Raw genomic sequence first — 69013 nt, 5'->3', positions numbered from 1 at the left:
GTCCTTCCCTCATGTGTATGAATATCATTTTCAATGTGTCTTCATCTTTGTTGCCTCAATTTTCCTTCAACTTCTTCTTGGACTAAGTCATGGTCCCAATCAATTTTATCCCAGCGTTGCAATCTGTTCCGAATTTCAGAACGCGCAGCTTCCAAAGTTTTTGCCATATCTCCTTGTACGGGTCTTCAAATTCATTGATCTTGGATGCGTTGGAATGGAAATTTCATGGAGCTTCTGAATATCAACTTTTTCTTCCTTGTACATCTCTGTCCATGTGCAAAATTTGATGAAAACAGCGGGGCTTGCTCTCGAACTTTGGAGATGTTGACGAATTTGATTTCTTCTTTGATCACGAATTCATGGGAACGCTTTGTCATGCCTGCAAAACAATTCAAGTGCACAATCTACCCCCAAGGTGACAGTCGGGAGTAGAGACAATTGCCAACAAACCTACCATTCCTAAGATCTCAAATTGTGGTATAGCTAGCTTAGCGAAAAAAAATAAAAACCTAGTGAGTGTACGTGTGTGCTAGTGTAAATGCAAATGAGAGGAAGGTATATAAACAAAGACAATGTTTACACCTAGTTCTAAACACCATATTTACAACTAGGTTGCCGAACTTCTCCATAGCCAAAAAGACTTATTTAACCAAAGTCAAAACACCATGTCTATCCCAAGATCAATAGGCCTTCATAGCACAAGAAAAAAAATAAAGCGCATTGCAAAGCTTATAAACCAACCAAATGCAACATGAGAACAAAATGGATTGTTATCTTGGTCAAAAGAGCTTAAAGATGGAAGTCCGCAAACAAGTTTAAACGCCACGTTTACACAAGATTGCAAAAGGTAAATGCTGTCATGACAAGCATTACATGGATAGGAAAGCATACATCAATAAGATTGAGACCAAGCTAGCAAAATGAGGGCATGAACAATGGAATGGATGCAAAGTGCAAATGCAATGTTAGCAAAAACAAGTGTTAGCAAGGTTGAAAGGACCTTTCGATGTTGTTCCGCAACTAGTTTATTCAAAAACAATTGCTAAGAGTGACAAAAAGCCTTCGCGACACTTCATAAGAAGTGAGGCTTTTGTCAATGAAAAGGTTATTTATCGAAAAAGGATCAAGCAACCGAGCTAACAAGGTTTTAGAAGTAGGTTTATGGGTTTCCTATATTTTGGTCTTAAAACAAAAATTTTGAAGAGAGAGTGTTAGGTATAGAAATTCTATCTAAGGTGGTTTCAAAAAAACTAGAGAGAAACAAAAGTTAGATTTTTTTGAATAAAAAATATACCCTATGGTTTTGGGATTATTCTGAGTGGTTTTACTAAGGGTTTTAGGATCTCAAAAGCGAGGCTAGTCAAGGTTTTTAGAAAAGGTTTTTTTTAATGCAACATGCAATGCAATGCAAGGGTGAGACGAACAACATGGTATGCAATGCAACACGGGGTGCATGAATAAAATGATATGACATGATGAGGTGGTCTAAAACAAAACAAAAAGTTAGCCTAAGTTAACTAGCCACAAGTTTAGAATCAAAGGGTGGTGCAACACTTCATATTTCCCTCTAAAGGACACAAATAAAAAAACTCTAAACACTAATAGGCACACAAAAAGGTCTACAAGTTTCCCAAGACCAAATAACAAAGTGCTCCCTCAATAACATTTAGAATGAACAACATGAAGTTGTGGTTTTTGTTACCGCACTGGTACAATGTTACTTGATATTCCGATTAAAGAGTGCAATGTAGACGGTCATATTAATATATATATATATATAATAAAAGATCGGGTTGTCTCCCGCAAAGCGCTTCATTTAGAGTCATAGAGCTCGACTTTCTTACATACCTTCTCATTGATGCGAAGCCATGGTCCTTCATGCAAGAGGTGAAGGTGTTCCATGCAGCTCTTATTCCACTTCCCATGTTGGACATGATCAATCACGCTTAATGGAAAACTTGCCCAATCGTCTCTCACATCATGGTCACCTCCTTCTTTGTTGTCCTTTGTCGCTACCTTTCTTTTCACAGATTTTCCTCTCTGTCCAGATAGGGAATTGCTCCAAACAACTGATCCAATGCAAGGTGCACTAAATCTTCTTTCCAACAAGTCTTCATTTGCCCAAAACGCATTCCAATTGAGAGAGTTATGCCACTTTTTCCCGTCACTGCAATCTGCCCCGTGCTGATTTCAGCACGTGCATCTCCGATGTTTGAGACATAGCTCCTCCAGTGGGTCTTCAATTGTATCGATCATGGATGCGTTGAACCGAGGACTTGATGGAGATCCTGAATATTCAACTTTCTTGCATTGTAAATCTCTGGACTTGCGCACAAAATTGATGAGGCTTAGCGACGTCCGTTCTTGAAACTTGAAGATGTTGATGATGCTGTTCAAAATTTTGGTCACAGTTTCCCTCCTCATCATTTGAGTTTCATGTCCTGCATGGTTAGTGAAATTCGGGGCTTCTCCCGACATGTGCTCTTTTAGGGTCATGAGCTTGACCAAACGCAAAGCAAGATCGAGATTTGCAATTATTTGTAAACATATGCAACATAATCACATCCTCAATTAAATTTCATCAACAAGACATGGTGTAATTAAATGCAGTATGTGTTTCTTGCATAGCGCGAAACTCATTATTAGTCAGAGGTTCTTCAAGCATGAAATCAACCTTCTCAAGAAACTCTAGCCTATCGTCATGAAAAGAACAAAGCATAGAATTTAAACTTTCATTCCGACTATCGGTTCGAGCATGAGATTTTTAAAGATTATCAACAAAACTAATAGAAGCTTGAGAATTCACTGTATACCTTAGTCTCAGAGCTTTTTCATACTCAATGGAGTCATGGTGCTTTGTGCGAGATGTCATCTTGATGCATTTTTCATGGTCCGTCGTGGTTTGCTTCTCACGTCTCCATGTGTTGAATGTTGCACTCTTGTAATCCGTCGTGGTTTGTTTGCAACATCTTCGTTTGTCGAAGGTCGACCGCTTGTGCCTTCATTTGCCAATGTCATTGGGGTTCTTCCTCTACTCCAAGTCTCTGAATTTTATCATGTACGCTTGATGAAAACATCGCCCAATCTCGCCTTCATTGTTATCATCGTCATCTTCTCTATCTTGTTCTCATCACGTTGCTCCTGCCTTTTCTTCATGGAATCTCTCATGTATAATCAACTGAACATATACCAAAATATAGATCTATTGAAATGTTTATGAAATTACCTTTCCAACGAGTGGTCATTCGCTTCAAACGGAGTCCAAACGAGGGAGTTATGCCCGTTTCACTTTTGGCGCTGCGTGCTGTCCAGAAATTTCCAGAGTGCACAACCTTCAATATTTTGGCCATACCCGATTGTAGGAATCTCCGATTGACTTGGTTCTTGATTCATTGGGATGGGAACTTCGTGGAGCTTTTGAATATCTAAAAATATGCTGCTATTTGCTTCTGAGGTTGAGCAGAATATTGATGATAACAATGACTTCTTACGAATCGATCCGAAGATATCGATGATCTTGATCTTGTGGTCTTCGGAGCGTCTTGTTGTGCATCCTTGGCTTCAAGGTCATCATCATTGATTCACCAGTGAGTAGCATGGCTCTAATGGTCTGTCTCCATGGTTCTTGCTTTGCCTAAGGTGTCGGGATCGAAGGAGGCTCCCATGCTTTGTGTCGATGATCAGAGCGGTCTCTTTCTTTGATTGCACTCGACTAGAAACTTCTTGAGCATCCCATGGAGAAGATGGGTGGCATCATGGTTCCTCTAATCTTGTTGCCTCTAGCGTTGGTCAACTTCAAATCATCAACTTTTGTGCACAAGGTTCTCCAAACATCTTGCGACATCGTCATCACTTTCTCCATTGTTTGTTGCTGCATCTTCTTCGTTGAATTCCTTGATCATACTGCACAGAACATGTACCAAAATTCTACTCCATGGAAAGCCTTACGAAATTACCTTTTCAACGAGTGGTCATTGATTCCAAACGGACTCCGGATGAAGAAGTTATGGGAGTTTTACTCCGCCACTACGCTCTGTCCAGAGACATTTCAGAACGCGCAGCGTTGAAAGATTTTACTATATCTCTTCACAGCGATCTCCAAAATTCATGATTCTTGATGCGTTGGAAAGTAGACTCGATGGAGCTTCAAAATAATCTATTATTTTCTCATGGTACTTCTCTGATTTTGGACAAAAAACTCATTACAACAGTAACACTTTGGAGATGATGATGATCCGATCGCATGATTTTCTTCGCGAGCATGCTTCATACCTATTGCTTGAACAAACATTTTTTTTCCAAAAATATTAGTCTTTAAAATCAATTGACACGGCGGCGTACCTTATTTATCATTTTTTGCTTTGGGGAGTGGGGACTCGATAGCGGATGCTGGGCCACTAACAAAAGTTAGCACCTACCACTAAAGAGCGGGTCTTCACGTAGCCATCAACTTGCTTGAGTGAGATTGGACTTGTCAAAGTACGGACGTTGAGAAATTCTCAATCACTTTGTGTCTAGGGTTTTACCTGCATTCATGGACACAAACAAGAAACACAGGATATATGCAATAATAAAATTAGGGTTAGTCCAAAAACTAGATAGATCGCCCTAGGGTTCGTGTTGCCGATCCCCGGCAACGGCGCCAGAAAAGCTTGTTGACGCTCCTTAGCGCCCCGATTTGTATACCGCAAGCGCACGGTTCGTGTAGCTTTTCTCTTAGAGTATTCCCCCAAGGTTTATCAATCCGTGGATCGACAAAGAACTACTTAAGGTTTTCCATCTAATCTAATGGATCTATCCTAACATGAAGCCTTGATTGCATATAAAGGGTAAACCTTTAATAGATATGAGTGATATGTAGAGGTTAATCTCATCCATGAACATAGACTTAATCATAGCAAAACCAATGATATGACTAGGCCTATCGTCATCTAGTTGTAGTTCAAGCTAACGAGCGGATAAATCATGCATCTCAATCAAAAGCATCTTTAAACTCAAAATCTCCAATCCGATCCCTCGATACTCCACCTACTTAGTGGCAACAGCCTGTCACGACGCCACCCCTTTCGACAAAAGTACCCTGAAGCAAGTCGAACCCCCTTTGGTAGTTCCGCCATGAACCTCTAGCCACCATGACTACAAGATCATGCTAAGCGATCTAACTCGATAATAGATCTAAGATGAAGCAAACCCAAAGAGAAGAACGAAATCGAAAGAGAGAACATGATCGCTAATAGATTCGGAAGACATGATTATCATTACTCACATAATAGATTCGTTTGGATCATCACCGCCATGTGCACACCATCGATGAATCCAACTAGCTCTTGAACTCCGCCATGGCACAACCACGCAGGGAGGCCACGACGGCTAGGGTCGGCCTAAGCCATCTCCTAGACAACTTCAAAGACTTGCGGCGGCCGTCGTCTCCCTCCGGTCTTGACCCTAGGTTTTCGTCGAGTTCTGGGTGGATGGATCCTTCGAGTTGAATAAGGTGCGAGCTATTTATAAGCCGAGGAAGCCACCGGTCGAAGCGGAGGTCGAACCGACCTAAAAAAGGGCTGGGCTGGCCGACCCAATGGGCCTAGGCCGGCCGGCCTGGCTCATTCCTTCGCCGTCTCGTGTCCTCCTTTCGCGTGCAGACTCCTCGCATCTTCTAGAGTTTATGTCCTTCACGATTGCACCCCTTTTGACGTCGTTATCTTGGAGATATCTTCGAGGAAAGGATAGGATAGGGAATCCTTCCTTAAATCTTCATTTGCTTTGCTTAATCCCGAAGTATCTTGATCTCATCTTCGTAGGCTTGGTCCTTTGGGCTCTCTTGGAGGATGGATGTGCATGAATGGGCTTCGAATCAACATGGGCTTTGGTCCTTTCTTTGGGCTGTGGCCTTCGTCTTTCTCCGTGTTAGTGTTCGATCACGGGTCTCGTCATTTCATGCTCCAAAATAGGCCAAAAACCTGCAAAAACAAAGTTCCTCCAAAATATATGTGCAAGTGTGAAAATGACCAATAATTAGGCCGGGGTTAGGACGGTTAGTGATTTTGATATTAAATTCATGCCATTATCAAGGATAAACAAGGGATAAAAGGGGTACTTAAGGAGCGCCAACAGTGTGCAACCGTCGAGTTGCCTTGTTATGTGCATCCTTCGAGTTGCTGTGCTTTGTGCATCCTTTGAGATGACTCTTTGAATGCATCCTTCGAGGTGATGTGTTTTGTACACACTTCGAGGTGCCTTGTGATGTGCATCCTTCGAGGTGTTGTGTTTTGTGCACCCTTCGAGGTACATTGTGATGTGCATCCTTCGGGGTGCTGTTTTTGTGCATCCTTCGAGGTGCCCTGTGATGTGCATCCTTCGAGGTGCTGTGTTTTGTGCACCCTTCGAGGCAACGCTCGTTAGGGTTTTGTTTTGGGAAAAATGTCTCCCCCCTTCCTAATGAGTTGTTGCCCGGAGGCAGTTTGTGTAGTAAGGTGAGTTCTCTTTTGTTGAACTTTGATAGACTATTTGTTTACCACCGAGGCAACGCGAGTAAATTTCGAATATTTGAGAAAATGCCTCCCCCCTTTCTTGCGCGCTGTTGTCTTCGGGGGTTTTGTTCTTTTTGTGGTGTGGATCGAGTAATTGATGCCAAGGGGTTTGATGGAAAAACGTCTCCCCCTTTCTGGCATCCATGTTTCGATCTTTCCGAGGGTATTTTTCTTTTGGTTTTTTGCCGAAGGTCTTTTGGTTCGGTTCGTCTTAAGTGTCGAAACCCACCTTTTTTGCCAAAGGTTATTTGAAAGGTTGAAGTCCCTTGGCGTTATTTTTGCACATTTTGTGACTTTAGTGCCGAAGGTTTTTTGGTTTGGACCTTTAAAAGGCAGAAGCCCCTTGGCGTTCTTTTTGCACATTTTGTGACTTTAGTGCCGAAGGTCTTTTGGTTCGGGCCTTTTTGAAGGTCGAAGCCCCTTTGCGCTTGTTTTGCACTTATTGTGCCTTTTTTGCCGAAGGTTTTTTGGTTTGGACCTTTTTGAAGGTCGAAGCCCCTTGGTGTTATTTTTGCACATTTTGTGACTTTAGTGCCGAAGGTTTTTTTGGTTCGGACCTTTAAAAGGCCGAAGCCCCTTGGCGCTTGTTTTGCACTTATTGTGCCTTTTGTGCCGAAGGTTTTTTGGTTCAGACCTTTTTGAAGGTCGAAGCCCCTTGGCGTTATGTTTGCATATTTTGTGGCTTTAGTGCCGAAGGTTTTTTGGTTTGGACCTTTAAAAGGCCGAAGCCCCTTGGCGCTTGTTTTGCACTTATTGTGCCTTTTGTGCCGAAGGTTTTTTGGTTCGGACCTTTTTTGAAGGTCGAAGCCCCTTGGCGTTTGTTTTGCCCTTGTTGTGCCTTTTGTGCCGAAGGTTTTTTGGTTCGGACCTTTTTAAATATCGAAGCCCCTTGGCGTTTGTTTTGCACTTATTGTGCCTTTTATGCCGAAGGTTTTTTGGTTCGGACCTTTTTGAAGGTCGAAGCCCCTTGGCGTTTGTTTGGATAAGTATGCAAAGTTTACGGATTCTGTATACTTTGCTAACTTACTATTTTGTGTAGCATATAGATGCTTGCCGAAGCTTGCCATTTGGGCTGCTTAGGCGAAGGTGACACTTTGTTTGGGGGGAATTCATTTCATTGAAATGGTTTACAATGGGTCCGCCTCGTCAAAAACCTCACCTCCGGTGTGGAGTTTTCCCCTGTGAGGAAAAGAGTACGGTCCTTTTACAAAGTAATAAGAACTGAAAAAGTCCACGAATGTCCGCGATCGCTTATAGTTTCGTGATGCGGCCTTTTCACAATCTTAAATGTAGTACTTTTGAGGTTGTCCGCATTCCAAGGATGCTGCAGCTCATTGCCTTCGGCGTCAGCCAGGTGATATGACCCTGGCCTGTTGCTCTTGATTACTAGGAATGGCCCTTCCCACTTGGATTGAAGTTTGCCGGAGGTTTCGGCGTTTGGCTTTCTTTTTAAGACCCAGTCTCCGACTGTGATGCTCTTTTTTACGACCTTCTTGTCCCTTCACTTCGCGGTTTCTTGCTGATACTTTTCTAGGTTTTCCGAGGCTTGTAGGATGTCTAGCTCCATGAGGTCTTTGTCGTCCGAGGGGATGGCCTCAACTTGGTGGGTTACCCTTACGCTTTGGTCTTTTAGCAACTCTGGTGTCATTGCTTCGGCACCGTAGAGTAGCCTGAATGGGGGTGAATTTAGTTGTTCTTGATTCTGAGGTGTTGTGCGACTAGATGACCTTCGGGAGTTCATCAGCCCATTTGCCCTTTTTCTGATCAAACAGGCACTTTTTGATGCTGCCGAAGATTATGCCATTGGCTCTTTCAACGGCCCCGTTGGATTGCGGGTGCTACACCGAGGCAAAGATTACCTTCATGCCCACACTGTAGCAGAATTCTCTGAAGAGCTATGTGTCGAATTGTTTACCATTGTCGACAGTGATCTCCTTTGGGACCCCGAACCTGCAGATGATGTTCTGCCAGAAGAATTTTCTGATTATTTCTGATGTGATGTTGATGAGTGGCTTGGCCTCGATCCACTTTGTGAAGTACTCAATAGCAACTGATGCGTACTTGTAATTGCCCTGAGCTATGGGTAGAGGTCCAACTAGGTCAATTCCCTATCTTTGAAGAGGCCAGATCGAAGGTATCAGCTGAGTTGACTCCGAAGGTTTAGAGGACTTCGGGCCCATCATTTGGCATGCTTGGCATGTTTTCATAATGTGCTGAGCGTCCTTCAGCGCCGTTGGCCAGAAGAATCCTTGCCTAAAGGCTTTGGAGACAAGTTGTCTGAAGCCAATGTGTGATCCACAAATCCCGGAGTGAATTTCCTTGAGGAGTTCGATTCCTTCGGTTGTCGAGATGCACTTTAACCATGGGCTGGTGACACCTGACTTGAACAACTCTCCCTCGGAGTGATATAGCCCCTCGCCCTCTGGAACATTTTTTTCTCCTCTTTCTCATTTGGCAGCTCGATGTTTCCTCGAAGGTACTCCATTAAGGTGTTCTCCAATCTTCGGGTGAGATGACTGAAACTTGTTTTTCTTTTTTCGGCTTGACCGAAGGTTCTGTGATTTCTTCGAAGAATACATCCGAGGGTAATTGTTCCTTTCTAGATGCTGCTTTTGCCAGTTTGTCAGCTTCGTCGTTCATATGCCTCGGGATATGGAAGATGTCAAAGCCTTTGAAATGCTTCTCCATGGCTCTGACGGCATCGAGGTACTCGATTAGTTCTGGTATTCTTGCCTCTGCGTCTTTTTCGATGTGGTCTCTGACAACCTTCGAATCTGTTCTGACTATGAAATTTTGATGGCCAAGGGCTTTCATTTTGCGAAGGCCCAAGAGCAAGACTTCATACTCGGTGTTGTTGTTGGTTGATGATTCGAGGTTGACGAAGCTTAGCCGTGCTGCGTATCTTGTTTTTGTTCCCGAAGGAGATTCTATGATTGCAGCAATACCTGCTCCTTCGTTGCACCAGGCTCCATCGCAGTGCACGGTCCAGGTTTCATTTGAAGGTTCCTCCTTGAAGATTGGGGATGTCCAGTCGGCAATGAAGTCTGCTAATACTTGTGACTTGATGGCTGTTCTCCTCTCGAAGTCTATATAGAACTCAGATAGTTCTGAAGCCCATTTGGCAATCCTGACCAAGGCCACCCTGTTGTTGAACAGGTCATGCAGAGGTTGATCTGTAACTACGATTATCCTGTGGGCTTCGAAGTAGTGTCGAAGCTTTCGAGCAGACATGACTACTACATATGCAATTTTCTCTAGCTCTGAGTACAGGAGCTTCGAGCCAGCTAGAGCTTCAGATATGAAGTAAACTGGTAGCTGCTTCTTCTTCCCCTCGGTTTCTCTCTCGAGCACGAGCGCTGCACTGACAGTAGAGTAGGATGCCGCGATGTACAGGAGCAACACATCCTTCGGGTCAGGTGAGGTCATTTTGACCATGTTCTGGAGATGGTTTTTGAGTGCCCGGAGGGCTTCGCTTTGCTCGGGGCCCCACTCGAATTTGTTTGCATTGCGAAGGACCTTGAAGAATGGTAGGCTTCGGTTAGCAGAGCGAGGGATAAATCTGTTTAGGGCTGCTATCCGCCCTGTGAGCTTCTGTACATCCCTGATGGACTTGGGCTCCTCCATGTTCCAGAGAGCTTTTACTTTGTCAGGATTTGCTTCGATGCCTTTGGTGGACACGAGGCATCCTAACACCTTTCCTTTGTGAACTCCGAAGATGCACTTGCTAGGGTTCAAGGACAGGCCTGCTTTTCTTAGGCTTGCGAAGGTTTCAGCCAGGTCTGCCATATGATTGCCTCTTATTGAACTGGTTACTACAATATCGTCAACGTAAGCCAGAACATTTCTTCTGAGTTGGTGCTCCAGGACCACCAAAGACATTCTTGAAAAAGACTGTCCTGTATTTTTCAATCCTTCGGGCATCCTCACGAAGCAGTAGGTGCCGAAGGGGGTTATGAAGCTTGTTTTTTCTTCGTCTTCTTTCCTCATCCAAATCTGATGGTATCCGGAGAAGCAATCCAGCAGAGACATCAGTTGACTGTTTGCCGCATCATCAACAACTCTATCGATTCTTGGCAGCGGGAAGTCATTCTTCAGGCAGGCTTTATTGAGGTCAGTGAAATCGATGCACATGCGTCACTTGCCATTCTTCTTTTTGACCGGAACGGTGTTTGCCAGCCATGTTGGGTATTTGACTTCTCGGATAACTTTTGCATCTAGCAGTCTCTGGACTTCGGCCTTGACTGCTGCGACTTTTTCATCTGCCATTTTGCGAAGCTTCTGCTTCTTTGGCTTGATGTTTGGGTTGATGTCCAAACGATGCTCAATGATATCTCTGCTGACGCCCCGTAGGTCACTGGCGGACCATGCGAAAACATCTTGATTCTTGCAGAGAAATTCAAGAAGTTCTTTTTCTTCCTCGGGCTCGAGGGTTGCGTTGATGGTTACCATTTTGTCGGGTAGATGTACGTCAAGGGGGACCTTCTTGACTTCGCAGTCTTCCTCGAAGGTTACTTTCTCGTTGTCTCTTTGCTGCTCTTTGGTGGCAGGCTTGGATTCAGTCCGAAGGTTGTGGACATTTTTCTGGCTTGGGGTGTATCCCCGCTCTATGTCCCGCGCAAGTTGCTGGTCCCCACGGACGGTGATGACCCCGCGGGAGCTGGAATCTTCATGCATAAGTACAATTGATGTACGACAGCTTAGAACTTGTTGATTGTCCCCCTTCCTAGGATTGCGAGGTATGGGTAGAGCATCTCTACCACATCGAAGGTGATGTGCTCTGTTCTTGCATTGGCCGTGTCTCCGAAGGACACAGCAAGCGACAGTTTGCCGATTGCATTCACTCTCTTTCCTCCGAAACCCATTAAAGGGATATCCGAAGGTTGTAGCAGATTTCGGTCGATGCCCATCTTGTCGAAGGTGTCGGAAAAAATGATGACTACAGAGCTGCCAGTGTCAACCAGTATCTTGCCAATCCTCCAGCCTTGAATGTTTGCCTCGATGACAAGAGCATCTGTGTGAGGGTAGCTGATGAGGTTGACACCTTCTTCGGAGAAGGTGATCGGAGAGTGTGACCACTGGGTTCTCTTGGTTGGACCTTCGGAGATGATGCAATGGACTTGCCTGAAGTAGTCTCTGCGCTGTCTCTTGTTCTCGAAGTCCAGGGTGGATCCTCCGGAGATGGGCATGATCATTCCGAAGGTTGGCAGTGCCGCGGGTTGGCCATTTGTGGTTTGGTTTTCTTGTTTTGGTGGGTGGGCTGGGGGTGGTGGTAGCTGCTCTTGTGTTGGTTGAGCTTGGGTGGTGGGTTGACTAGGTTGTGTTTGAGGGTTTGGCTGCAGTTGCCAGTTGTGGTTGTAGTTGTAGTTGAACATGGGTGGGCGGTATGCTTGGGTAAATGTGGGGGGGTAAAACGAACGAAGGTTGTGTGTACTGTATTTGTAGAGGAGCTTGTGGAGTCTGAGGCCATGTAGTGTGCCCAACTAACTTGGCTTTTTTCTCGGACTCCATTCTGTCGAGGGTCTTTTTCTTCTCCGGGCATTGGTTTGTTCTGTGGTCGGAGTCAGACCCGTGGAAGTAACAGAAGAAATTTTTGGGGTCGCGCGAAGGTCCATGACCTCGGCCCCTTCCTCTGCCGCGACCTCTGCCTCGTACTCCGGACGAAGATTGCTTGTCATTTGAGTGCTTGGGTTCTGACTCTGGCGGTATCATGAAGGGATCGAAGTTTATCTAATACTCATCATCATGCGAAGGTTCCAGAGGTAGGATGAGCTGCTGAGCTGGCTGCTCTTGCTGCCGTGTTTGCTGATTGTATTTTTCTTCCTGACGCATGATTCTTCTTTGCTCGACCCTTCTGCGGTGGTCGGCGTCTGACTTCGCGTACTTCTCTGCTTCTGTATAGAGCTCCTCCAGGATCCTCGGGGGCTCTCTTGTGAGATGAGAAGTAAGCTGGCCAGGCAGGAGACCTTCAATGCATTTCTTGATTGCATCCTTCTCTGGGAAATTTGGGATTTGAGCCTTCTTCTGCACGAACCTCCGGAAATAGTCATAGAGAGGCTCACGATCATGATGTGGGCATTTGAAGTCTTTCACAGTGTTTGTATTTGGCCTTCTGAATCCCTGAAAGTCCTTGAGGAGCCTGCCTTTCAGCTGCTACTAGTTGTTGATTGATTGCGGGGGGAGGTATGAGTACCAGTTGGCCACGGAACCTTCGCAGGCCATGACGAAGGACTTGTCCATGGTTGAGTCGTCACCTTCGGCCGAAGCGATGGTTGCTTTGTAGGCCATGAGGAACTGGGTTGGATCAGTTGTTGCATTGTACTTGGGGAGCTGTGTAGGCTTGTAGCCGGGCGGCCATGAAGTTCGCTGCAGAGCGACTGAGAGTGGCGAGGTCGGGTCATATGGGAGGTTGACCGGTGGTGGCCTTTGGTCTTCATTGTGAGCGAAGGTTATCTGGTGGATAATGCGATTTTCTTGTTGTAGGGAACCTTCGGGCATTTCTTGGTATGCCCTCTGCAAATTCTCAACTTCAGCCTCCATTTCTGCTAATTTGCGCCTGGCCTCAGCTAGCTTGTTTGCCTGGTCCAGCGCCCTCTTTTTGGTGGCGAGCGGAGCTTCGATGTTCCTTTTTTTCATTTCCAGGGCTTTGAGCTTGAGTGCTGTCTCTGTGAGCTCCTTGGATTGGTTTTGGTGAGCTTCGGTGTTTTCGATGTCATCAACCAGATCTCCATGAAGAACAGCTTCGTTGCTGGTGTCTTGAATTCGTGTGTTGGCTACTTCGTGCTGCTTAGCGGTGTTGCTTGTGGTGCCGGCGGAGGTTTTCTTTTTCGCTGGGGCCATCGAAGGTTGTTTCACGAGCTGGAACGGTGGGCGCCGCTGTTGGGATCTTAGCTTCTTTGATGCCCAGATAGAGAGCATGGACAATATGAAAATGGCAATGAAAGTAGAAACTAAATTCTCCAGTAATAGCCAGGAAAATTCAACCCTCTACACTGTGGAGTGAGGGGGCTATTTATACCCCTAGCCTTCGGCCGGGTTTTCCTAAACTGCTCCCGTCCAACTCATTTACAGCTCACTTACAACCGGTTTCAGGGTAAAATTATAAGGTTAGAGGTGTACAACTCCGACCTTCTCACGTATTCAGGTGTACAAACCCGACCTTCTCACGTATTCACGTTTTACACGCACGCTCGAACCAGGCGAAGGTCTTCGTTTACTTCGGGGAGCTCCAGGGTCACAGCCCTGAAGGTTCCGTCAACGAGCGATCAGCCGTCACCTTCGTTCCCGAAGGCGATTCCTTTACCCGAAGGTCTTGGTCTTCGAACTTGTGCTTCTGAGCAACCGTTCGTCACCTTCGGTCGGACGAAGGCGATATCCTTCGTTACCGAAGGTCTTGGTCTTCGAGCTTGCGTTTCTGGGCAGCCATTCATCACCTTCGGCCAACCGAAGGCGATACCCTTCATCCCCGAAGGTCCTGGTCTTCGAACTTGCGCTTCTGAGCAACCGTTCGTCACCTTCGGTCGGACGAAGGCGATATCCTTCGTTACCGAAGGTTTTGGTCTTCGAGCTTGCGCTTCGGGCAGCCATTCGTCACCTTTGGCCAACCGAAGGTGATACCCTTCATCTCCGAAGGTCCTGTTCTTCGAACTTGCGCTTCTGAGTGACCATCCGACACCTTCGGGTACGCTTGCCTTCCTCTCATTGGGGCCCTGCAGATGAGTTAGGGAGCATTTCCGAGGATGAGGGCTTGACCCGAAGGTCCATTCCCCAACAGGGAGAGACGCACCGTAGCGCCTTTCTTGCCTGCTGATGGTTGCTTCAGGAGGTGGCCGGACGGTGGCTCGGCGCCGTAGGGCTGGAATCCGGCGAACATGAAGGCGGCGTGCATCACCATGCCCAGCCGGCCGACGATGGTGTCCTCCGCCGCCCACTGGCCGGCGTCCAGAAACTTCTGCAGGATGCTTGTTGCCATGGTGATTGTCCCTGTCACGGTTGTTCGCTCTATCTCATTCTCAGCTGTGATGCGATAGGGACTCAAATGCTAGATACTATATGATGTCCCTGTGCTAGTTGTGTGGCCTCTTGGAATCTTTGTGGTAATTAACCGGAATTTTTCCGGGAGACTTCGTCGCCAAGGGATTGACTCTGCGCTCAGTCAATGTATATGCTTATTGCTTCGTGTCCTAATCCTCTTTAGATCCCAAGATGAGATTGGTGACAAGGACACTAATCAAATTATATATATTATTTTCCCCTCTACTATGACCAAATGGAAAATGCTCGACTTAACAACATCCGACCAAAGGTTTACATGAGCTGGAGTTAAATGTTGTCAAATAAAGATTGTGATCCTACTCCTAGTATAGTGCTATATTACAATTACTAGCTTAATTAGAGGCACACTTGGTTGCTGATCATCACTGAACCATGCTATTAGCCATCACACTAGGCACACGGGTGAGGCATAATATAGCTCCGAAGCGTAGACATAACCGATTATTTGTTCTTCCCTACATATGTCACAACTTTTCATTGGCAAACAACTAACGTGCAGTTGTGAGACATTGCAGGTTATGATCCTGTTCATAGTATTGTTACAATTCGGCAAACGCAGTATGGCTACTTCCTATATCCTTGAGTGTATGGACTGACTCCTATGTAACGAAAATTATTCACAAACATAGATCTACTTGGTTTTTCCTCCTCATGATAATTATCTGGTGCGCATAATACACTTGCAGGTTCAAATTTCAGATTTAATTTTCTCATTGTCATGACAAAACAAAAGGAGCGAGGGCATACTCTTCGCTTCTCTTTTCTTATAATTGCCATTCATGAAAATAAGTTGTTGCCTGGTGCCTTGTTATGTCCGTTGTCACCTGTGGCAATTCATCAATTTATAACTCTAGTCCTATAGCACGAGGAAGGAAACTAATGAATCTCTCACATTTTTTTTACAATGAACGGGAGGAATAAGACCCTACTGATTATATATTAAAGAGTAAAATAGTTTTTTAAAGAAGAAACCTTGGATAACAAACTTAAAAAGGAAAAGGAGAGGAATGTTTTTTCAACTAGAAAGTTATAGATATGATCGAGATCAACAAATTTTGTGTCGAATATGTTCCTGGACTTGAGTTGTAATTGGTAGTTGAGGTCTTAGGGATAGAGGCCCCCCCCCCCCCCCCAAAAAAAAATCTGAAGGGTTGATGTGCTCGACAAGACTTGGGATACTGATGAGGTGCTCAGAACAGAGGAACATTTCCACAGATTCATTGCGTTCTTCGATATTCAAGCAGGCACAGTTCTGACCCTCTCGAATGGTTTAAGTTCGGCCACATCTGCAGCACAATCACCAATGGCTGGTATTTAAGTCATATTGCAAAAAATGCCATCTCTATTTGGTCAGCATGGAATCAGTTTATCAACCTTTTAACAGAGGTGGTACTGCAGCCCGAAATAATACTCACTGAATTTTGTTTTCCACGCCACAAATTAAAGAGTGCGTACGTGTGATATCACTTATCATTAATGATCTCATAGATGACAACATCTCTCCATGACTGAGATTCCTAATCCAACAACTGCATCTCGATCGCTCAATTAAATTGCATGTAGGCAGACCTCTGTCTGATCTGATCAGCAGCCCCCACCAGTTAATCATTTATCGATGCTTCCATCGGTTACGAGACGACGGAGAGTGGATCACGCCGGCGCCACGCCCCTTCCTCTTCTTGCAGTACTTCCCTTCCCTCTTGCTCCGGTGGCCGCCGGTGGTGTACATGTACTCCTCGCCCCTTGTGGCGACCGTCTCCGGCTCCGGCGGGTCAGCGATCCAAGAAAACAGCGGCGGCCAAGAGATTTTCCCAGAGAAAGCAGGAAAGTAATCGCAGAGGAAGAGGGGGCGGCAGATTCTGTCCCAGGGACGCGGCCTCGCCATCACATACTTCTGCTTCCAGCTCATACTACGCAGACGAAGTCGCAGAAGAAGCGCCGCCCGTGCCTCATCCTCAGGGAAGAACCAACACCGGCGTCGGCGCGCGTCCAGGGCCTCGTACAGTGGCTTCCAGAGCTGGGCGCCAGCGTCACGCCCCTCCACCAGCTCCTTCAGCTCCCGGCAGGTGCACGCCACCCTCGCCAGGTCCTCGCCGTCGGTGAGCTTCCCCAAGATCACCACCATGATGTCGTCGGGCATGGACAGGAGGCCCGTCACGCCGTCCGGCGAGAACATGGAGCTTCTCAACCGCACGCCGTTCCTGTGGCACAGATCCACGAGGAGCGGCCAGCACACGGCGTCGGAGAGCTCCCCGCAGATCCGCGAGCCCCGGGGCTCCGTGTCAGCCATGGCGCCGGCGGAGAGGAGCGGCGCCACGGTGGCCAGGTCCAGGTGCTCCCGGTACAGCTTCCGCACGTCGCCGTCCGCCGTGACGAGGAACGCGAGCAGCGCGATGTCGCTGCCCCGCGCGCTCAGCATCAGCACGGCGGCCTCCGCGCCGCCGTTGCCGTTGCAGCGCTGCGCCGGCAGCTCCCGCGCCGTGTACCAACGGCAGAGAGACACAGTTTTTTCGCGAACTTTCTTATTAACTGGCGGCGATTCTTGCTTGAGGAGGTAGCCGGACGGTGGCTGGGCGCCGTAGGGCTGGAATCCGGCGAACAGGAAGGCGGCGTGCATCACCATGCCCAGCCGGCCCACCATGGTGTCCTCCTCCGCCCACTGGTCAGCGTCCAGAAACCTCTGCAGGATGCTCGTCGCCATGCAGGTAGGGCATGCAACTTCCCTCATTCTGGTACCAGATGCACCACCACCAGATGCCGGACCTTTCCAAGCAGAGATTTCAGAATTTTGATGCACTGTAGTTTGTAATTTGAAATTGAAATTGTAAAAAGGATGGAAAGCAAGAAGTACCTGAAGACTTGCGGTTCCGCTCCATTTCCTCCTAATGGCAGCATGAATTTGTTTAAAATCATTGATATTATAATAAAAACTAAACACTATATTTCAACTCTGTGATTCATCTTTTTTCTCATTGACTTTTGTGGATAACCAAAATGGTGCGCAATTTCCTGAAGGAACTTAACAAGATAAAAAAAAACCTTTTTTCGAACTTCGTACAACTTCATCTAGTTAGTTCTTGAATGAAAATAACCGGAAGCTTGCAACATATAGCTTGCAGGTAGATTACAAATCCGGTAGACTTTCAATATAACGGGCCAAGTTGCGACAGCAGTATTACCATCACTGGGGAACATCGACACTGCTCATACTAGCCTGTCTCATACCTAGGTTAGTGCCTGCTGATGACTTATCAATGCATGACAAGATGTGCACTAAAAAAATTTGGTTGCAAAACCGTACACCCACAACTTGGCCATTTTTTGGCAGAGGATGATCTACGACATCACATCAATGTTGCCATGAAGGGAATGATTGCCACATTTCTGGCACTAATACTTGATAAACCCAATGAATGCAACCAAATTTTGACTTCAAATCAGAAATGCCCAATTAATTCAAGTGCACATGCCAGTTAAAATGGTTAAATGAATGTATGACAAAGGAAATACCTTAAGTTTTCTTGCAAGATCTTCATGACTTTGCACGGTTGCAGATCTGCTGGCAGCTTCCTTAGCCATGCTAAGCCTTTGCGTGACCTCAGCCTGTAAGATATAAGAACCGACCATTATGAACACATCGCATCGCAGCAACACCAACAACCAAGCATAGTTCCATATAAACCTATGTGAGATCCTAATAGTGTCTTTTGCAGTGAAGTACTACCTAGAATAGAACTTACTAAAACAAACGTATAAGTAGAAAAACACCAAGTAACCATACACAAGTAAGGGATTTATTTAAGTTGGTACCAACAATCTAGCAAATAATTTGGTGAGACTACAATAGCTACAAGGTGAGTAATAATTAAGCAAGCACCTACAGTAACCAAACAGCCTTAGCTACAGGGTGTTTACTGGTTATGCCACAATGAAGTAACATTACGAAGCAAATTAGCAAGAGGAGCTAGAGATCTAACAGTGCAATCCTTGTTCCAGACCGCTAGCTACAAAGAAGTGACAACTGACAATTGAACTGAAAATTACAAAGCTGGGTAGCCTTGTCTTAAAAATGCTGGCATTCATAAATGTGAGGTTGAAAGAAAGAGCCAACGAAAAACTAACATCAAAGCAAAGTAAATCCAGTCAATGTAAAAAAAAAGTAACAATTGAGTGGCAGAATGTACCATGCATCTATCACAAACTCGGACAAGTGGAGCATTATCCTCAGCTGTCAGAGCAATTCTTCCCTGACTGCATTTGTCACAGAAGATTTCACCACAGTTCCTACAATGATGCTGCGGAAAAAGAACCATCTCAACACATTGAAAGTTTACCATAAGAGATAACAAGTACATGAAGAAAGATGTGATATAGATTACCCTGCGATTAAAAGGACTAAAATCAACAGCACATGAGTGGCATTTCTTGGCAACCTCATCTGGAACCTACAAACGTCACGGAAGTAAATCAAATAATGCAGATACTTAACACAATGACAAGTGAAGAGACATAATAATCATAAAATTAAGAAAGCGCGATACAAGATGATGAATACCACCAAGAAGAATTTAGAATAAGATCCATAACACTAACATAAACCAATAGAAGTGAGGTGATGAATGTGATCGGAAGAAATGCTTAATGAGGGTTAGAAAATGCATGTAACCAATTTCATAAATGCAGCAGTGCACGGCAGATATTCTTATCAAACTACCATGTCAAACAATATCCGCAAGAAAATAGCTACACTAGAACGGTTCCTATCTTAATTGTGTGGTCAAGTAATCATTCGATATTACAGCTCAGCTTACCCAATGATCTTTCACTTCATCAACAGGTTTTGCAAACATCCAATCAAAACCTTTCTTCTTCTCATTTGATTGTACCACAGGTTTGCCAGCATCCACAGGTCCTTTGTTTCTAGCATCTTCACCAATCTCCTTAAACTAATTATACCAAAGCACAAAGTTAATAAGTGTTGCTCTATTTATCCACGCAAAATTGCTTTTGAATGCAATTGCATGCATAAATGACCCACTGAACAAAATACACCATCAAGGAGATAGTCAGCCTACATCTGTACTGGAATTTATAAGAAAACATAGGCAAGTTTCTACATAGTCAGGTTTCTACAGATATTAAAGATAAAAGATTAACAGCCCCATCCGATATCCAGCTTATCCAACTTGTATCCCTTTCCAAAACAAGAAAGTGCGCAGTTCAAACTCAGCAACCTTTGAGATAGAATAAATCAAAAGGGCAACATGGCAGTATAGAATAACGTGTCATTTTGCTAGTTCTATGTTATGTGAGTAGAACTTCTGAAAAATAAAATGCTCAAGACAGAAGCCATATATTTATTGTTACTACTTCCAGTATACAAGTCAATTCAGAAGCCATATATTTATTGTTCCTATATTTGATTATAATCAATAATCACAATGGACAACCCACGGAAAGAAACTAAGACATCAATCTCTTATTTAGTTATATGTGCATGGAGGATTTTTAAGAAATGACTGAACCATTTGAGATATCATCTTAAAAACTGTTGCATGTTAAATAGAAATATAACAAAACTTGGCATCACCTAAGAAGCATTTTTTTAGTAGCTACATGAGGCCAGATATTATCAGGGATAGGGAAAAATAGTGTTGCCGCAATACCTGCACTGTTGCTGCTGTCACAGTGTCAAGCATAGTATTGGAAGTATAACTGCTTGACTTCAGCCTAATTCGCTTTGCTTCAATATCCACTGATGTCTTTGCCCAGAATGCAAATATAGTTGAATCCAAAACCTAAATAAGCACCAACAGACATTAATCTCACTAACCGCTGCATATCTGTATTACGGAAAAACAAACATTATTTTCATAAGAACAAGTAGGCGAACTGACCTCCCATCTCGTCAGTGAATCAAGGGGATAAATTCTTAGGGTCCTGCTTGTATTTGGATCAAGCATGCGAATTCTATCTAGACCAATCTGCAACAGCACCATCAAGACATCTCATGTATCAAAATGACAGTTGAGTTTTCTTTGTCATCAATGGCAAGGAAGATTAGTGGATCCTAGCAGGAAACCGTCAACACATCCCAATCTTCAAACATATTTTCCAATGATGCATAATTTCATCAATCTTATTATTACTGTACCTGGCAAAGCACATCAGTAGGATTCCCAGCGCCCTCTGGAAGCAGCTTAACCCGAAATTTCTGTGCACCGCCACTCGAGTCCTCATGCGTGTCCGCTTTTGGAAGGGCCCTCGCGATCGCCCCAAAGCTCCCACCCCCACTGCCACCGCCGCCGCCGCCGCCACTGCTCCACGGTTGCTCCTCCCTTCCGGATGGGACACTGATCGACCGCCCATAGTCATCAAACAGCGCGGATCCCGACCGCGCCGGGGCCGTGCCGCGCTCCCCGTACGGCTCCGAGCCGCCGCCGCCGCCGCTGTACGCGTACGCGCCCTCGTTCAGGTAATCCTCGTTGTCATAACCCGCGGCCGGCGGCTGGTACCCGCCCCCGTAGTACGGGGCGTCGTAGGGCAGCGGCGGGGGCTCCGCGGCCGGCGGGGCCGCAGGCTGGGTGGGCGGCGGCGTGTAGGTGTAGTACGGCTCCGGCGGGTAGGGCGCGGGGTTGGTGTTGTAGGGCGGGTACCCGGCACCGTACTGGGGCTGTGTGGGCGGCGGCTGGGAGTAAGCCGGAGCGGAGGGCGGCTGGTCGGAGTAGCCTCCGCCGACGGAGTAGGGCGGCTGGCCGGCGTAGCCTCCGCCAACGGAGTAGGGCGGCGCGGAGGCGTAGCCCCCCGCCCCCGCCCCCGGCGCCGGTGCGTCGGTAGCGGCTGGATACGGGTTGGAGCCCGGGGGCGCGTACTGGTGCGGGTAGTAGTGGCCGACGGGGCCGGATGCGGCGTAGTCGCCGCTCCCGTGCTGCATCTCCGGTGGCCGATCGGGCGGCGGGCAGCGCTCGCGGCCGGTGGCGCCGACGAGGTGGATGGCGAATTTGGTTTGATCCGATTCGTTGAGGCGCGTTTGCGTTCGTTGCACGGGGAAAGGAAGGGGGAAAAGAGAAGGTGGGGGTTGCTTCGGGAGGGGGCAGGTTGGCGTGTTGGTTTCCATCTCGGGATTTTTATTCGTTTTTGGAGCGTGCCCGTGCGTGGTGGCCGTTCGATTCGGCCGGCTGGTGGCAGTGGACGGCCGCGATGGATATTTTGGGGATTCCGGCTCGCTTTTCGCGGGAGTTCGCCGGCCGCGTCGGCGTCGTCTTGACTGCGCGTCCGACACGGCGGGGTGAGCGCGCGGACCGAACTGGGTAGCGGGGCTGCCATCGTATTAGAAGGCCCAACTTGAAAGTTGGGCCTCTTCTTCTCTGTCCGTGGATTTATACATGGGCCAATCTACGTGGCCTGGCAAGCCCATTGTTTTTTCCTCTTAAAACAATTTCATGGCAAATGGTGGAGAATTCTGGCAGAAAATGAAATCGCTCGCTTCAAAGAGCTAAGTTTTGAGGAACTTAAGGCCTGCATTTCAATTACATTTTTTCTTCAATTCAGAGCTCGGATTTGTAGTGACTCAGTACATGTTAGTATTGGCAACTAATCTCATCCACTCTGGTTCCTAAGGTTAGTTGGAATTGTCGAGCATTGTTTAGATGAGATCCAATTGAATCATTCTGGTATGTTCTGTTGGAGTAATGGGCTTGGCCCATTTATTCTAAAGCATTAAAAGAATTTAAAGCTCACTATTAATGCTAGGGAATCAATGTTTAATTCCGTACCGGGAATTGAGGAGGATCTCAACCGACTTAAAAGGTGGACTTCTTGTACACCACTTGTGAAGCCGGTAAGAGGAGGACGGTGAACCACGCGAGCTCGCTCGCCTCGCCGGGCCGGGCCGCGGCCGCGGCCGCGGCGCGGTGTGATGGCTATTTTGCCGTTGACAGCAATTAATCGTGCGATTAAACGTGCAATTAAATCTGTAATTAATGGCCATAACCGCATCACCTAAATGACTCTGATGGTGTCCAGGTTCAACGATCCTGAGCACCTGAGTCACTATATAAGGAGTGCCATTCCCCTCATCCATCCAGCACCAGAGCACTGAGGCAACTCGGCTCCTCTCTTCTCCCTCTCCAGTTGCAACAACTGAGTTCCCCAACGCTAATTTCTGCGCGCACAGAATTAGCATGAGCAGGCCTCCGAAACCTTGCTCGGTTTTTGGGTAACGCTTTAGCGTGACTGCTCAAAAATACTAAGGCTTTGCCCGATTGTACGACTACTTCCTGGTGGACGAGCCGAACGACTACGTCGACTACATTCTGGTGGCCGAACGACTACGTCGACTACATCTTGGTGACCGTTCGTGGGACTGCACTGCGAACTTCTTCCTGCACCGATTTAGTTCGACTACTTCGACTGAGGCCAACCGAGTAGATGTCTACTCCAGTTGGTAACAGCGCAGCCAATGCCTCCGGCAACGGCCCCGCTTTAGGGTACTCCCTGAAACTTTGGTTATTTATATTGTTTATGCTTATATGTGTGATAAGTATAAACATGTTCACATGTTTTATTTTACTCCTTAAAGTCATAGAAATATTGCTAGTTTATACATTTAATTTTGGAATTAAAATATACCGAAAATTGCCTATATTTCTAACAATCCAAAAACCTGATTATGTTAATAGGCTTTCGGTATCTAGCTTTGCTGCATCAATCAAACCATCACCTTTTGATGGTTCAAATTACAAACGTTGGCAAGAGCGGCTTATACTGTGGTTAACACTATCGAGAGTGATCCATGTGAAAGAGGGTAAGCCTGAACAATTCTCTCCAGAGGAAGGGAGTGCGTTCGATGAGGCTGATATACTCTTTCGAGGCTTGATCATTAGTGTTCTCGGTGATAACCTGGTGGATTCTTATATCCGGCTGCCAACTGGCAAAGCTTTGTGGGATGCTCTTGAGGCTCAATATGGAGTATCTGACGCCGGGAGTGAGTTGTATATCATGGAGCAGTTCCTTGAGTACAGGATGGTCGAAGACCGTTCTGTAGTGGAACAGGCTCATGAAATACATACTCTGGCAAAAGATCTCAAAAATTGCAGTAAAGAGTCCCCATGTGTGTTACCCAATAAGTTTGTAGCTGGAGGTATAATCTCTAAGCTGCCACCTTCTTGGAGGGACTTTGCTACTTCTCTAAAACATAAGAGACAGGAGTTCACAATAGATGGACTCATAGGGACTCTTGATGTTGAGGAGAAGGCGAGAGCAAAGGACATATGTGGGAAAGGAGTTGTTGGTGCTTCAAGTGCCAATCTTGTTCAGAAGAACAACTCCCATAAGAACAAGAAAAAGCCACCGCAGAACCAACCAAAGACTAAGAAGACAACCACTTTTAAGAAGAAGAAGAAGACGGGAGCTTGCTATGTGTGTGCTAGTACGGATCACTTTGCTGCAAAGTGTCCGAACCGCAAAGGCAACGACTCCGCCAACATGGTTATTAGCGAGCCTGGAGGAACTTCGGGGTACGGTAATTTATTACCTACTGTTCTTTCAGTCTTTGGTTCACCCGAGTGGTGGGTTGACACTGGTGCTAATATTCATGTTTGTGCTGATGCTTCTTTGTTCTCTTCTTACCAGACCGGCGGGACTTCCTCCTTGCTGATGGGGAACGGATCACATGCGCGTGTTCTTGGTGTTGGTACGGTAAATCTGAAGTTTACTTCGGGGAAGACCGTGCAGCTGAAGAACGTGCAGCATGTCCCCACCATCAAGAAGAATTTAGTCAGCGGCTCTCTACTGTGTAGAGATGGTTTCAAATTAGTCTTTGAGTCCAATAAATGTATCTTGTCTAAGTTTGGTACTTTTGTTGGAAAAGGTTATGAAAGCGGAGGTTTGTTCCGTCTTTCTTTGTCAGATGTTTGTAATAAAATTGCATACAATGTTATTAACGTTGATGAAACAAATGTTTGGCATTCGAGGCTTTGTCACGTTAATTTTGGTTGTATGATGCGCTTAGCTAATTTGAGCTTAATTCCAAAGTTCACTTTTGTCAAAAATTCTAAGTGTCATGTATGTGTTGAATCAAAACAAACTCGTAAGCCTCATAAGACCGCGGAGGCAAGGAGCTTGGCACCCTTAGAATTAATTCATTCCGATTTGTGCGAAATGAATGGAGTGTTGACAAAAGGTGGTAAAAAATATTTCATGACTTTGATTGATGATAGTACTAGATTTTGTTACATCTATTTGTTGAAGTCAAAAGATGAAGCTTTACACTACTTTAAAATCTATAAAGCTGAAGTAGAAAACCAACTTAAGAGAAAGATCAAAAGAGTTAGGTCAGATCGTGGTGGCGAGTATTTCTCAAATTTATTTACTTTATTCTGCGAGGAACATGGTATTATTCATGAGAGGACGCCTCCCTATTCACCTCAGTCAAATGGGGTTGCCGAAAGAAAGAACCGCACTCTAACGGATTTGGTTAACACCATGTTAGATACAGCGGGACTTTCCAAGGAATGGTGGGGTGAGGCTATATTGACTGCATGTCATGTCCTAAACCGTGTTCCTACAAAGAATAAAGAGATAACTCCTTTCGAGGAATGGGAGAAGAAAAGGCCAACACTGTCATACTTACGTACATGGGGTTGTTTGGCAAAAGTGAGTGTGCCAATAACCAAGAAACGTAAGTTTGGACCTAAAACTGTGGATTGTATCTTTCTAGGTTATGCTATTCACAGCGTTGGATATAGATTTTTAATAGTGAAATCTGGAGTACCTGACATGCATGTTGGTACTATAATGGAGTCCAGAGATGCTACATTTTTTGAAAACATTTTTCCCATGAGAGATGAAACAAGTTCATCTAGGCAAGAGTTCATCAAGGATGATGGCTCTGCTGAGCCGATAGAACACAATGAACATACACTTGTAGAAAATCCTGAGGAGGATAACAATGATGCTCTGAGAAAGAGCAAGAGACAAAGGACTGTAAAGTCTTTTGGTGATGATTTCATTGTATACCTCATAGATGATACACCCAGAACCATTGAAGAGGCATATTCATCTCCTGATGCTGACTATTGGAAGGAAGCAGTAAGGAGTGAGATGGATTCTATTATGTCTAATGGAACCTGGGAGGTCGTTGAACGTCCTTATGGATGTAAACCGGTTGGATGCAAGTGGGTGTTCAAGAAAAAGCTTAGGCCAGATGGTACTATTGAAAAGTACAAGGCTAGGCTTGTGGCCAAGGGTTATACACAAAAAAGAAGGAGAAGATTTCTTTGACACTTATTCACCAGTTGCCCGATTGACCACAATTCGAGTGTTACTTTCCTTGGCAGCCTCTTATGGTCTTCTCGTTCATCAGATGGACGTTAAGTCAGCTTTCCTCAATGGAGAGTTAGAAGAGGAGATCTATATGGATCAGCCGGATGGGTTTGTATCAAAGGGTCAAGAAGGAATGGTTTGTAAGTTGTTAAAATCTTTATATGGTCTTAAGCAAGCGCCTAAGCAGTGGCATGAAAAGTTTGATAGAACTTTGACCTCTGCCGGCTTTGTTGTGAACGAAGCTGACAGATGTGTGTACTATCGCTATGGTGGGGCTGAAGGAGTGATTTTGTGCTTGTATGTGGATGACATACTGATCTTTGGCACTAGCCTTAATGTGATTAAGGAAGTCAAAGAGTTTTTATCTCAAAATTTTGAGATGAAGGATCTGGGAGAAGCTGATGTTATCCTTAATATAAAGCTGGTAAAAGAGATCAATGGTGGGGTGATTCTTACATAGTCTCACTATGTGGAGAAGGTGTTAAGTCGCTTTGGTTATAGCGACTATAAACCTATCTCAACACCATATGATGCCAGTTTAATTCTTAGAAAGAACAAAAGGATAATGCGAGATCAGCTGAGATATTCTCAGATCATTGGTTCATTAATGTATTTAGCGAGCGCTACAAGACCTGACATCTCGTTTGCTGTAAGCAAACTGAGCCGGTTTGTTTCAAACCCGGGAGATGATCATTGGAAGGGTCTTGAAAGAGTAATGCGCTATCTGAAGGGGACAATGAACTATGGAATTCACTACACCGGGTACCCAAGGGTACTAGAAGGGTATAGTGATTCAAATTGGATTTCTGATGCTAATGAGATAAAGGCCACAAGTGGATATGTGTTTACACTTGGTGGTGGAGCTGTTTCCTGGAAGTCTTGCAAGCAGACCATCTTAACGAGGTCAACTATGGAAGCAGAACTCACAGCATTAGATACCGCCACTGTTGAGGCTGAGTGGCTTCGTGAGCTCCTTATGGACTTGCCGATAGTTGAAAAACCGTTACCGGCAATCCTAATGAACTGTGACAATCAAACGGTAATTGTCAAGGTGAATAGTTCAAAGGATAACATGAAGTCATCTAGACATGTGAAAAGGCGGTTGAAATCTGTCAGAAAATTGAGAAACTCCGGAGTTATAGCCCTGGACTATGTTCAGACGGCTAAAAATCTGGCAGATCAGTTTACAAAGGGTCTTTCACGAAATGTGATAGACAATGCATCTATGGAATTGGGCTTGAGACCCACGTGAGTCATTCTATAGTGGAAACCTGTCCTATGTGATCGGAGATCCCGTGAATTAGGATGGTGAAACAAACTAAAGTCTGACTGTGAGAAGAGAACCTTTGTGAAAAGGGCTCATTCCGTGTATAAGGTACATTTCTCTTCTAATCTGTATGGCAGGTTGGTCTATACCTTAATGTGTGCCAGGTGGTTTCTTTTAAACAAATGAGTTGTTTTCTTGAAACAAAGATGTTGTCCTACAGAACATCTGAAAGGAACACACCTATATGAGTTTGACCACTGGTCATGGTCTATGAGAATTGGGTATTCTCTAGAAACTCATGAAGGGCCTGGAGTATGACTTATAAGCTCCAAACCGCGGGGATGCTTTTGCAGCCTAGTACCAGTGTAGGGCTCTGGTCAAACTTGTTTGCACAAAACTGGCAATTCAAGGCATAGTCCATTGCACAGTTGTGAATAAGTGTAGCATTTGTCCTAGATGGAAGTTCAACTTAACAGTCTCTGTCGAATACTGGTATATCAATGAGAGAATGAGGGTATTTCTAGTGTGGCTTGAATTTCTTGGTGGGGATTGTTGGAGTAATGGGCTTGGCCCATTTATTCTAAAGCATTAAAAGAATTTAAAGCCCACTATTAATGCTAGGGAATCAATGTTTAATTCCGTACCGGGAATTGAGGAGGATCTCAACCGACTTAAAAGGTGGACTTCTTGTACACCACTTGTGAAGCCGGTAAGAGGAGGACGGTGAACCACACGCGCGCGCGCGCTCGCTCGCCTCGCCGAGCCGGGCCGGGCCGGGCCGGGCCGGGCCGGGCCGGGCCGGGCCGTGGCCGTGGCCGAGGCCGAGGCCGAGGCGCGGCGCGGCGCGGCCGGCCGGACGGGCGGGCGGTGCGGTGCGGCGCGGCGTGGCGCGGGGCGATGTGATGGCTATTTTGCCGTTGACAGCAATTAATCGTGCGATTAAACGTGCAATTAAATCTGTAATTAATGGCCATAACCGCATCACCTAAATGACTCTGATGGTGTCCAGGTTCAACGATCCTGAGCACCTGAGTCACTATATAAGGAGTGCCATTCCCCTCATCCATCCAGCACCAGAGCACTGAGGCAACTCGGCTCCTCTCTTCTCCCTCTCCAGTTGCAACAACTGAGTTCCCCAACGCTAATTTCTGCGCGCACAGAATTAGCGTGAGCAGGCCTCCGAAACCTTGCTCGCCTTGAGATCCTGCACGGGATAGGCGGGCAATCAGGTTTTTGGGTAACGCTTTAGCGTGACTGCTCAAAAATACTAAGGCTTTGCCCGATTGTACGACTACTTCCTGGTGGACGAGCCGAACGACTACGTCGACTACATTCTGGTGGCCGAACGACTACGTCGACTACATCTTGGTGACCGTTCGTGGGACTGCACTGCGAACTTCTTCCTGCACCGATTTAGTTCGACTACTTCGACTGAGGCCAACCGAGTAGATGTCTACTCCAGTTGGTAACAGCGCAGCCAATGCCTCCGGCAACGGCCCCGCTTTAGGGTACTCTCTGAAACTTTGGTTATTTATATTGTTTATGCTTATATGTGTGATAAGTATAAACATGTTCACATGTTTTATTTTACTCCTTAAAGTCATAGAAATATTGCTAGTTTATACATTTAATTTTGGAATTAAAATATACCGAAAATTGCCTATATTTCTAACATGTTCACTTAAGAAAACATCAATTCAATTGCAGTAAGAATTTTCTTGAGTTTACTCTGCATTTGTGATCCTTGAGAGTAGCTTGAATTTTTGAAATTTGATGCGTGTGCCTTGGTCTGATTCATGTGCGATCTTTTGACATGTGCTGTCCTCTTTATTAAGAACTTCTGATGTACTGCGTGTGCCCTGATCTGATGCTTTTTTATTTTATTAATGCACTCTTATAAGATCAATGGCAAAACCAAATATCGACTGTTCACCATACATAAGGGTTACCAGAAGAACTGTCTTCTTGGGGCAACCACACACTTGCTTGTGGGATACTCTAATCCATATCTTTACATACTATGAGAAGGTATGAATACATGGATTCTTTTCTCCATTCACTCTTGCCAATGGCCATTCATAGATTGATCTTTTAAAAGCAAAATGTGTCCATAAGTATGTTGATTGGATGTGCTAATGCTCCTGGAAACCATTCGCCATAATACCGAATTAACTATAACTGCACATAGTATAGAATGATCTTGAAAGGGTATATAAGACATTGAGGATGACATGTAGGGAAATCGGTAGCTATATATCATATACAATTTGTACAAAAATTGCCTCTGTGAAGGACTGGCCAAGAAATGTAGCCCTAGAATACTAAGAGTACGGCTGTTTCCAACGAAGTTCAGAAAACGTATCAAGATAAGACCAGTCAGTAGCTCTGTTTTGATTTTTAAATAAGTTATGCCTCGTAGCCATTTCTGAAGCCTAACCCTGAACATTCATGCTATCTTTTTATGCATAGCCTTCTGTTATTTCACTTCAGCATGTAGTAGACATAATGCATTTTATATCCTGACTGAATACCTACTTGCTCACAATCATTGTTGCTGCAGTGCAAATCTAATTTAGGCCTTCCATTAGCAGAGAAGTTGACATGGCTGGAGGTAATTAAAGCACGAAGGTCAATGTAGGCCGCTTCTGCCATGGCTCATCTAATGGATTTGTGGGTGGTTGACAGAGGTTGTTATTGTGCTGTTCGAAATTATTGCTGATTGGAACCCATGGTGACTACTTGATGGATGGGACGAGTCATAGCATTTATCAGGCCGCCAAATAGGTCATGGTTTAGTGGGCTAGAGTGGCTTGTTGCTTTCGCTACTTGATTTATTTTTTGAAGTAATTATATGTATTCTGTAAACCATTATCATTGAAAAATGTTGCGGCCAACTTTGAATGGTTTTGGATTGATATACATCCATAAGACCATAAGAACATAAAAATGTTGCTTAGATGGACAAATATAACCAATTTCGTGATAAGAGTGGGCAGTCGGGCGCGAAGATGAGGGTTAATGTATTAGTTAAGTGCTACTTATGTCGCTTCTTGGTGGGTTCACTTTACAATTTTTTTCATATTATAAATTGTTTTATTTTGTTTGATGATGTAAACACCTTGCTACGGATATGGACCTAGTGAACGTGAAAAATATCAGTTCAACTTCTAGCACAAGGACATTGAATGCTTATTTTCGGGGGAAAAAAATCGGTACATACAAAGGGAGAAAAGGAATTGAACAAACCTAATCGAATTCCACCACACCAAATCGATTATGCAAAAGAACAAACCAACTACAAATCCATTGCATAGCAACCTGTACAATTTCCTATTCCTCCATTCCTCCGGGCAATCAATCCTCCTCCGACGAGGACATGGACGACGACGAGAAGGACGAGGAGGCGACCGAGAGCGACCTCCGGTAGGTATACAGCACCGGCGCCCGCGCCACCCACCCGCCGCCGCGGCCGGACCCGGGCACGTAGTACTCCGGCAGCGGGAGGCAGAAGAAGGCGAAGAGGAAGTCCCCCAGGCGCCCGAGCTCCCGCGCGGGCGGCAGGAAGAGCGCGCGCAGGACCTCGTCCGCGCGCAGCCGCCGCCGCCCCGGGCGCGGCGGGCTCTGGCACAGCTCCGCCGGCGCGCGCGCCGCCACCGCCAGGATCGCGGCGCTGAACACCATGCCGCCCGGCCGGGTTGGTCGGGTGATTGCTTCGCTTCGCCTCCTTGGTGTCTGGTCTTCTTTTTTTCGCCGGGCTCGCTTCGCGGTGTCGCGTGGTTTGGGCGCGGGTTTTGATTTTGGTTGCGTGGAGTGCGGGCGGAAGGCGGCGCGCGACGTACGTGCGCGGCCGTGGCGTGGATGCCGTGTGGCAGCCGGCAGGGCAGCACGAGGGCCGTGGTCGCTCCCGCCGCCGCGCGGGCTTGGCCGTTTTCTCGTGTGCCGCGCCTCCTGCCTGTACGCACTGCGCAGCTGCTGGCGAGACCGGTCGTCTCTTCTCCTCTCGCCAAGCGGCCAAGGTGAGAGCGGTCATTTTCTCGTGCTGAGTGCTGACGGTGACAGAGTTTGTGCCGAGAGCCAGCGAGCCAGACACCAGCGGTAAAAATCGCACGTTGCGGTATGCCGCTGTCCGATTACTTGCCATTTCCAGTGCCCCGGGTCTAACCGGCCCTCTTGTCTTGAGAAAAATCGTGGACCGCGTTACTCCCGTGATACCCATACGACCTTTATGCCCTCGATTACTGATGCCGACAAGCAAAGCCGGATGGAGCCGATGGCAAACCTATGACCAGGAGTTCAAGTTGACCGAAGGAAAAATATACCGAGAGAGATCTGCATCACCAGTCGTCAGAATTGGAGAGCTACCATATGGCAGACGAGAGTGCCGGTAACCCACCACACACAACACGCATCTGTTCCAGCGTGGAGCGTGCCAATACTGAAATCTTAACAGAGTGTACAGCTCGGGAGTGCAGAAACAGAGTATAAAAGACCATTTCTCTTGCATTGGTTGCCGTTGCACCTACCCTGACAATGATTGCCACATCCATACCACCCCAAATGGCTATCAGGATTGATTACAAGTAAGCTACTCCACAAGACAAAAGAAACTAGGAACCATCTAGGCTCATCTGAATGCCACTGGAGTTAGTAACGGAAGAAAATACTAAGGCGTTGGGATCGATAATTACGGGGGCACCCCTGCCAGCGCTTATGACTTATTCCGCGCTAGTCTTATATAAATCCTACCCGAAGATTGCTTCACGGATTCAGTCTACTCGTGAAGGAAGCCTTTCTCCTCAAGGTAAGTAACCACCTGTCCCGCCATGTCAGAAGGTGTGGGGCATACACCGTCCACTTCCTTGATCTCAATCTGCAAGAAATGCAAAAGTCAAGAACCTTTACTTGTAGATCACAAACAGAGATATCAACTTGAAGTCAACGTCGAAAACGAATTGAACATGGTTTTGCTCTCATACCAGGATGACCAATTTGTCATCTTTGTCAGCTAAAAGGTCGATACTTTTAGAATACCTTACAGTAAAAGTCACCTTATACTTTGGAGTTGTGTTATTTGAGACACAATAATAACCTTAACATATAACATTTGACACCTACAATTGACCTATAATGTGAACAGCTACCTAGCACGTTACACCTACACAATTTCTTTATTTAACAGTTAAAAGAAAATGATGAGGATGCTCTTCTTTTCTAATACAATCAACTCCTATGACATTCAATGTCTAGACTTTCAGTAAGGCTAGCAATTTGATATGGACTGGAAGGAACAACCACATTAACACCTTAATAATACACAATTCACATATGAAGATGACATGAAATCTGGTCATCATGTACCTCACAATTCAGTGGTGCTTCATAGGGGTCATCGATTCCAGTAAATCCTGCAATAAAGCATGATTAGAATTTTAAGCAGGACCAGACCATACATGAGTTAACAAAACAGGTTGGATAGATTATTATGAAGACTGTTGGCATGCTCGTGTTGAACTAGGGAAAAAATTAAGATAAGTCTGCACAAAAAACAAACTTTTGCATTGAAAACATTTTCATTTATCACATTCTTAAACTTACTAATTTTCCTTTCTTTTTTACCATTCTCATCTAGAGAACTCCTTGACCTAAACTTACAAATGGACATACAAACACATAGCATGCCCTGGCCTATAACACTTTGGTCCAGGTCATGGACCAGAGTCCACTATCCAAATAAACCAGCTTAACTGACTCTAGTTCAGCAGTTAGGATGAGTATGCAACATGACCCATGTGTGGCTAAATGTGAATTAGCAGTATAGTGATAGAATATAACCTAAAACGGGGGCTTAAACTCTTTCTAGGTGTACATCATTACAGTGTAGCCAAGGAGTAAAAGGGAAGAATATAAACACTTTAGATGGTAAAAAAAAGGTATTCATCCTTACACTTATGCAACATCTAAATTTTGAGCGTTATTGTGAAATCATATTGGTATTAAAGTGCTTTCTCAAAACAAGCATAATTTGACTCCACTAATAGTTCCAATTCTTCAAATCAGGCTGTGATTCGATGTTACAAACAAGCCATAAATGTTAATTACAATTTAAAACATTTCAAGTTTGAACCAAATTTGCTCAGGAGTGCATGTTAAATTGAAGCATCAAACTCTGTAAATTATTTGACCTAGCATCATATGAACCTAACCCTTTATTTTTCCTGCACGAGCAAGCTTATAAAGACCCTTTGGATCCCTTGCTTCACATAACTCCAAGGACATGTTCAAGAAAACCTGCAAAAGTTCATAGGTGTTTGGTGGTAAAATTCATGGATAGCTAAGTTCACTAAAGACAAAATGAATAAATGGACCCCTTACTTCAACAAAGCTACCATCAGATAATAATGCACGGCAAGCTTCACGATCTCTCCTATATGGAGATATCAAACTTGCAATACATACAAGGCCCGCATCTGCAAATAACTTTGCTACCTCACCTGTGCAATGTAGTAGGAAAACTGTCAATTACAAAAGGCTGGAAAGTCTAAAATAATGGCAAAAGCAGGGCTCTGTTTACTATTGTTAGTTTCAGTAAGTTTAATACAGACATTTCTGTGTTTGGGAGACACTTACCAACTCTCCTTATATTTTCAACACGATCTTCAGCTTTAAAGCCAAGATCCTTGTTTAGTCCATGTCTTAAGTTATCACCGTCAAGAACATATGCAAGCTTCCCTCTTGTATGGAGCTCTCGGCCTAATGTACATGCCAAGGTACTTTTACCTTGACAAGGTGATGTAGAAAAAACAAAATTAGATTAAAAAAGTACCATTTTTCTTAAAACAATAGAAGAAGCAAAGTTTCAATTTAAAAATAGTGATTGTTGAAATCTATCATTTACACATTGCCATCCTTCGTAAGAACAGGAAATAGATTCTGAATTATTCCACATTTGCAAGGCTAAGTCCTGAAGATAGTGCGAAGGAAGAATAAGATAATAACAGTGAACGCAATTGACATCAACCATATAAATAGTTAAATGTTTACATTACAGTGATATTTTAAACATTGCAGATTTTCCTTTTAACAACCTTGAAATTATTTGTTCAAAATGCATGGCAAGTGAAGAAAGCTAAAATACATGGTCATTTTTCAGTTACCAGAAGGTAACAACTTGACCATTTATCCGGTCAAAAGAAGGAAAAAGAACTTGACCACCTAGATTTGAGAACAGAGCAGAAGCACTTGAAAGAGATGAACTGAATTTCTGTAAATCTAACAATTCTTGCACTGATTTTTTACTAGCATAGAGTGCACAGAAGCAAAGAGAGAAAAGGTTCGGAAATTACCTAACACGCAATAACAGTGTGAACCATTCAATTACATAACAAGCAATTTAAAGATTGCATTGACAAATCAAGAGGCAGGCAACAAAGCAGTTTGAGAGAAAGGGAGACTTAGTTACCTGAACCACTAAGGCCTGTAATCCAGACGACACAACCTTTCTGCTTAAGTAGCTTCTGACGATCAGCCTTGCCAACAGCACAATCATGCCAGAAGATATTTAATGACTTTGGCACAGTGGATGGCATTGTCGAAGCTTTCTCCTCAACTACTGCAGACAAATACAATCATTAAGACAACAGGAAAGGCTCGAACTATTCTCAACCAAATAAAAAAACATGCAATTTGATTGCCCATGAAATTGATGGATTCTCTTCTTAACGGGTAGCAGCTTTTTATTGCATATTTCATAAACAGTAATGGAACTGGTTGCCACTCAGCAATTGAGTTATCCATACAATGGTGCAAGCAAATTGCAACAGTTCCTCACTCCCATGGCATTAAAATTATCATAAACCATTTCCCCCATCTCCGTCCCTGCCCTCAGCCCCCATCTCCGCCTCACTGTCGCCCTTTAGCTCTGCTACTGGATCCCTTTTGACTTCTCAACCAAGCGGTAGGCCACATAAAAATGCCTGGAGACCACGGCAGCGGTAGGCCACATGAAAATGCCCGCCACCGTCGCGCTCGAGGTAGAGGCCGTAACCCGGAAGACGCTTTTCGGCCCCAAGACCCAAGTCGAAACGATCGAGTGAGAAAAATCGCTGGAAGGAAAGGAAACAGGATCATGGGTTCTACTACTCCGTCGAAATGGAACTAAATCTGAAATTCCGCACAATCCACACGCATCCGCGCCCCCCGATCGGCCAGCGGCGCGGCACATTGGATCGAAACAGCGAGGAGGAGACGGGGAAGGAGAGAGGCGGATACGTGCCTAGACTGACCTCCTGCGGGCTCCTGAATCGGCCGGTCGCCGGCGCATTCGACGAGGGGGCGTCCCTCGCAGTCGCAGCCTCCGTCGCCTGTTACCCTCGTCCCAATCCCGGCGGCTAGGGATCTCGCGGGTCGGTGCGGAGGCAACCCTAGATTCGCGGCGGGGCGCCGGTTCCGGTGCGCGAGCGCGAGGCGCGAGCAGCGGCCAGGGGAGGGAAAGGTGTTCCCACCACCGCTGGAATCGGCACGGGGATCGCGAGGGCACCACCACCACCCCGCGCGCCGCGGTGCGGTGGAGGAGGCGAACCGGAGGCGGGCCGGGGCACGCGGGCCGGGTGGGCGCGCCGCGACCGCGAGGCGTGCCGCTCGTGGGGCGTCCATGGGCGGTGGTGGGGCTCTCAGTGGCTGCTGGCGCCGACGTGTGCTCAGAGAAGAGGGCTTTTGGCCCGCGCTAGAATCTAGCGCTAGAAGAGAATTTTTGCCGCATGAAACGTTGAATGAAGTGTATTTGCAAAAAAAAATTAGAGATGGATGTAATTTTTCACGACGAATTTAATGACGGTAATTAATCGATGATATGCTACAGTAATGCTAGAGTTGATTTTGTAAACTGACTTTATTTGATATCATAATAAACAGTCAAAGTGTCACTATTCACTAGCGCTCTCCAAAACCAAACGGGACCTTTGTTGTTGGCGTCGCGGACACGGGCTTGTAATCTTGCATTGCATAATTTTTTCTAAAAAGAACTTGCACGATAATAATCCTTTTTTTATTATCATTTCCCAAGTCCCAACGCTGCTTCGTGGGCAAACCAGGGAGGCGAGCCGACATTTTTTACCCAACAACGGGGACTCGCTCTGACGCCTATGACGGAGCACCATGCTACAAGCTGACCGCACGATGGGCATGTTTGGATCTAAGAATTATTTCTAGCCCACTTCTTGTTAGTTTAAAATAATTCTAAATTCCAAAACATAGAGGCTAGTTTTTGACTTTTTGCAAATAGACTATTTCAAAAAACTATCACATCCAAAAAGTGATTATTTGTGCTATTTTAGGTGGAGCTCATTGTAGCAAAAGAGATAATAGAGCTCCAATAATTGAAAAATATTTTAAAGACTAAATAGCTCTTGGATCCAAATATTTCAATGGATATTTGCTTGAGCTAATTAGCTCTATTCTAAATAGCTCTAGTCTTTTGATCCACCGCCGATGTCTGGCTGAGCTACTCCGTCTTGGTTAAAAATTACCTTGGCTTACACGCACCGTGTGGGCTTTTCTTTTGTTTAGACTGGGTTAAAGCTCATGTTGCTGTAATTTGCTTTGGATAGTGTATTTGGTGTCAGGAGCATCGATTAAAGTGGTCGAAAGACGATTTCAGAGTAAAGACTTTCTGTAGTTTCACAAGCTGGTAATGAGATTCAGGTTACCCTGTTGTGAAAAGAAAATATACTCACGCTACTCAATGCGAAATGAAAATGATTTTTTTAAAAACTAAAATGAAAATCATCACCATCAGAAGGGTAATGGAACGGTAAAAAAACACGCGTCGAAGAAATTACTCGCCACATTGAACGTGTGACGATGTGTACATTGTCATATTTTTTGTCTAGATAATCTAAGAGTCGGGCGCTAAAAAAATCGGACTATAATTTTATTTAATTTTGAGCTAAAAAATTAAGAGCCAATTAGAATTGTGAAGAAAGTATTAGAGCCATGATCTATTACCACCTGCTTACGTTACCGGAGCATATGATCTTGCCATCTGAACGAAGCTGAGCACGGATGCGGTGGATCATCAACGGCCAGTCGCTCCCTCGCCGTCCGGTCGCCCACGCTAGCTACTCGGCGTCGCCCTGATCGAAGTTGAGCACGTAGCTCCGGGAGTCGTAGCTGAACGCTGCGAGCTGCTGCTGCTGCTGCTGCTACCTGCGCCCCTGATGCTGTATCCCAGCCAGCCCGCGACGACGAGCGGCCGAAGCAGCTGAAGCCGTGCGGGACCAACTCCTCGGCGCACGGCGCCATCACCGGCGGCGGCATGGACGCACGACGTCAGCTCTTCGTGGCGGCTCAACAGGTAGATCTCCGATCACATCTGCGTCTGCGTGGCAAGTTCTGGCAAGAGAGGCACGGGGAAGAGCGGGTCGCCCTGTCACCCTCTCAGTCGTGAACTCGTGATTTCAGCCTCGGCGAATTCGCAGGAAACGAATCGCTCCATTGCATCTTCATGACAACATTGAGATCAGCCAGTTTGCCGTTTGATGATGCAATGCGTAGCCAATCTGAAGTCCGGACTACGAACAGGGGAAACGCTCAGCCCTGCCACGCTCTCGATCCATCGCCCAGCGGGACCCCGCGCTGCAAACTTGGAGCAGGAGGCAGCCGGGCGCCGGCGAAGGCGAAGGCGGCGACGTGGTTCGAGCCGGCGACCGCGCGCATCTGCGGTCGGCCAAGGCCGGCCGGGCTGCCATCTCCTTGCCCGAGCCCACGGACCCTTTGCCCAGACCTGCAGTCTTCTGCAGATGACCGGGTGAGCTCCTCTTGAACGGTCTCCGGCGTCGTCGACCGGCGGACACTCGCCGCCGAGCCCGAGCACCGCCGCTGCATCCCGCCGCCAACGTCCGGCCTCCAGCATGGCGCCACTCGGCTCCCCGCGCGCTGCCAGACGATTGAGGACGACGACGAACGGACCGAGTCCCGGTCCGTGGGAATCTCGCCCGATCTGGACCGCAAGTGGCGGATCCGACGGCTGGCAGGCACCTAGGGGTGGACGGTATCTCAAATACCGTCCACCCCCGGTCGGCATTTGGAGCGCGGCGGCGTGGTGACCAAGTCCGCGACGACGGCGAGGCACTGAGGTCGTTCGAGTGTTTCGCTAACAGCTTCTCAAAGCAGGCTGCATCGTGAGGCCGCTGGCCGGCGTCGTCCCGCACGCCGCCGTACGCGTTGCTTCATCAGACATTCAGACGTCGTGCATCCTTCGTGTGGACGCGGCCGCTCGGGATGTGGGTTTTCCGCGATGCGGTCGCCGGCGGAGGTCCGGCCGCTCCCGAATGCACGGCGACCGCGCTGCTGCCTCCCCCCATCGCCCGGATACACGCCGACTCGCGCACGAGATAGAAGAGCCGCATTGGCATGGCGAAGCTTCAGCGGGCGGGCAGGGACGCCGCGCCAGATTCGCGGAGGCGCGCATGGGCAAACGACCTCGAGACGCCGCAGCTCATTCCATAGCAGGACAGCGGCGTCGCGTCGAGATCGTTGCTCGGGAAGACCGACGCCGCCTGTCCGCCATCGGCTGCGGCGGCGTGCCCACGACACCCGTTTCTTCTGACGCAATGCCCAAGCCCGAGCACCGCCGCCGCGCCATCGTCGACGTCGTCGTAGATCGGCGGACAATTTCCATTGAGCCTGAGCACCGCCGCCGCACCGTTCGGCGGCCTTCCCGCATCGAGCCTGATCACCACCCCGCTACCGCGCCTGCCGAATGACTGAGGGTGACGACGGAATCCCTGGGCGTGCGAACCTTGCCCCCTATCTGAACCGCAGGCGTTCGATCCAACGGCTTCCTAGGACCCAGGGGTGGACGGTATTTGAAATACCGTCCATCCCCTGACACCGTTTCGTTTACCGTCCGCCCGTGGTCGTAGCCGCGGCGCGGCCTCTGCTACATGCCGTGGCTCGCCGCCGCGCCGGTCCGCCGGTCTGGGACGACTTACCCTGTCCTGTCGGGCTCCGCCGCGACCGCGAGTGACGAGAACCTCCGGGAGCGTGGTCACCGGCAGCCTCCTGCTTGCCGGGCGCGACACGACGTCGTCGACGCTGATCCGGTTCTTCTGGCGGGTCTCCACCGGCCTCGACGTGGAGGATTAGTTCTTGCAGTGCAGGCAGCCGGAGATCTGACCGCCGGCAGGTGATGAAACGGTGAGCACAAAAGAGGTCCTGGATGGATGCTATCGCCGCGGTCGTCGGTCGATCGTCGGACTTCCGTGCCGGCGATTTGCAGCTTTGGGAAGCTGTTGGATCCAGCCATAGGAGAAAAGAGAAACGAACTGGCCAATCAGATGGCGTGATCAATGCCTCAACTCAATACCATGGCAAGTACATCAGCAATATCATTGTTTTTCCTGCACTTGGCGGCATCAGGGAATTGTTGCCCGGCTCTGACCAGACCAGAACATGCTTTGATGCTCATGTGTGCACCCGTTAGCAAAGATGTGTACCGCTCAGCTCGAGTCGATGGATCGAGATGCCATCTGCTGCAATGTTTCAGATGCGGTCTGAGACTCGGAACGTGTTCTGGTCAAAGCCGGCCAAGAATTCCATGACGCCGCCTAGTGCTAGCTGGATAAACAAGGACGCTGCTGGTACACTTGCGAAACGGTAGTGGTGCAGTAGCAGTCAAGTGGTCCAGCACATAGAATTATGTTGGGTAAATTACCCAACTTGATTAAGGCAGCAACTTTTCGAAGAGTTTCAGCAGTAGCTATTTCTCCCAGTGCATTTCTCAACGCTGTAGAAACATTAAGCACCAGAGGAGGAGGAACGCGGAGAACTGTGCCGGTCTGCGGCGGCATGTCGCCCTCCGCCTTTGCGCAGCGCCACGGCACCGCCTGACCCACCCCAGCACGATGCCACGATCGCGTATAGAGCAGCACCGGAGAGGACATCCATGCCCTTCCCGGCGCCGCACACGCGACCCGTTATACTGGCATCAGCGCCGGCTCGCCGTGCACGCGCCCACGCCCACGCCATCGCTCGGATCCGCACGCCGGGTCGGACGGCGGCGTGCAAGCACGCTGCTACTCGGCGGCGCCCTGGTCGAAGTTGAGCGCGTAGCTCCGGGAGTCGTAGCTGAACGCCGCCAGCTGCTGCTGCCTCCTCCGCCGCGCGCCGCCGCCGCCGCCGCCGCCCTTGGCCATGATCTCGTGCGCCACGGCCTTCCACCGCAGCTTGGCGCGCGCCGACCGCGCGTCCTGCGCGGCTCGCCTCTCCTCGCCCTGCTCCGGCTGCAGCGCCCTGTACTCCAGCCGGCTCGACGACGACGCCCGCGACAGCGAGCGGCCGAAGCAGCTGAAGCCCTGCGGGACCAGCTCCTCGTCGCACGCCGCCATCGCCCTCGCCGGCATGGACACCTGGTGCACGAGGCTGGCCATGGGGCACAGCAAGCGCGAGCAGGAGGAAGAGAGGGAGCTAGCTAGCTAGCTTGCTAGCACCGGAGAAGAGATGCAGTAAGCCGATGAGACTTCGTGAGATGCTGGACACTGAAACTGTCCGAACGGGCATAAATATTTATGCAGATTTGCAGGCTCGGAAGCTGTTGGATCCAGCTATAAAAAAAAATGCTCGGCGATGAACTGTCCGATCAGACGGCGCCATGGCAACATGTCCGGCGATCTCTTGTTTATCCCATAAACAAATGGAGTGCTCAATGCAATGCCATGGCAAGGTGTACCAGCAACGTCCTTGTTTATCGTGCACTTGGCGGCATTAGGGAATTCTTGCCCAGCTTTGACCAGAACATGCGAGCACGCTCTCGGATAATTTCTCCATCAGACCACATCTGAAGCACACGGCAGTAGATGGCATCTCGATCCATCGACTTTTGCCTCACCTCAGCAGTTCCATCGACTTTTACCTCACCTCAGCAGTACAAGTTTGCTTGCTAACATGTGCAAACATGAGTACCAAAGCATGGTCTACCAATAGATAACTAAAGACAGGCACAGCCGCACAGGCACACAGATGTGGTAAACTAGTGGTTAAGTGGTCCAACACATAACATTATGCTGAGCAGCATCTCTCCCAAAAATTAGTCTGCACATATAGTATGTATTATATGCAAACCAACTATCCAACTTGATTTAATCATTCACCAGGATATGAGTTTCTCAATACATGAAAGTTGAAATCATGCAAAGTAGTTTCAGCAACTGAAACCAACTCTTAAGAAGACAGAAGCTGTGATCAAAACAGTCCAAACACCGCAACACGAATCCCTGTTCAACTGCTTTACACATAGAGAATATTACAATAGAAATCCAGACAACGGCGGACAATCTCTGCGATCAATTTAAATCAAGCATCCAGCTGGATAGAAAATCATGCGGCATTATTTGGACCAGCGGCGTACATGCGACAACAATTCCCAGCGCTACAAGCACCAGCCAACAGGGCATCCACATGATAAAGCGCTGATGCTTTATTTGATCAATCATTCACTGCGTTCGGCAGGCTGGAGCTGGAGGCTGGAGCTGGAATAGTGTGAGAGAAAAATACTGTTGGGCTGGCTGGAGCTGGTGGCTGGAGTGGTGTGAGAGGAAAATACTGTTGAGCTGGAGCAGGAGCTAGCTGCCGAACGCAGTGATTGTGAATCATGGATGGGACTTAGCCTTTCCAATTAGGCACTAAAAATTATATGCAGCCACAAATATATGCACAAACATCCGATGACGACATGTCTAGTTGTTACAGTACATGAGAAGCACCCTACACATGTTGGACCAAAGGGATTGTTTATCAGATTCTCATATCTTTGGGATATAAACGCAGACTGGTACAAAGTCTAACTAGATACGTTGTCCCCAAATCCAGAATCACTATGGTCAAACGATTCTCAAAACAATTTCACCAAGTATTCCCAGTGAGCTGGTAGCAAGGAAACAATAGCTATACTACGCCACTATGTTACACTGAAGGAAACATCATCCCAGACAAGAAGTAGACCTGCCCTAAAAATGACCAGCATCTGAAAAACTGCCTGGTGATCTTTGGACACTACAATGTGACAGCCAGCCAAAAGCCCAAAACAAAGAAATGTCAACTAAGAAAACCTTGCCACTTTATAGTTTTACTAGACAATGCAAATGCGTCCGCATTGCATGATAACCAGATATGGAGTTACCAACATTCAAGCTCACTATATACAGGTTATGTACATCTGTTGGACCTAAATTTAGTGCAACAGCAACCAATCAGAAATCGAAACACCACTACTCTGAGCAATAGTCTTTGGAATGTTCTTAGTTGTATCCCTCTCACATGATATACAAGATTTAAATTCTTAAAAGAAACAATTTTCCCCAGAACCCCTATTGGGCTGTTAGTGAATGCAACCATGTTGGTGGACCCTCAGCAAGGAGACAGCCAACCAGAAGTAGACATGCTCTGAAGTCTGAACATAGATATATCGCTAGCTAGCCCAAAATTTGACCCAGTAACTAACCAGATGATCTCTGGATGCTGCAACATGACAGCCAGGAGCCCAAAACAACGACATGCCAATCAAAACCTTGCCACCCAAAATCGATAGCTCTAAAATGCAAGATAATACACATTCCAAATTGCATGATATCCTAACAAGGAGATCACGACCTTCAAGATCACCAAATTAAATTACTCTGGAACAAAATAGAAGAATAGAACCACAATTGCATGGTCACCTGACATGGAACTAAAATTAATGGCACTAGAACCAAACAGAAACAAAACCACCAGTACCCAGACAACCTTTTAAGCTTATTAGTGATGCCCCTCTGAGACCATGTACAAGAGATAAATTACACACAAAAAGCATGACCATACATCCCAATTTTCCATTGGAAGCACCCCATGCACCTGTAAATGCCTGTAGAACCAAAACCTAAAACTCCAAATTGGACAGAGCGGAATTGCACAGATCATTTTGAATAGGGAACCAACATAACTTAAGTATCAGTATTTCTTTGTTGGCTTCTCAACCAATGCTGCTATCCAGTGGCCCAGCCTCTTCCCAAACAATTAGAATAGGTAACTAATTAGACATAACCTAAGCATCAATATCTCCTTGTAGGCTTCTCAACCAATGCTGCTATCAGTGGCTCAGCCTCTTCCCAAACAATTAGAATAGCTAACTAATTAAGTCACCAATGAACAAAGTACCATGTACCAATTGTGCAATCAACATAACAAAGCAGAAAAGGTTGCAAACAGAATACCACCAATTCTCTTGCTTCATTCCGAACTTTCCATGAGCATACGTCCATACAGAGTATTACCAACCTGCTCAAGGTTGAACCCAACTCCAAAACACCTTGAACAATCTAGCTCCAAAGGACTAAAACTTGATCCAGTTTCATAAACTCTCAAGATACATCTTCCTAGGTGCAACCAAAAAGGCACTACTGTCACTTAATTTAAGTTCAAGGTAAACTCCAGAAGTGTAGATAATCAATTCAGAGGAACCACGAGGCTCAAAACAAAATGGTCACTCAAGCCACCAGAGTGCTCGCGGTGTTGGATTCGTACTTCCAGGAGGCGGGGATCTTCTTGGCGCGGCGGTAGTAGCGGGAGAGGCGGTGGACCCTGCTCTCGACGAGGATGAGGCGGAACTTGGCGTCCACGTCCGTCCGGTTCCTGTCCAGGTGCTTCCTGATCGCGACGGCCTTCTTGATGAGGAAGTAGAGGTCCTCGGGCACCTCCGGCGCGAGGCCGCGGGCCCTGAGCACGCGCAGGATCTTGCGCCCCGTGACGCCGTGGACCAGCGGCACGCCGTGCGCGTCGCGGAGCAGCGTGCCGATCTGCGATGGCAGCTGGCCCTTCTTGGCGGCGCGCACGATCGCGTCCTCCACCTCCGCCGCGGACGACCTGACCCACCCGGGCGCGGAGCGAGCGTAGGGCAGCACCGACGAGGACATGCCCTTCCCGGGGCCGTACATGCGGCCCATGGCGGCGGCGGTGGCGAGCGAGTGACAAGTGGCGGCGGTGGCGGCGGCGGGACGGAAACCTAGAAATGGCTGAAAACCCTACCCTCTACCTATATATAGTGGTGCAAATTGAAATTTCTGATAATGGGCCGGTCAACAACGTTGAAGCCCGTAATAAAACGGACCGCGTGACTACAGTCTACAACCCATTAAAGTGCCCGCCCAACATCTGAGCCCAAGAAGAGCCCAACCTTATGCCTCCTGTACTGCAGTGTGTGCGCTGTTATGGGCTCGCTGTTCATATTTTTCTATTCTGTCTTCTTCCTCTACTCTTTTTCATGTCCATCAGGCTTACCTAAGTTTCACAGTATATCTTGACCAATTGCGAAAAGAAAAAATAGAGCCTGATAATTAGAAAAAAAACTGATAATATACAGTATCTGTATCCACTTATTCCTTTCTTCCGGAACATATTTCTCCAAAATTCCTTTGAAAATCCTTTGATCCAAACAGGCCTGAAAGTTGAAACTGACAACTTAACCATGACAATACCACTTTTGCTGGCTGATGCAGGAATCTTCCTGTGAAACATTTCTGGCTGTTCTTACCGAACCAACGAGTTTCACACGCCGAACTTGATCCACGTGCACAAGCGCACGAACACCGGTGCAAAGTTCATGAACCACGACGCCGAGTTAGGCGAGGCATCGGTGTCACCGTCACCGCGGCGATAGCTAGTGTGCAGGTCCAAAGCTTATGGCCAAGATTCATGCACGCTCCTTTCAAAAAAAAAAGGAAAAAAGATTGATGCACGCTGCTTTAACCCCAGGATCGGATTAAGTGAGGAGTGACGAGGCAGCTTTGCAGAAAAGCAGCCTCGCGCCTTATCAAGTCCGACAGCAGCTTTGGCTGTGAAGTACAGCATTCCAGGGAGCTAAAAACTCGTGTTTCAGACTTCCAGTCATGGATATCATCTCTTTTTCTTCCTGTGAAGAAAAAAATGTGTCGCGGCTCTCCTTTTTGCAGAGATGCTACGAGCAGTGCATCGGCCGGTATGAGGAGCTTTCATTCATATCCTCTCATGGTATCCTGCTGCCGTGTGAGAAAAGAATGCTTGGTTTTAGGTTGGGGACAACGCAGGTCTAGTGTTGGTAGCAAACAATAGACTCTTGCATTGCATCTCTACTCAATCTACCCCTGCCTAGCAATCCGGCCATTGGTGGTTGTTCTCAAGAAAGCAGCCTCCTCATCTGCATCTCTGGATAAGGCCATAGCCTTTCCATGGTCTGCTCCTACGCTTGCTTTTGCCAGACCAGTTTGTCATGCTGTATCAGAAAAGTTAGGATCTCTCTTCAGGCACATGCTTCTAGTAGCTGGATTTTCCGGATAATCAAACAGTCTCGATTTGCAGGACTTTCTCTTAGCCGCCTCCACCTATCAAACATATCCTTTTGGGGGATATTCAAACACGATGACGTCATATTGGGAGACAAATTTTTTGCTTGATCAGTTGTCTTGTGTATAGAATTTTGTATGTTGATTGGCTGCTGAAGTCTCTGAATCAAACGCCCAGCAACGTGCGATGCCCCCAAACAAAGCAGCCGGGCAGGAGAGCCGCCCCCCCGTTTCCCCCTCTGGATTTTGGGGCAGGAGCACAGGGCCATCAGCAGATCAGATGACTGAATTATTCAATGGGAAGTTAGAAAGGGCAGTGCTGTGCCTTTCAGCCTTTCATCTCCTACCACCCTCAGCCTACCTTGGTGCTCACCCACTTTGATGCCCATCTTATCAGAATATATGTAAGCATCCACACTACCTTTACAAAGTTAGTTGATTAGATGTAGGAGCACTCATTATTAGACACTTTAACAGGGGTTTGGAGTTCCTTAAAACTGTCTCCTTTGACTCGTCTTCAAAAGCACATTTTAATCACCGCTTTTCATGACCGCAAAATAGTCGTCGTCATATGGAACCACTTTGAGTTATAGATTAACCACATGAAGTATTCATTTGATTTGATAATATTGAAGTGTAAGTTTTTTTCAGCATAGGCATTGAAGTGCCAGATTTTATTTTTCAGCTTAAAAAGGTTTTCAAATCCGACGACAAGCAGTTCTTTGCACCTGCTCGTTGATAACACAATAAACATAACGGTAACTGACCTAGGCACTGTCAATATACTTCAGTTCACAAAAAAACTGTAGCAAAAACAAAGAGAGGAGAAGTTGAAAACGATGTCCTAGAACTCCAGACAAGATCACCTAGTTTCCTCCATAAATTATCCATGCCGATATATGGACCCTTTTGTCCTGCTCCGTCCTCCAGCACGCCAAGCTGGCAAGTGGCAACCCTGCAAATCCCAAGATATGGACCAATGGCGTCTCCTAGCCATCTAGATCTAGGCTACTGAATTATCAGGCTGCATGTGGTGAGCATCCTTTACTGGAGAAAGAAATTATTCGGCCACAAAAATGTTTCAATAAGAGGCTTCTGTACAGTGATGTTCAAATATCTGCCGATACTCCCAACAATTTCCGTCGCTTACGTACGTCTCACGAGAAAAACGCATTTTAAACAAGGGAATCCAAGAAAGAATGAAAGAAATCTTCTCTTTTGTGTAGTGTGGGGATGCCAAATGCCAAATGATTAGGATGAGTCATGTCATGAAAAGGTCAATTGATTAGTGCAGCATCCATGAAGCAGTTGGCAATGCAAATGCATAGGCTGGCATGTCTGCACCTTTGATGCACATTTGATGTGCAGGCTGGCAATGCAAACTGCAACTAGGAGAGATGTGTAGTACCAGGTAAGGACAGAGCTCCAACTTTGCATGTCTGAACCCCGAAGATGAGAAAGAGTGGCTATTGCCTACAATAAGGAGGATAAAACAGGCTCCCCAGTGGGGACAAATGATGCAGATTGCACTTGTACAGCCTAACCACCTCTCTGGCCTCTGCATTCACAAGATGGAAAATTTACACACAGCTCAGCCTTAATCTACAGGCAACCCCAGTCACATTAAGTCTCCTGCCCAACAACTATATTTCATAATGGAAACAAAAAGAACCAAAACAAATGTACACTCTATAAAATTTACAGGGCAAGAAAGCAGTTCAGGCGTCGACGTCAACGGCATTCATGGGTACAGATTTGGTTCTCGGGAGATTTGGTGGTAACTGAGACCTGGTATAGTAGTGCCTGGATGTAAACATATAATCCGGATTGCTCCCAGTCCCAGCAGCGTCAACCTCACAATGCCGGGCCCTCTGGGCTCCCAGATTGGGGTGCTTGCTCTGCCACGCTTGGCTGATCATGTTAGAATGATAATCGGTACTTTCTTTATTGGGGCTTCTATCACAGGTTGGCACACGAAAATTGTGGTTCTTTCCTATATGGAAAGATTGCAGCTTGTTCAATGAAGGCTTCATCCTGTTCACTCCATATGCATTGTCAAAATCAAGAGATGGGTGGATAGCCCTCTTCAACTGTGCCATCTTCCTTGCTTTGTACTTGGCAATCTTTACCTCATGGTTCATGTCAAACCCATTCATGTGATGGTTAGTGTCGTTCTCATAATGATCAGATGAACGTGACCGCTCTTGGAAAGACCTAAAGAAAAGCTTATTAGAAGGATCTCTTCTACTAATCTGTATGAAGCCATTCACGTGAGTGGAATCCTTGCTTTTGACATAATTCTCTGTCTGGCCACCTCCATCGTCAGAGCTTCCTGCAGATTCCTGCAAATCACACTGCTCCCCATCGGCTTGGAATGTGATCTCCTCAAACCGGCCATGTAGCTCTGCACATTGGCAATCTCGACGAGCTGATGACATGTAGGCATAAAGTGAACCACATGACGACACATTGGATCCACAATTATGGCAGTATGAAGTATCAGGAGCTTCATCTATGCCTGGACCAGGCCTCCAATCTGGCACCAATGCACTGACCTCACCATCAATCATGTCAGCTATTCGAGTAACCTCATGATCAGTTATATCCAGCTCAGCCACCATTTCTGTTGCGACGCTAAGTGCAGTGTCAGCCTCAATGTCAAAAGGAAAATAGATATTGCGTACCCGCCCTGCAAAATGAAAAAATAACTTTCATATGCTGAATCAATTTTCAGGATTTAGTGCATTACACATATGTGCGTACCATCATTATCAGTAATCCGTAATCTGAGGAAGATGCCTCCATCTTCACTCTTTCTCCCTTTGATTGTGATATCCACATTGCCAAGAGCCTCATCTTCGTGTTCCTCGTTGAAGAGCTCAATGCCATCTTGGCCTTTCATTTCATCATCCTCACAGTCCCATCTATCTTCAGTAAGGGCATCTTCATCAATGCTGTCTGAGAATCCACTACTCATCATGGAGCCGTTGCTATAGGTATGCCCTAGGTATGAAGGCTGCCGTACATATCTGGTTGTCACATTATAACCTCCATCCTCTGAAGAAAAAGTCATGTCATCAACCCGGAGGAAGGGGTCCTCAAGCAGTTCCCTTGCTGAGAGTCTCTGAGATGCCGTCGCCAGGCACTTCTCAACAAACAGCCTCACCATTGGATCTTTCACCTTGTACAAAGCTTCCGGCTTAGTACCCTACCAAACAAAACCACTAGCTGAGATCAGTAAGATTATTTCCAACCACAGGCATACACATCCAGAACAATATCTTCAAATGGCTAAAAGGATTCAAATATCTTCTTACAGAGATCACTTTCTTGTAGATCTGCACTGGGTGTGTGCACTCGCTGTATGGATACTCAAACGTGACCATTTCAAGCACGCACATCCCAAATGAGTAAATGTCCACCAGCTCGTTGTACTCCTCCTCATACACCTCGGGTGCCATGAACTCCGGTGTGCCTATCCAACCAATCCAACACCTCTACTCCATCAATTCTCCACGTAGTAAATATTGCCAATTGTGATCAGACGACAACATTTCGGACTAGTGAGCTAGCCAGATGGCTTACCAACACAGTGAACGGCATGGGACTTGCGGAGGATGGCAGCCAGGCCAAGGTCGCCGATCTTGACCTCGCCCTGGTTGCCGTTCACGAAGATGTTGTCACACTTGAGGTCCCGGTGGATGATCGGCGGATTGTGGCTGTGCAGGTACAGCAGGCCGCTGAGGATTTGCCGGCACCAGTGCTTCACCGCCCATATGTTCACCCTCCTGTGCCTCTGCCTGTACCTAATCACCAACAGACGCAAAACCACAATCAAATTCTGTCCAAGAAGGCAAGACCAATCGAGCACACTGAAAAAAGAAGAAACTTTTGCGACTGGTCAGAAAAAAAAAAGTAGACTCTCTGCAACCGGACATGAAGAAGGCAACAACTTTAATTGCTACAGGTCCAGAGAAGGTCGGTCGCTTACTGGCGGAGGGTGCCGGAGGTGAACATCTCGGTGATGAAGTTGATGTTGCGGCGAGAGACGTCAACCCAGGAGGTGTAGAACTTCATGATGTTGCGGTGCTTGAGCGTCTTGAGGAGGTGGATCTCGCAGTAAAGCCGCTCCAGGTCCTCGGGGCTCTGCAGGAAGTCGTGCAGCTTCACCTGGTTCCACGCCACTTCCATCCCCTGGTATTCGTCGAACGCCCTATACCTGTGGCCCCCGCACATACACCTCGGATCAGGGATTCAGGGGGCAAGCAAAATGAAATCAAGCAACTTTGGCAAGAAAGGGGCCGGATCTTACACAGTCTTTGACGCGCCTTTGCCAAGAACGTCGCTGAACTGCGGAGAACAGAGCATAGGAGCAGGGAAAACGGATCAGCGATTTGGCGAGCAAAGGAAACGGATCGAGAAACGGTGGTGGGAGGAGCTGCAGCAGTGGTGGCGATTCCGTACCCGTCCGTACCGGCCGGTGGGGTCGACCTCCGCGTACTCCGGGCACAGGCAGTAGGCGTCGTTGGTGTTGGCGCCCATCATTCTTGCCAACTCCAGCTCGCTTCTTCCCCGCTGCAGCTCCAACTCAACCGCAAGGGAGAGCGCCCCCTCCGTCCGCGGCCTCTGCTGTTAGGAGCAGCGGATAGGGACTGAGGAGAGGGAGGGGGGAGAGGGGACTGATGATGGAGGAGCAGGAGAGAGGCACCTATTTAGGGGAATCTGAGCACACATGGTGTGGGCAGAGAGAGAGAGAGAGAGAGAGAGAGAGAGGATGCAGATGGGGAGGAGAGGGGCATGAGGCAAAGCAGGATGATTAGATCGATGCGCGCGAGCTGCCATGGAAAAGCCAGATGATTTTACAGGATTTTTTACTCAGATTTACTTGACTGTATTTTTTAATTCTGATATTGCTCTGGTAGGGAGTATGGGATTCTAGATATGTTATTAGTTGGGTGATTATTCAATCCTGATGTGGTCAAAGTAACTGATGGTCGCCTTAAGCCAACTATTTCATAATGCATAACAAAAATGTGGTTCACTCAATATTATGATAGGGAAAAAATGATAGATACTTTCCAATGCAAATAGCTCAAAGAAGCACGCAGCGTTTTTGTTTGCATTAAATTTGAAAATCACAGGCAAAATTCATTTTATGAATTCTCAACCAAATCCATGATGTAAATGATAGCTCACTTGAAACAATACTAACCTATATATAATAAGAAAACAAGGAGAGAAGTGAAGCAGTGCCTTCGTCTTCTCATATTTATCAGCCAACCTTTTAGAACCGTGATCTTCTAACAGAATTCGAATAAAATAATATAAAGATTTACTCCTTTTAAAGTGACACCCAACATGAATCGTTGGATCCCATCAAAGATCGATATGTATGTCTTGTTTTGTTTTTGTTTTTATTTTGTTTTTGTGTTTTGTTTTTGTGTCTAGTGTTACAAGTGATTTGCAGAAATACAATATGTAAGGGTGTGTTTAGTTGGTGAAATGAAAATTTTTGGGTGTCACATCGAATGTTTGACCAGATGTCAGGAGGGATTTTCAGACACTAATTAAAAAAATTAATTTCAGAACTCACCTGAAAATCGCGAGGCGAATCTTTTAAGACTTTTGACCGCATCATTAGCACATATGGGTTATTATAGTATTTATGGCTAATTATATACTAATTAGGCTCAAAAGATTCATCTCGTCATGTACATCCAAGCTGTGCAATTAGTTTTATTTTTTAACTATATTTAATACTCCATACATGTGTCCAAAGGAGGAGACAGATCCAATAATAGCAAGCGCAAATCTGCTCCAAACTTGAGAAAATAAAGGGAAAAATCTGCCTTTTGCTGAGTTGGAGAGGCCCCTCCCTCCGCTTGCTTGCCCCTTGATGGTGAAACCCTACTTAATGCTATGCTTCCCCCAGCAAATACATTTGGGCCATGTGGGGGGTGCCATGGTGGATTGGTGGTCCATTCATATCCATAGAAAACGAAAGGAGAAAATGGGCAGAATACTAGTAAGCCATATGGGCAGGCCATGACCCAAGTTCTACAACTTGCCCTTTTTTTTCCTCATTGGATTAGATTCTTTTGGCTGCTACCTCCAAGCAATCATGGAAATGAGATAGAATAATTAAGCACAGTAAACGGAAGTATCAACTTTTGTCTGCTTGGCGACGCCTTTTAAATATTTTTTGAGAATGCACCTTTTCATGAAATATACTATGCGTTATTAGCAAAATGTACGTGCACCAAAGTGCACATATAATACATTCCAATGGTGCATTGTTTTTTACAATTGGTAAAGGGCTTTTGGAGCAATTGCAGAAATGGGCATTGGGGACATGTCACCGTAGAATATGCCGGAGTTGTTCATCTTGGTTAATCCGAGCCATCTAATTCCAAATCAGATAGTCCAAAGTCCAAACATTGATAAACGACATCACATCATGCATACTTACATACGGCACACAAACTAGCTAGTTCTTATTCGTGTCCATACCGAGAAAAGCTAATAATTTCATATCTATTGGCAGATCACTTGACCGAGAGCCAAGAGCCAGCTTGCCATGTTGTCCCTTACCCTCCCATCCCCTTCATGTGGCATGCTTCAGCTGTCGAATTTTCAGTGTATATATAAATCAGGCCTAGAAACTTTGTGTTTGCATATATACATATAATACATACTACAGCTGTAGTGCTGCTTCAGTTTCTTAGAATAATGGCAGGTCTTTTCTTCAAAAAAGAATAATGGCAGGTCAGTTTCAGTACATCTGGACTTGGGTACAAGGCAGAGGAGCCACACAAGCTTTCTTTTTTAAGCACCATTATTTCCCCTTTTTCCACCAAAAAAAAAAAAGTTTTCCCCGTAAGTGATGATGGCAATAGTCCTCACGTTTCAACAACGCGTGGGGAAAGTTCTGAAATGATTTGATTTCCGTGGTCGATGGACACACATCGAACCGGTGAATCGTCGTCGTCCTTTGTCCCGGTGAAAGCCATCGATGGTGATTTTCGGCTTGACTTGCTTGGAACCCGATCTCTCCCCCAAGTTGACGCAACAATGGCGACAACCTGTGCAGCTGTGCTCACAAGAACTGGACCCATCATGTTCTTCCCCCTCCTCCTACGTTTGCCAGGTGACCAAATTACGAGTAGTTGTGCTCACAATGAATGAATGGCCCTGTAGACACTGTAGCTAACTTTAACTATTAACTAGGCGTATAGCCCGCGCAAGGCTAGTACTGAAAACTCAAAAATTTGTATGTTGTTATATCCTTACTTAAAGATTATACTATTTTTTACCATATATTATCCTGCTCATTATCGTAAATTGGTTAAAACAATTCAATATGATCTATCTATAGTAACAACTAGGCGTACAACCCGCGCATTTGCACGGCTAGTATTGAAAATTCAAAAATTAGCTATGTTGTTGCAAAACTTATTTTTTATCATACATCATCATATTCATTATCGTAAATTATATCTTACTGTTGGTTAAAACAATTCAAATATGATCTACCTGTAATAACAATTTGATTTGTTGAGCTTTAATAATATTATGCATATAATTGTTCTTATTTTCATTTTATTTTGATTGATTGTTGTTAGCTTTAGTTTTTACTAATAGTATATGTTTGTAACTTATACATAGCTAATTGGTATTTTATATTTAATTTTCATAATGGCATTAGTGGGTGATTTTTAATTAAGCACAGGGGCATTTTAGGCTAATTTTTATCATAATGGCAGTGATGGGTAATTTTTATTTTTCTATTTTTCTCTGATTAACGTGAGAATTTCTATGCTTTGAGAGCAAACGTGGAGGCTCCGTTTGTTGACCAAATAATAAGATAATAGATTTGATTTGTTGAGCTTTAATAATATTATGCATATAATTATTCATATTTTCGTTTTATTTAGACGGATTGTTGTTAGTTTTAGTTTTTATTAATAAGTATATGTTTGTAACTAATAGCTAAATGATATTTTATATTTAATTTTTCATAATGGCATTGATGGGTGGTTTTTAATTAGGCACAGGGGTATTTTAGGTTAATTTTTTTTGTAACGGCAGTGGTGGGTAATTTTATTTTTTATTTTTTCTCCGATTAACGTGGGAATTTCTAGGCCTTAACAGCGAACGTGGAGGCTCCGTTTGTTGGCCAAATAATAAGATAATGGATTACGAGTATTAAATAAAGTCAGTTTACAAAATCAACTCCAGAACCTCTGTGTTAGGAACTCTGAAGAATCTAATGAGGTCTTTGACCGCGTAATTAGAGGATGATTACTGTAGTATCACTGTAGCCAATCATCAATTAATTACGGTCATTAGATTCTTCGCAAAAAATTAACACTCATCCCTGAAAAGATTTCATTCTGGGCTTTATGCATGAATGATTTTTTTCTCGACTTGCGTGTGCTAAAGTAATAGTGACTTGTAACCAAACAAGACCAATGAATGGCTTGGTCAGGGTCAGCACGAATGCACGATCCCTGGCTCTGCAGTTCCGTCTGAAACCGCTTGATCTGAACAGGCAGCCGATCACAAATTTGCTCGATTAGGAGCGGCACACCAGTAAAACTTTGGATTGTCGATACGCCCGTCGGCCCGTGGCAGCGGAAGAGCAAGAGTAGCAGGTGACTGACGTTTGGTATATACCGGTAAAAAAAGAAGGACAAGACCGCACACCGAACCGGTCCGGTCCGACCGTCCAGCCGGCAGAAAACCAGAGTCCACACCGCGCTGTTCGGTGCGCGGGGCCGGGGCAGCAGCGCCAGACGCCATGGCGCAGCCACGCTGCCCGCGTGCCGGCCCCGAGAGGCGAGAGTGGTGGGGACCTGGTGGTGCGGGTGGGACCGTGGGAGGTACACGCCGCCCGTACGGAACCCCGGGGCTTGTACGGCGACGGCACCCGCGCTGGCGCCTGGGCCTGGCGGGCTGCCTGGCTCCGAATAAAATAATTGCGCCCGTGACGTGACGGCTAGCTGCAGGCTCCACCAGCGGCGGGGACGTCCCCGTCGCGGACGGCCTGTGGGTCGGGGCGAGCCACCGCGTCGACGACCGCCGGCGTTTGGTGGCGGCTTCCGCCGCCGTCCGTACGGCTCCCGGCCCCTGGCGTGCTCGAGCCGGCGGTCCGTCTGGCTTCCGGGCTGGCCCCTGGCCGCGGCGGCTGGAAAGGATCCCCGTTCCGCTTGCCGGCCGGCGCCGCTCCTCGCTGACGGACGGAAAGGTGGGGTGGGTTATCTTTGCCCGGCGGATCATGATCATTATCTTAAGGCGGTGGCTGCTGATACGAAGGAGGAGCGAGCATCGCACGACTGATGCTCGCTTTTCTCTATAACTTGCTTCCAACAAAATAAAAAATTGAGATATGGAGGATGGCTACAGCTCGGTGATGACATTTCTTTTTAATTTAACAACTAGTTGCCCCTTAATGGAGTGTTTGGCGTACACTCAGACGGTTCAATTAGGAGTCTGTCCACGTATGAGAAGAGCTGATCTCATCATTGACCAGCGTCCAAAGCCCTCTAATCTACCTCCGTAAATCGATCCACCATGAACGACCGAGCTATAAAAAACCGAACCTCGTCAGGACAAACCAGCGATCAAGTATATGATAAGCAATTAAAAAAACTATGCGTATACTGTACGCCTCTAACCTCTGATCAGCTAGCCCAGGTAATCTTCTCAGCACGTACTGCGTCATGGAAAACAAAACAAAAGAGCAGCGAGGTTGACCACCACGCATGTCCGTGCAGGCGGCGCGCCTTTCCGGGTAGTCTACTTTTTTTTTTTGAACGAAAGGCAGGAGCACTGCCAGATCATATAAGAAGAAGGAGAATACGGTACATTACAGTTGTTGTATTACATAAATAACTAATTAACTCAAACATAAAGCTCTTAAAAAACATTAGGAACTATGCGGACTCCTTCCATCGCACGCTCTCCGTCGGATCTCCATTTCCAATTTGATCAGATTAAGAACTCCGACCGGCAACAGTGATGAACCCTGAAAAATTCTACGGTTTCTCTCATTCCAAATATTCCAGGCCGTGTAGATTGAAATCGTCGCCGCCTGTCTCCTGTTGAGAGTGCTTCTACCTTGCATCATAGAGTTCCACCAATCCTGGAGCAAACAACCTGACTGGGGAACCTGAATGAGGCCCTCTGTCCATTGTCCGACAAGAAACCAAACTTCCTGGGCAAAGCAGCAATGCAAGCAGAGGTGAGCCGGCGTCTCTGGTTCTTGATTGCAGAGAGAACACAAAGGGTCACATGCTATTCCCTTAGCGAGTAGATTGTCTGTTGTTTGTATTTTTCCGTGGACCAACAACCAAACAAGAAAACGGTGCTTCCCTTCTGCCTTGGCTTGCCAAATTGCCGAAGAATCAAAGGTGCAGAATGATCCAGCAAATTGAATGTAATATGCCGACTTAGATGTATACTGGCCGTTGGGTGTCCATTTCCAAGTTATTTGATCTGGTTCTTCAGTGAAAACCACACTTTGTACACTGTCCCACAGACCCACAAATTCTGCAATTTCAGATGCATTGGACATTCTCCATAGCCCTCTTGTCCAGGTTTGATTCCCTATTTCTTCCCTGACTGTAAGACCTTTCCTCCAAGCAAGCTTATACAGCTGAGGCGCTAAATCTCTGGGGGCCCTTCCACCACACCATGGTGACTCCCAAAACAAAGCAGTGCGACCATTGCCAAGAGTTACTTGTGTACTACATCTGAAAAGCTGCTTATCCACTTCAGAACATGGTACAGGAGACCCAACCCAAGGCCGATCAGGATCTACCCACCGGTACCACAGCCACCTGATCCGTAGGGCTCGACTAAATTTTTCCAAATCCAGAACTCCCAAGCCACCTTTGAATTTTGGCCTTTTTACTGTTTCCCATGCCACTAGGCAGTGCCCTCCCTTTGCTTCAGAAACGCCCCTCCATAGAAAGCCTCTTCTAATTTTATCAATCCTCTTGATCATCCATTTTTTAGGTTCCACCACCGTAAGAAAGTAGACTGGAATCGACGATAGCACGGTGTTCACTAATTTTAGGGTAGTCTACTAGAAGTCTGGAAGTAGGAGTACAAGAAGTAGCCTGCCTCCAGGCTGTCTAGGAGTAGCGTACGCTTACGTCATTCCACCTAAGCATACGGGCGGCTTTTTTTTCATGAACAGTGTGGCCACTGCGTGCAATAATGATAATTAGACACTGATCGTGCGCTGCCTCCCGGGTGACGCCACGATCTGCTGTAGTCAACCACGTGTACCCCGCACTGTTGCCGTGACGAGGACATGATTAGAGCAAGTATTATAAGATACAGTCAGCAGGCTAAATATAGTTCTATGTCAGTAAAATCTAAAATGGAGGAGTGAGATTAGAAAAGAAAGAACGGATCGGGCGACTGGTGAAACGACGGGCTGAACACACGAACCGAGAAAGAAATCGCCCACTTTCAGCCGGCAGCCAGCGGTAAGTCGATGTTTTGCATGGTCCTTTCTGCATGCATGCATGTACATGCAGCTATTAAATGTTTACAGTCGGTTCTTAATCAGTCCAATATACCAACGGACTAAGTTGGACTAAGTTGTTAGCTGTAAGTGATACGCCAGTTTTATTTAGCCAGCAGCCGGCTGGCTTATTAGCCATGCTCTTAGCGCCGCCGTTAGCCCGTTACTGTTCCAGCACGCGCTCCGGCATTCTGTCTTGCTTTGCTTGTCGTGACGAGCACAAGATCGCGAGATTTTCCCCGTCCGCCGCGTCTGGTTTTCCCCGCATTCTCCGTGCGGCGCCAGAGGCAGATGGACGCGGATGCCAAAAGGGTTCTGGAGAATACTTTTAACTGGAATAATCTCAGCTCAGCTTCATCTTACACATTCAAAATTTCAACCTGGATCGAATCTTTTGTTATTGGGTTTGGTGTCCACAAGTTTTCGATTCTTCTTGAATAAAATCAAAATTTGAGATCTCAGTTCGAATCCAACAATACCTTGGGAGCCAAGCTAGTGGAGGACAGCTGCAATTCGGTGGTGACATGTCTTCTTGATTTAGCTTAACAAGATGCAAAATTCAAAATTCCAAATCTATCACATCGAAAGAGAATCTTACATGCATGGAGTATTAAATCTAAAAAAAATAAAAAAAATTGCATAGTTTACTTGTAAATTGCGAGACAAATCTAATGAGCCTAACTAGGATATGGTTAGACGCTAAAGTGCTACAGTAATTGCTACAGTATGCATACTCTACTGATGGATTAATTAGACTCATTACATTCGTATCGTAGTTTACAGACGAGTTATGTAATTAGTTTTATGATTAGTCTATGTTTAATACTTCAAATGTGTAAAGATTCCATTTCAAAAACTTAACGGACGCAACTAAACAAGACCTTAACTGACTGTCCCAGTGGTTAAGGTACATTGTGATTGGTCCATTACCGACTTGTCCACGAAAAGTGCTGAGCTTGTCAATGGCCTGTTGCATAAAGCTCTCTAAGATTTTTTTTTGTTAAATTGATCTATCATGAACGGTCGAGTTATAAACCTAAATAGGACAAATCAGCTATCAAGTATGATAAGCAACCGGAACCTTATATATGCCCTTAATCTTATCAGTAGCCAAAGTAACTTTTTCGTACTCATTCCGTCAACAGCGAAACGTGTGTGGTGACTTCATCAATCTCAAGATTTTATCAGCTTAATCTTAACAGATGCTCGTATGGACAAAATTTGCGTGTGTGCATTCATAGAGATGAGTGTATGTGTGTTATAAGTGTCTGAATTGTACTATATAATCTAAAAAAATAAGAACAAGGTTGACGCCCAGCATATACATGACATACTCTAGTTATATATGCTACTAGTGGTTATAGGATACTACATTCCTACTCCTCTAAAAGCTTGTTAAGATTCTGTTTGGATCTAAGTGGTAAAAGTGCATCGAACAGGAGTGCTAGCTAATGGTGTGAATTAAACTTTAGCCAATATTCAAAAGTTTAGCATTCAACTTTAGTACATGGCCTATAATAATTAGACAGTGATCCGTCTGACGACTGACGTTACGTTACACTCTGCTACAGCCAATTGTCAACCACTCGTACTCTCTCTAGCTCACCACTGCTGCCGCGATGAGGATTGAGAACGACATGACTGGCGGCGATTCGGCATCATCGATCGATCGCTGCTGTTCCGCCACGCGCTCCTCCCCGGCTCCGGCAAGGCATGGCACGAGACGAGGCTCCTTTTGATTCCCTTCCCCTTGTTTCCGGCGCCCGCCCGGCCCGGCGGCCCTCGGATTTTTCCTGCGCGTTTTCCGGCGTGCGCGCGGCGTCGTCGCGCGGGAGGCGAGAGCGGCGGCACACGGGCAGGCACGGGGGCATCGGATGAGGCCATGAGGGCGAGATGAGGTGGACGGGTGCGTACGTGGTGGCTGTCTGGCCCGGCCCCGGCGCCATGGCGCGGAGCGGCAGCGAAGCGTGGAGGTCAATCAGTGCGGTCGGTGGGGTTGGGGGGAGCCGGGGAAGCCGACGGGCGCCCGCACATGGGTTGGTGGTGGGATCGGCCGGTCTACCTCGATCCAGATTTGATTCCCCCGCGCGAGAGAAACGGCGAGAGGAAAGCGGCGGAGGAGCTAAGCTAGCAAGGATCGGGCCGGAGGCGACGGCGCCGCGCGCCGGCCGCGCACTTGGCCTCAGCCTCGGCGCTCGCCGCCACGATACGCGACTGGACGACGAGCTACACGAGCGCGAGGCGGCGAGAGATGCCTAGCAGATGGATATGGATTAGCACTCAGCGTTCGACATGCCACGCGGCCGGACACATGTTAACGGTGCGCTCCCTGCAGTGGTCTGGCGCGCCAGAGATTGCCGGCCCGGCCGGACCACGGACGGGACGGAAACAAGGGCTCGTGACGCCGAGTCGGTGGGCGGGCAGCGTCGTACGGGCGACGGAGCTGATGGTCTCGCTCGGTCCCTCCCTGCCATATCCTTGGAAATTGTGTGGGCCGACATGGCCTGCGCCGCGCATCCAGTCCAAGCTAAGCTAGTGAGATGGCCAGGCGAGCTCACGTCTTCGTGCCGACAATGACCTAGCTTGTTTTCTTCTCGCACCGGTCGACCGCCACCGCCGATCGACGGAGCCGCCGCCGCGCCAGCCCCGCCAGCGCGCAGGAGGTTCCACTTCCACCGGGGGCGCCACTAACGGGACACACCACGGCGCGGCGCTGCCCGGTAACTTCACCAACAGTTGTAGTATTTGAGAAGCTTTGTGTTAAGTTACTGTCACGTGTTGCGCTCCCCGACTACTTAAATGGGAGCTGGCCCGCTAGAGTGTTCATCACAGTGACGTCTCGTACGGGGTGATCGATCCTGCACGAATACGATGGGTGACCAAGCCAAAGCACACGGTGTGCGTTGGCATGTACAGGAGTATATCAGAGGCCGGCCTGATTGCACACGCTACGTTGTTTCTTTCCCCTTTCCGAAACGGGCTAGACAAGCACACGCGATCGAAAAGTACACACCATGGCCAGGCACGTACGGTAGTTCGATCTCACGCCTACTCGTGTCGTCAGTAGTAGTAGTACACCAAGAGATGGACGCGTCTCGAGATTGACTATCTTCCCCGAACAGCACGACCATCGCACAAACCTATACGCGGCAGCGACGGCTGCGGCTGCCTCTGATAGGTAGGAGTAGGCTTAACCGACCGCGATCAGCAGGACTGGCTCACAGGCCTGGACGGGCAGATGGCCACAGAGCTCATTGGCTCGAAGAAAGACAGTGCAGGCGAGTAGTCACGGACAAGGGAGTTAGGAGTACCTGTCAATCTTTGAACACGCACCGCTGAGCGTTGACTCCCAAGTGTGCAGCAACAACGAGTCAAAGATGGCCAGCCATTTCCAAAAAAAAGAAAAAACGGAAAGACAGGAAGGCTCCCCAGTGGCTTGCACTGTGCGAGGAAATGGGCGAGGCGGGGCTCCGGCCTCAGCCATGTCCGACGTGCTGCGACCGGAACGGCGGTCGCTCGCCGCTGGCAACGCTCGCCAGGTGCGAGTTTGCCACCGCGTTCAACGCCGCCTGGCGGCTAGCTCTGTCCGCCGCCGACCACCAACCACATTTCTGCTCTCGTGGGCAGTGGGCTCGGGCTCGGCTCTCCTCTCCGGAAGAATCGTCATGCATACAACTCCCAAAGAAAGAACTGGTAGGGTATCGTAGTATCGAGGCGGCTGGGCCGGGCGAGCCGCGAGATGAGATTGGGCCAGGCCGGGATCGAACGGGAGTTCCTCTTTTCCGGATCGACTTCTTCAGTGAAGACGATGGCGGATCCAGTTACCGGCCGTCTTTTCTCGATGTCATCGACGAGGGCGGCGGCGGTTTCTTTCTTCCCTTGCCATCAATGGTGCGGCAGCGCCGATGTGCGTTCAGCGGTCTTAGTAGATCGGCGACATGGCTCGGCGGTCTTGGCTCCTGCGGCAGTTTCCAAGGTTTGGAGCTGCGTTCCAGCGGTGGCAGGTTGATCTTGCCCGGGGACGATTGGGCTCCTGTGTGCGTGATTTGTAATTTCAGTTAAGCTCAGGGGCTTCCTTGTAAAATGGGTTTGTACTATGCTTTGCTGTGCAATATAATTCCATTTCGATTGCAAAAAAAAATGTGGATTGCATTGCATGGGCGCAGAGGCAACGAAGCCCTTTTTTTCTCTCCCTTTTTTTTATGCGCATATGACTCACTTACAAAGCAAGAGCCCACTTCTTCCCAAAAACCCGGACTGATAGGAGAGAGATACTCTTCTTTATAAGGGGGTCATAGCCCTCTTCCATAGACAAGGTGTCACTAAATCTGAGCAGCTAACTGGCGTCAACAAAGAATTCGTGACATATATTTACGAGAGACCGATGCGTCTGAAGATCGATCACCTATACTAACATAGTAACATGCATACATAATACTCCATACAATAGTATTATGTATGCATGCACTCCATACAATAGTAACATGCATACATAATACTCCATCACTGAACGGTAAGTTTTTTTTTTGTAGTGAACGGTAAGTTTTTTGATAGCCAATCTGATCCCGGAAAGGACAACGCAGTCACGCTACTACAGTACGACCGGAGACGGCTATCGCCGGCGGCGATGCCATCGCCGCACGCCAGCTGTGACCGTTCAACAACACGCTGGCTGCTACATTTCTGCTGTCGTGGGCTGTGATTTCCTCTTTACTCAGCCCGCATAGCACTGGGCTCCGCGTTCTCGATGGTCGCAGGGTAGGCCCATTCACGTCCCACTGAACCGCGGATTTGCGTACGACGCGGCGACAGGTATTGTTCCATGTATTCGCGATATCAGTTTTACCATCCTGCTATAATAAAAGGCATAAAAGGCAACATATCCAGTGGAAACTACAATTTTCGTGAAAATTCATACAAAATACGACAAAAAAAAATCATCTAAATTCACCAAAAAATCACATATGTAGATGATATGATAATACACAACCTTGTAGAAGAAATTGTCTAAACTTGACTTCGTTGAAATATGTTATTTTTATATCTCACAAACAAAATTGAGTTTCGACAAGATATTTTACAAAGTTGTGTATTATCATATTATCTACATGTGTGATTTTTTTGTTAAATTTAGATGACTTTCTTATTATAGTTTGCACGGGTTTTTACGAAAGTTGTGATTTCCACCAGATATGTTCCATAATAAAATTTCTGATTCTCATGATGGGCAACTTTCACAAAACGAAAGATGGCAAGAAAAACCTCCCAACGAAAGAATTAGCACGGCATCAGAGCGCCACGGCAGCATCATCTCAGTGCCACGAACAGCAAAAACCCCGATGTGGAAGCTATTTCCTATTACCTAACCGTGTAAGAATGAACACCCAAGAAACGAATGGAGAGGCACCGATACACAGAACGCCTCTCTCTCACACTAGATGTACACGCCAATTTACACAGCATATCAACACGACGTTTGGGGAAAAAACCTTTTGCGGCTACCGATCTTTTTCCTAGGATGTTTTGGTTTCTCAGTCTTGCTCCGCGATGTAGTTGGGCAGCTCGCCCTGGCAGAGATACTCGTCACAGTGGGATGCTGAACCCCAACCCCTACGTAGCCGGAAGATGTCCTCCGTGAAGGTGGAGCCTGACGATCCGATGAACACGTTTGATAGTGCGCAGATTGTCTTGTCGAGCATCGCCTCGACCTGAATAAGCATTACACATACGGATTTGGTCTTCAGTCAAACCGCCACCCTCAATATCAAAAACAACATAATGAAAAAAAAAGAAATTCAGACGGGAGCTCATATATGTACCTGACCATCTCCGCCAATGTGATTTCTGTATAGCAAGGCATCCCACTTCTCAGAACTGTGGTGCTCTGGCCTTTTCACAAGAGGGACTTGCCTGTCATTGTATACAACCAAGGATTGGAGAAGATTTGTCTCGCTATCAGCAGCGTCAGTTGATAAATATATCACTGGGGCATTAGCCTTCTCAACTATTCGCAGAATGCACTCTGCTGCCTGAGGGATGGGGAAGAAGCAGCTCTCTTTCTTCACATTACTGCAGCACAGGAAGATCAAGATGTGTGAGTTACTGTCTCAAAATGATATTTTGCGCAGGATGAAACTGAAAAAGCAAGCACAGACCACATTATTCTTGCATAAGTCTGTTAAGCATAAAGTTTATTTACAAGAGTGGTATAGCCAAGAAGACTTGAACTAGAAATACTGCTATATAATTTTCCTACAGTATCTGCTGAATGTCCTGTCCAACCAACTAAAACATCCAGATACCAACAAGATTTTTCTCTTTTGTAGTTTCAAGTACCAGACACTAGTCTCATACAGTTGTAAACATATAGAGCAGACAGCTAAGTATAGCACAGAACTTAAGCATCTAACATCTGTGTCACCTCAAGCAACTACAAATACTGCAACATATGAGAAATCTTAAGCATCTAACATCTGTGTCACCTCAAGCAACTGCAAATACTGCAACATATGAGAAATCTTTAAAGCATTGATCATAGGACTGTATATCGACCAACAGATGAACAAAGGTCACAGCCTATTCAATTCACACCAGTGATCAACTCTATTGCAATAAATCCTGTTAGAGTATATTATGCAACTCCGGATATGGTTAGTTTAGGATTGATTGTAATCCCGGGATAACCTTCCTTATCTCTAGGAGAGGCTTCTTGCCCTCCAAGCCATGTACTCCTATATATTCGCCCTAGAGGCTCAATGCAATATATCCCACGCACAAGCTTACAAATCCAACAGAACTAGAAATAAGAATAGTTTAGCATTTGATAATGAAGAACTGAACTAAGTCCATCTCAGCCTTTGTTTGTCAGATATGATGAAACTATGAGCCAAAGAAGAGGGCTCAATTAAGTATTCAGTAAGTGAAAGGCCTTAAAGAACTTGCAAAAGTGGTTATACTTTGCTATGCAATACTTTCTGGCCGCCAATAGAAACGGTTGAAAACAAGCAATGTCATTCTGATATCTCTGGCTATTCATAAATGTTGTGTTTAACTTAAGCTGCTATAGAAATTAATCTTGTCCTTGAACCATAAGATGTTAGCTAGTAGTACTAACCGCTCAAGAATGATACTAAGTGCAGAAACCAGTCCAAAATTGGGCAGTAAAGTTAAAGAGTTATCCTTTTTAGTCAAGCTGTATGAGAGAATTTTCAACCCAAGCCAGAGCTGCTAGCGGGCTTTATTCACTATTGACAAGCTGAAGTGACTTGATGCTTCAATCATGCTAGTGAGGTCTTGAAACATTGTTATAATATTTTAATACAGAACCACTTAGGAATCAGACATAACATTAAAAAGCAGGATAAGTTAGCTTAGCTAACAATCTTCAATCACGACATAGCAGGGTGTTTTTGTCTCTTGAATTTGCAGGACTTCATGACAGGTTAAATTTATCAAGCGCCAAAATGCTGAGATTAGTTCAGGTATCATGGCAATATGAATAATCCTAACTGCCAAACTTTAGAGTGGAGCGATGTGATGTAAGAAAAATGCCTATGACTACTGAACCAACTTCAGCAGTAGGAAATAGGAATATGTAGAATCATCCATATGAAAAGGTCAACTTACAGGACTAGCAAGGACAGTATTTCAATGTAACAGCCAAAAATAGACCAGATACCATCATTCGTCACTCAACGCCATAACAGATAACTATGAAACTATGCTCTGGTAGTAAACTTTCAAACAAGGGAAATGTTTAATTTGTCATCAAGAGTTCTTGACTTCATTAAATTGCTTCATCAAGAAAACATAAAATAGTCCTAGTCAAAGAATTCAACTCCAACCATTCTTGCAGTATAAAATGTTGCCTAGATTCAAGTGAAACAGGCATTGACTTGCAGTATAAAATTTTGCCTAGATCCAAGTGAAGCATCAAGCATCTAGAAACCCAACTCAAATAATGCTTTGCCTAAATAAATGCATGGTTTTATGCAAATTGCACTGTCAAGGCAAGGGCAATGATGGAATAACTAAAAGAGGATATGGTATCAGCTAACCTAGAATTCCCAAGATGTAAGGATGGAACTAGCTACTACCAATGCCTAACAATGTGTTTGCTCACAAGTACCATAAATATATAATGTTTTACTGATTACAAGATGGAGGTAATTGAATGAACAAGAAGGCTATCTTACCAGAACTTAAGGAATCCATGTCTTCGAAAATGCAAAGCAATATAGTTTCCCCCCAAGAAAGTCTGGACAAAGCGCTGAGCAGTAAGCATTATGAGCCTGCTTGGCTGGACCAAAGTCTTGCACTTGTGAGCCAACGGACCACCAGGCTGATTCACCCACTCATCCTCAATATCAGCATAGAACATGTCACCAATGGCAAGGACCTCAGCATCCGTCGAGAACTTTGGTGTAATATCCCCCACATATCTCTTCTTTGGCTCCTTGAGCTTCGCATCCTCCAGCCAAGCTGCCTCAATCTTGCCCAGAGAAATCCCCAACCCCTTCAACTTCTTAATATGGTCCTCGTCGAGGAAACATGGTGGCGACGCGATGTAGCATATGAACTGATCAATGCTCACTTTCTTCCTCTTCTCCACAAACTCCTCATAGGTGATCACAACCTTCCTCCCAATGCAATCATTAATGTGGTTGATATCGAGCACCCGTTCGTACTGGTAATCCACCTTCTGGCTGGGCACCACCAAGGTCCGGCCAAGGAGTGCTGCCATGAACATGTGCTTCTCCAAGCAAATCAAGTGGTTGGACATTTGCCCAGAGAGGCAGATGGCCAGCAGGAACCTGTCCTTCTTGGGGTTCCACTCAATCGTCCGCCGGTCTGCCGGCAATTCCCTCCTCCTGCACCCGGCGGCATGGAGATCGAGATCCAGCCCGTCCTCCGTCGCATTGCCTGCCCCGGAACGGTGGGCGGAGAGGAGCGCCGCCTGGATCTCGCGGTTGATCTTGATCTGGCTCTCGAGCGCGGCCTGGAGATCGGGGGGCGAGATGGAGGCGGAGCCGTTGGTGGGGGCGGCGGTGCGGTTGAAGAGGCTGAGGAGGCCAGAGCGCTGGGAGCGGAGGAGGTAGAGCGCGCGCAGCTCGGCCTCGCGCATGCGGGACGCGGCGGGGTCGGCGGCGGGCGCGGCGAAGGGGAGGCGGATGGAGGCGGGCAGGCGGAGCGAGGAGGCGCCGCCGAGGGAGAGGAAGAGGACGAGGGCGAGCAGCGGTAGGGATACTAAGAGCACCAGGTAGCGGCGGGACCAGAGGGCGCGGCCGAGGGAGGCGGCGGCGGAGGGGAGCGCCGGGCGGAGCGCGGCGACGCCGAAGGAGGAGGGCGGCGAGCGGGAGCGCGAGGAGGGGGAGGGCGGCTTGGTGTGGTTCTGAGGGACGAGCGTCTCGAGGTCGTCGTCCTCGTCGGAGACGGATGGGTCGCGGTCCATGGCGGAGGAGGAGAGGGGAGTGTCGGTGGGGGAGTGAGCAGAGCAGCGCGGGAGGGGCCGAGGGGAGAAACGGGTGGGAAAGATGGATGGAAGGTGGATGATGGTGACTGTTGAACGAAAAAAATGTCGCTAATACCTACTACCTACTCCCTCGTTCAAAAAAAAACAAATCATCCTAAAAATTTTAGAACAAATTAATAAGAATGTAAAATGATCATATTTGCTCCTATTCATTTCCATATTTGATAGTAATCTATTTTTGCATGCACATGTACTTTTTAAATAGAGTAAAGTCTATTTTTGACCATCCAACTATCGACTGCGTCCGGATTTGGCAATGCAACTCTAAAACCGGACATCTGCAGCTATCCAACTCTTAAAACCGTTCATGTTTGGCCATCGAGCTGTTTTGCTGGGTAGTTTTGCTGAGTTGGACGCCACGTGGCGGTGGGACCCACCTGTCAGTCCTCCTCTCTCCTCTTTCTCTCTCCCTCTACCTCTCCTCTCTCCTGTCCCCGTCGGCACGCGCGCCTGAGCTCCGCCATCCCCGTCGGCCAGGTAGGCGGCCGGAGCTCCGCCATCCAGGTAGGCGGCCGGAGCTCCGCCATCCCCGTCGGCACGCGCGCATGAGCTCGAGCTCCGCCGCCCAGGCCGACGAGCGCGCGAGAGGGGCGGGGCACACCGGAGCCGAGACAAGCGGAGGACTTGAGGCGGCGGCGGAGGAGGAGCCGGAGAGAGGGAGAGGAAGGAGGAGGGAGCAAGGGCGGGGGACGGCGCGGCCGCCGGCGGCCCCTGCTCGCCTCGCCGACCGACGCCACCATGTCGAGGGAGCCGGCCAGGGCCACCGCCGTCGTCGGAGGCCCGCGCGTGCCCTGGCCCGTTTGCCGCCGTCCGGCCCCGATCCACCATGGGAGGGAGGAGGAGGAGGTGCTCCCGGATCCGGCCGGCTCCGGAGCTTGAGGGCCGCCGCCCTGCTCGCCTTCGTGGGCTGGCCTCCGCGGTGCCCGGCGCCAGAGGAGGATGGGGAGCAGGGGTCGCGGCCGCCGCGCGCACCCCGCCCTGCTCGCCATGCCGCGCGCGTTCGCCGCACGCTTGCCGGCCTCAAGGGCGCGTCCGCCACGCGCACCCTGCCCTGCTCGCCGGCGCTCCGCCCCCTGCTCCGGCCGCGCGCGCTCCGCGGCAGCTCCTTCCTCCCGCGGCTGCTGGAGCATGAAGGTGTCGCCGCCACCCGCGCGAGGCTCCGCGCCGCGCCGTCCGCCCGCGCGCGGGATGCCTGGCCGATCCCGCCGCGCGCCGGCTCCGCCTCGTGCAGGCCACCGGAGCTCGTGGCGGAGGGGTGCGGGAGGGGAGGGCCCCAGGTAGCCTCGCCGCGCCAGCCGCCGTAGCTCCTCGGCCTGGTGCAGGGGAGGCCGCCGCAGCTCCTCGCCCGCCGGCCCGGCGCGGAGGGAGCAGGGGAGGCCGGCGGCCACCGCTCCGCCCTGCACCGCCGCGGGAGGGAAGGAGGGGAAGGGGCCTCCGTCGCCGTGGAGGGAAGCAGGGGAAGGGGAAGGGAGGGAAGGGGCCTCCGTCGCCGTGGAGGGCGCGCGTGCCGACGGGGACAGGAGAGAGGAGAGGTAGAGGGAGAGAGAAAGAGGAGAGAGGAGGACTGACAGGTGGGTCCCACCGCCACGTGGCGTCCAACTCAGCAAAACTACCCAGCAAAACAGCTCGATGGCCAAACATGAACGGTTTTAAGAGTTGGATGGCTGCGGATGTCCGGTTTTAGAGTTGCATTGCCAAATCCGGACGCAGTCGATAGTTGGATGGTCAAAAATAGACTTTACTCTTTTAAATATGATAAGATGATTTGTTTCTTGAATAAATTTTAAATTTCAGAATGACTTATTTTTTGGGACGAATGGAGTACTGCCTACAAGCAATGCACTATTGTATTGGATTACCACTGTACCAGTAGCAATAGCATACCATCTCGTCTTCAGTTTTCCCTATTCTGAATTTCAATTGTGCGAAACAGTAGTTTGGTTCAGTTGTCTCCGAATTGAACTGATGCTGATCGAGTTTAGCGACAAGGATTGTCAATCGATTGACATATAACAATATCTCCCTGAAGAAGAGGTCAAGTGATTTCGGAACATGTTGTCACATAGTAGAGGTTCAATTTCTTGCAGACGATTTTTAGTAGAGCACTCAGATTATGATGGTTATGGTTTTAATGGAAAGAGGTCGACAGGCATTGGGTGGGAGGTGATATCCCTGTAAACGAAGTGGACCGGCAACTCTTTAGAGTTTGTATCTTGGTGCAGCTCAGGAGCGGCAACACTGCTCAGTTTTGGGAGTCAAGTTGGTTAGAATGAAGAGCACCAAGAGACATTGCACCTAGGGATGGCAATTCCACCTGCGGATGCGGATATCCGCGAATTTTAAACCCGATGGATGCGGGTGCGGGTCTGATATTTCACCCGTGGGTGGACCCGCACTCGCACCCGCATATTGCAGGTGCGG

General features: G+C 47.2%; 7 protein-coding genes across 13 annotated transcripts; all 7 read right to left on the bottom strand.

Moving 5' to 3' along the window:
* Nucleotides 1–15906: 15906 nt before the first annotated feature.
* On the bottom strand, nucleotides 15907–21531 carry LOC120661752 (protein FREE1-like). 3 transcript variants are annotated; one of them, XM_039940683.1, is made up of 10 exons: nucleotides 21085–21531; nucleotides 20737–20997; nucleotides 20480–20566; nucleotides 20249–20380; nucleotides 19394–19528; nucleotides 18962–19027; nucleotides 18767–18877; nucleotides 18093–18185; nucleotides 17434–17464; nucleotides 15907–17378 (listed from the first exon to the last, which is right to left on the bottom strand). In XM_039940683.1, the coding sequence occupies exons 1-10, from the start codon at nucleotides 21514–21516 to the stop codon at nucleotides 16192–16194; spliced, it is 2535 nt and encodes an 844-aa protein (XP_039796617.1). In that variant the 5' UTR covers nucleotides 21517–21531; the 3' UTR covers nucleotides 15907–16191. The 3 variants fall into 3 exon arrangements, with proteins under 3 accessions (XP_039796617.1, XP_039796615.1, XP_039796616.1); XM_039940681.1 differs by having other exon boundaries at nucleotides 20737–21531; XM_039940682.1 differs by having other exon boundaries at nucleotides 15907–17345; nucleotides 20737–21531.
* An 8802-nt stretch (nucleotides 21532–30333) lies between these two features.
* Nucleotides 30334–31128, bottom strand: LOC120658987. Its single transcript, XM_039937080.1, has one exon. It carries the CDS (start codon nucleotides 30853–30855, stop codon nucleotides 30529–30531), a length of 327 nt encoding a protein of 108 aa, XP_039793014.1. The 5' UTR covers nucleotides 30856–31128; the 3' UTR covers nucleotides 30334–30528.
* Nucleotides 31129–31596: 468 nt separating this feature from the next.
* Nucleotides 31597–35864, bottom strand: LOC120661751 (adenylyl-sulfate kinase 3-like). 5 transcript variants are annotated; one of them, XM_039940676.1, is made up of 7 exons: nucleotides 35457–35861; nucleotides 34634–34780; nucleotides 33802–33951; nucleotides 33547–33665; nucleotides 33378–33462; nucleotides 32533–32579; nucleotides 31597–32044 (listed from the first exon to the last, which is right to left on the bottom strand). In XM_039940676.1, exons 1-7 carry the CDS (start codon nucleotides 35824–35826, stop codon nucleotides 31946–31948), a joined length of 1017 nt encoding a protein of 338 aa, XP_039796610.1. In that variant the 5' UTR covers nucleotides 35827–35861; the 3' UTR covers nucleotides 31597–31945. The 5 variants fall into 5 exon arrangements, with proteins under 5 accessions (XP_039796610.1, XP_039796609.1, XP_039796613.1 ...); XM_039940675.1 differs by having other exon boundaries at nucleotides 34634–34783; nucleotides 35457–35860; XM_039940679.1 differs by having other exon boundaries at nucleotides 34634–34783; nucleotides 35447–35701.
* Nucleotides 35865–39676: 3812 nt separating this feature from the next.
* LOC120658986 lies at nucleotides 39677–40799 on the bottom strand. The gene has a single exon (XM_039937079.1). It carries the CDS (start codon nucleotides 40599–40601, stop codon nucleotides 40248–40250), a length of 354 nt encoding a protein of 117 aa, XP_039793013.1. The 5' UTR covers nucleotides 40602–40799; the 3' UTR covers nucleotides 39677–40247.
* Nucleotides 40800–43404: 2605 nt separating this feature from the next.
* Nucleotides 43405–44321, bottom strand: LOC120661750 (40S ribosomal protein S13-1-like). Its single transcript, XM_039940674.1, has one exon. The coding sequence runs from the start codon at nucleotides 44148–44150 to the stop codon at nucleotides 43695–43697; it is 456 nt and encodes a 151-aa protein (XP_039796608.1). The 5' UTR covers nucleotides 44151–44321; the 3' UTR covers nucleotides 43405–43694.
* Nucleotides 44322–47003: 2682 nt separating this feature from the next.
* Nucleotides 47004–50275, bottom strand: LOC120661749 (probable serine/threonine-protein kinase WNK1). Its single transcript, XM_039940673.1, has 7 exons — nucleotides 49989–50275; nucleotides 49837–49874; nucleotides 49516–49743; nucleotides 49110–49330; nucleotides 48842–48999; nucleotides 48288–48732; nucleotides 47004–48213 (listed from the first exon to the last, which is right to left on the bottom strand). Exons 1-7 carry the CDS (start codon nucleotides 50067–50069, stop codon nucleotides 47243–47245), a joined length of 2142 nt encoding a protein of 713 aa, XP_039796607.1. The 5' UTR covers nucleotides 50070–50275; the 3' UTR covers nucleotides 47004–47242.
* A 12002-nt stretch (nucleotides 50276–62277) lies between these two features.
* Nucleotides 62278–66588, bottom strand: LOC120661748 (O-fucosyltransferase 36-like). Its single transcript, XM_039940672.1, has 3 exons — nucleotides 65256–66588; nucleotides 62880–63129; nucleotides 62278–62768 (listed from the first exon to the last, which is right to left on the bottom strand). The coding sequence occupies exons 1-3, from the start codon at nucleotides 66509–66511 to the stop codon at nucleotides 62592–62594; spliced, it is 1683 nt and encodes a 560-aa protein (XP_039796606.1). The 5' UTR covers nucleotides 66512–66588; the 3' UTR covers nucleotides 62278–62591.
* Between the last annotated feature and the right edge of the window lie 2425 nt (nucleotides 66589–69013).

The sequence above is a fragment of the Panicum virgatum genome, chromosome 2N, assembly GCF_016808335.1.
Source record: "Panicum virgatum strain AP13 chromosome 2N, P.virgatum_v5, whole genome shotgun sequence".
Lineage (NCBI taxonomy): Eukaryota > Viridiplantae > Streptophyta > Magnoliopsida > Poales > Poaceae > Panicum > Panicum virgatum.
This window is presented reverse-complemented; position numbering and strand designations above follow the sequence as displayed.

What these genes read in the sequence shown, in the direction of transcription:
- LOC120661752 (XM_039940681.1), bottom strand. Translation starts at nt 21,516, where the DNA reads ATGCAGCACGGGAGCGGCGACTACGCCGCATCCGGCCCCGTCGGCCAC. An exon ending in TGACAGCAGCAACAGTGCAG is followed by an intron (nt 19,529 to 20,248) that starts GTATTGCGGCAA and finishes TGGTATAATTAG; the next exon opens with TTTAAGGAGATTGGTGAAGA. An exon ending in ATCTTGCAAGAAAACTTAAG is followed by an intron (nt 17,465 to 18,092) that starts GTATTTCCTTTG and finishes TGCTGCCATTAG; the next exon opens with GAGGAAATGGAGCGGAACCG.
- LOC120658987 (XM_039937080.1), bottom strand. Translation starts at nt 30,855, where the DNA reads ATGGTGTTCAGCGCCGCGATCCTGGCGGTGGCGGCGCGCGCGCCGGCG.
- LOC120661751 (XM_039940675.1), bottom strand. Translation starts at nt 35,826, where the DNA reads ATGGACGCCCCACGAGCGGCACGCCTCGCGGTCGCGGCGCGCCCACCC. An exon ending in TACAGGCCTTAGTGGTTCAG is followed by an intron (nt 33,952 to 34,633) that starts GTAACTAAGTCT and finishes CACCTTGTCAAG; the next exon opens with GTAAAAGTACCTTGGCATGT. An exon ending in AAGCACCACTGAATTGTGAG is followed by an intron (nt 32,045 to 32,532) that starts GTACATGATGAC and finishes CATTTCTTGCAG; the next exon opens with ATTGAGATCAAGGAAGTGGA.
- LOC120658986 (XM_039937079.1), bottom strand. Translation starts at nt 40,601, where the DNA reads ATGGCCAGCCTCGTGCACCAGGTGTCCATGCCGGCGAGGGCGATGGCG.
- LOC120661750 (XM_039940674.1), bottom strand. Translation starts at nt 44,150, where the DNA reads ATGGGCCGCATGTACGGCCCCGGGAAGGGCATGTCCTCGTCGGTGCTG.
- LOC120661749 (XM_039940673.1), bottom strand. Translation starts at nt 50,069, where the DNA reads ATGATGGGCGCCAACACCAACGACGCCTACTGCCTGTGCCCGGAGTAC. An exon ending in ACCTCCGGCACCCTCCGCCA is followed by an intron (nt 49,331 to 49,515) that starts GTAAGCGACCGA and finishes GTTGGTGATTAG; the next exon opens with GTACAGGCAGAGGCACAGGA. An exon ending in ACGGATTACTGATAATGATG is followed by an intron (nt 48,214 to 48,287) that starts GTACGCACATAT and finishes TTCATTTTGCAG; the next exon opens with GGCGGGTACGCAATATCTAT.
- LOC120661748 (XM_039940672.1), bottom strand. Translation starts at nt 66,511, where the DNA reads ATGGACCGCGACCCATCCGTCTCCGACGAGGACGACGACCTCGAGACG. An exon ending in CATGGATTCCTTAAGTTCTG is followed by an intron (nt 63,130 to 65,255) that starts GTAAGATAGCCT and finishes CCTGTGCTGCAG; the next exon opens with TAATGTGAAGAAAGAGAGCT. An exon ending in ACATTGGCGGAGATGGTCAG is followed by an intron (nt 62,769 to 62,879) that starts GTACATATATGA and finishes ATGCTTATTCAG; the next exon opens with GTCGAGGCGATGCTCGACAA.